We start from the raw sequence: 72,089 nt of genomic DNA on the forward strand, positions 1-72,089 counted from the left end.
GTGCACAACATCCTCAAGCTTTCATGGGACAAGCAATCTCAAAAAAATTATCAAGAATTGGATTAATCATGGACTTGCTCCTACTACATGGCCGCCTTCTCTTCTCTAGGATCTCAATTTACAGAAAGCTTCTGTGAAGCAAATTTCGTTTGAGCTCTTTATTCTGCACTTGCAAGTTCTGCTACCCGTCTTCCATATACTAAAAAGGAACCCCTAATCAATAGCTATCTCATCTAATAGCTCTGTTTGGATAGCTTGGCTAAAATCAATCCAAAAGAAGAATCGCCGCCTCTCTCCAACCTTCTCTTGGCTGAAAGATATTATCCTTAACTGTTGCTTGTTTGTGCATGTCCCACAGACTATCCTATTTGTCTATTACTAGATTGTATTAATCGAGATGATGAGGAATTATGGACTGATAAGCCATCAAATTGGCATGTATTCTCCAAAATGTAACTTCATCTTGGATAATGAAGGGGGTTCATCCCCCATCGTGTATTATAGAAAAAAAATCTTTTTGTAACTCGTTTTTAGGGAAGAAACAATATCTGCTTGTGGGTATGTCCAGAAATATGGTTTGTTATCAAAAGCATGGCATGATGTACCTCAGCAAAAAAAAGGGAAAAAAAAGATGTGCACTTTATCGCATTCATGGGTCAAATCAATGCACCTGTGACATATGTTTTGTGATATTTACAGCAGATACATTTAAGAAGAATTAACCAACTGATGGTAATACAAAATTATGATGTCTCAATATAATAAGTGATATACAATAGCTACACAACTATGATTATTCAGGCTTTGGCTCAAGGATTACTGGAAATTTCTCTTTGTGATCCCCACGCAAGACCTCGACAATTACCTGGAAGAACACGGGAAAAGGAAAAAATATCAAAACAGCACAAGAAATACAAGGATAATGCAAATTGACGAGAGAGAGAGAGATTTTAATGCATTCAGTTTGTAAAACATTGTATGCAGAGATTCAGCATTAGCCGTTATGTTAGAAAAAATTTGATTGTAAAAGCGCATGTGATAAAGCTGGACCTAAGCTACTATGCAAATTGATTGCTTGATGTCTTATATCAGCATTGTACTTCTTAGAATCTGCAGTAAGATGATATTTATTACAAATGAGTCAACAGACCAACCCATACACAGCATCTTCACACGAATTCTGGGGTACAACACCTACTCAATGGTTCATTCCATCATAAGATTTAGAAGCAACTATCTGAGAACCATAGCATTCAGCATTTGGATGGAAAAAAGGCACATAAAGAAAACAGGGCTGCAAAGCTTTGGACTGAAGAATAACGGATCATCATCATACCTGATCACCTACTTTACACTGGTCAAGGATTCTGTACAGGTCACTCCCATTTGTAACCTTCGTTCCATTCATAGATGTTATGATGTCACCTAAGACAAGGCGTCCATATGCATCTCGTTTGGTGGGTTGCAATCCCTGCAAGGATCCTCATTCGCTTAGGCTCTACAATATTCACTCTTTTACTTGAAAAGTGTAATATCCACAAGACATGGCTACAATTACAAAGTGATTGATACACCATAATATAGTTAAGCATTTTTTAAAGCAAACATTTCCGTGCACATTATATAGCTAAAATTTCCATATAAAAATAAGATTTATTTTGGGATAATCAAACAAGAGGAAAATTTAACACAAAGAAAAGTAAATATCAAATGGATATATAGACAGTAAGGTGATGAATGTTAGCGAGTACCGCTTTGCCGGCTGGACCATTTGGAGGAGCATCTAGAACAAGCACCCCACTAACACCCAACTGCTCAACAGATTGATCAGGTGCAAATTTGATCCCCAAAATAGGTCTAGTAACTTTTCCAAATTTCACCAACTGCTCAACAATTCCACTGACCTTGAAAAGCAAAACCAACATATATAATGTCAAAAACACCTGTGCTTGGAGCAAAAGGAGCCAGTCTGATACTAGTGTATTAAGGGGAACAAAAAAAGATAGAAAAGAATACAACAAATGCTCAAATGAGAACACATACTGTATCAACTGGAATTGAAAAACCAACACCAGATGATGCTCCTGATGGTGAATATATAGCTGTATTTATGCCAATTAAGCTCCCTGAGCTATCAAGCAGAGGCCCTCCACTATTCCCTGGATTGATTGCTGCATCAGTTTGAATAACATCTTGTATAGGACGCCCAGTTGCTGCTGAACTTATTTCTCTTCGAAGTCCACTGAGAGTAATGGTAAAACCAGAATTACCAATTGGAACACAAATTAAAATTAGAAAAAAATAAGTAACCAAGAATCACAATGTCAACTATATCTCAAAATATGCAAACATATTGTTCAGTAGGTATAGATTTATCTATTATCGTCCATCACCTTACAATTTTTTGACATGCCATCACTATTTTATTATTTCTTCTCTCATGTGTCTAAAGTGGCAATCTATGAAAGATTTTGAAAGGTAAGTACATTATGTTATTTCTTTCAGTGGGGCTGAATGTGCCCATGCACGTCACACACAGGGAACACATGGTATGTACCACATGCTGAAAGCAAGTCCATTGATTGGATTAGAGCCTCCACAGTATAGATCTAAAACCACACCACAATATGAAGTAACCAACCTGACTTCCATGGTTTTCAGACAACTGTTGATAAAGTGCTAATAAACTAAGATCAACTGATTGCAAGCTAGGTGCAAAAGGTGGAAAAAGGAACTATTTGAATGCCGTGAACTTTGCATTTTATATTTGTGCATCAATCAAGGAACTTTTTCTTCAAAACCCTATTATGAATAAGGTGTCCTGTATCCATTGTTTTAAAGGTGGTTTCAAGAACTTGTGCACTATTTAGACATATATTAGGTTAGTATACTTTTAACTGAAAGACAATGAGAACAAGTATTCTCATTTTAAGCTAGTGCCTGGAACATCAGATTACTGCCTACTCTTGACCAGAAACTTCTATGTGATCTGTTGTCCCTCTACAACAATGTACCCAACAGTTCATAGTTGCTTTCTAAGTCACTGTTACAATAAGAGGAGACAACATAAATGAAATAATGAATAAAGAAAAGACAATAGAAGAAGCCTCTGACACAGGCCATATAGAGAAGCTCAGAATTCTGATATAATGAGAATATGATCGCCATCTATAACAAACATGGATGAAGATGCTAAAAAAAATTCAAATTACCTAAAATTGCAAAATTAAAAGGCTATGGCAATATGACTATCAGATCCCAGTAATTAACTCATAAGCACTTTTTTCACAAAAATATGGCTTACGGACATGTGATTGGATATGGATCCACTAAACCACACAGCAAGGAATTCTTTACAGAGTTCAATAATATATTGAAATATGTAATAGATAAATACTTTTCCCAAAAAGGAATGGAGGATCTGTATTATAGATATCACATGCATTGAATCTAGTTATAGGTTAATATGTCAAGCATAAAATGTCAATTGCTAAACTCATAACCTTCATGTTCTCTATGGACTAGGAAATGCTGAAAATTCCATTTTAGAAAATGTCCCAACTTGTTTTATGTATCATAACTGAAGGAATAACTAGGCATCAGGATAATGGTGCAAAACCTGCAGTTCTCAGAAGCACAAGCTTACTGGGATGCAACCAATGAAATATTTGTTAAATTATGTATATATAAATATATATATACATATACTTATATATATACATTCATATATATATATATAAGTATATATATGTATACATGTATATATACATAATAATATAGCCTTTTTTTTTGTTTTATATAAACCAAAAACCCGATAGGGGTGTTTTGGTAATTCCACATGTACCTTTTTCCTTTTTACCTTTTTCCCTTTTTCCCCTTTTTCTTTTTCCTTTTTTATTTTTGTTTTTTACTTTTTGGAATCATAAAGGGGCCCCATCCATCTAGTCGTTGGGGCCCCAACAGTCATATTTATGACCGTTGGGGCTCCCAACGACTAGAAGGGAGCCCCCTTTATGGTTCCCCTTTAGTGCTTCCCTCCTCTATATAAAGAGGAGGTTCCCCCTTGTAAATGTATGGGTTTTAAACCCTTCTCTTCCTTTCCTCAATAATATCCAACTTATGACTTTAAGTCATTTTCTATATTTGAGAGTTTTTGTGTGTGCACATTTGGTGTTTGTTTTCGTGGCTCTATTGGTCACTCTTAAAGAGTGACGTTTGCTCTATTGGTGCTTCCGCCCTTTTTCATTACATGGTATTAGAGCTCGGTTGGTGATTGGGCTTTTCTTTGGATCGTGTGCCTCTCATTTTTTGAAGAAAGGAAGGACTCTTGGTGCCGATGGAACGTGACTCTAAAGTGGAGCTTTCTTTTAAGCTAAATGGGTCCAACTATCTCATGTGGGCCTCCGCTATGGAAAATCATCTTAGAGGTAAGAAACTTTGGGGTTTTGTTATGGGAACTACTCCCGAACCCTTTCTTGTTCTCACCAAAATAGAAAATGAAGTTGAAAAAGCTTTTGATGGCGATGAGCGCATCAAAGCTATTAATGATTATCAATCCAAAATCGAGGATTGGGAAAGTAACCATGCCAAAATTTTGGCATGGTTTATGAATAATGTAGACCTTAAAAATTGTGCGAATATTGCCAAGTTTAGAAGGGCCAATGAGGCTTGGTTTTTCCTTAAGGGTATGTATACCCAAAAGGATCTTGCTCGACAATTCTTTTGTCAAGAAAAAATCCGTTCCACCAAACAAATGGATATGAGTGTCCGAGACTATTTTAGTTTTCTAACTCCTCTTTGGGATGAACTTGCTCTTCTTGAGCCCAAGTGGGTGGCTCCGGAAGATATTGAATTAAGAAGGGAACAAATTGAAAAGGAACATTTCTTCCAATTTCTTCATGGTCTTCGCCTGGAATTTGAACAAGTAAGGGCATCTCTTCTCCATAGAAGCAAAGCCCTACCTATTGAAGATGCACTTGCCGAGATATGTCAAGAAGAAACTCGACTTGGCTTGAGCATTAAGAGTGATGAAGTTTTGGCCATTACTAGGCCCGGATCGAATGTTAAAGCATATAGACCTCCCCATTTTAACAAAAATAATAATGGGCCTAGAAAGGGAATAATATGCCATTATTGTAATGAACCGGGACACATTAGACCGGTTTGTCCAAAACTCAAGGGAAAGCTTGCCACGGTTGGAGAAAGTTCTCCAAAGAAGGAAGAAAGTATCAAAGAAGGAGATATCAAAGAAACTCTAAATCACATCTCGGAAGTTCTCCAACATCTTCTCAAGACTTCTCCTACAACATCCGGAGCCGCCATCGCCTACTCTTCATCACCTCCAGGTATGTGGATACTAGACTCCGGTGCTTCTTTTCATATGACATCTCATAAAAACTCTCTTTCAAATATTTTTTCCGAACCCATATCCTCTTGTGTTTCAACGGCCGATGGTACTTCATTAAAAATTGAAAGTATTGGAACACTTGATTTTAAAAACTTTTTTGTTCTTAAAGTAAGAATCGTTCCTAAAGTTAATTTAAACCTTTTTTCCATTTCTCAAATCACCGATCATGGATGCCAAGTCTCTTTCTCACCTAAAGATTGCACCGTGCAGGATCTCCAGTCAGGGAAGCTGATTGGGCAAGGCCATAGAAGGGGTGACCTCTACTTTATGGATTTTTTGACTCTTTCATCTAAGTCATCTTGCAATCTTGTTAAAGACAAAAGTATTGGAATATGGCATGAGAGACTTGGCCATCCAAATTTTGTAAAAATGTCTCTTTTTCCGTTTTTGAACAATACTTGTAAAGACAATTACATGACTTGTAAAGATTGCATTTTTGGGAAATCTAAAGCTACTCCATTTCCTCAAAGAAGTTACTTTACCACTCGGCCATTTGAACTTATTCATTCCGATGTGTGGGGACCTTCTCCTATTTTGTCTAAAGGAGGTTTTTCATATTACGTGGTATTTATAGATGACTTTACGCGATTTACGTGGATTTACTTCCTAAGTCGCAAATCCAAAGTTTTTTCCTTCTTTAAAGAATTTCATGCCATGGTCAAAAATCAATTTTTGGGAAATCTATCTATTCTTAGGTCCGATTCGGGAGGCGAATATATGTCCAATGATTTTCAAAGCTATTTGAAAGAAAATGGAATTTGTCACCAACGTTCTTGCCCCAACACTTCGCAACAAAATGATCTTGCGGAAAGAAAGCATAAACACATAATAGAAACTACAAGAACGTTATTAATTTCAAAGAATAATCCAAAATCCTTTTGGGCCGAAGCAGTTTTAACATCTACATATCTTATCAATAGAACTCCTTCATCCTCTTTGAAAAATCTTTCTCCATTTGAAAAACTTTACAATATGTCTCCCGATTATAAAAGACTAAGAATTTTTGGATGTAAATGTTTTGTTTTAACTCATAAAAATGATAAACTTTCTCCTAGGGCTATTGAATGTATCTCTTTGGGATATGGTGAAAAACAAAAAGGTTATTGATGTTTTGACATACTCAAAAACAAACTTTATATCTCTAAAGATGTCACATTCCTTGAAGAGGAAAATGGTTTTTCACACCAACCAAATGAAAATATTGATTATTCCTTTCTTTTTGACTTGTTGCCTCAAGAAAACATCATAGATGATCATATTGATCCTAGTGAATCTCTTAGCGAAGATCATTTTGAACATCCAAGTGATGATCAAAATTTAGAAGAAAATGTTTCAAGACAAATTCAAGTCTACTCTAGAAGGAATGAAAGAAATCGTCCTAGTGCCCTTGAAAATTTTTCCCAAAGTGAGTCAATCGAAAAGACCTCTCAAAGAAGATCAAATCGGATTTCCAAAATACCAAATAGATTTGTTTCGTATGATTCCTTTTCTCCTAACTTTCGAGCATGCCTACTTGCTCTTCACTCCTTTCATGAACCATCTCATTATAATGATGCTAAGCAATATGCTCATTGGAATAAAGCTATGGAACATGAACTTAATGCTCTTAAAAAGGCACAAACTTGGGAAATCATTGATCCTCCCAATGGCAAGAAACCCATTGGATGTAGATGGGTTTTTAAAGTAAAAACTAAGTGTGATGGTTCATTGGAAAGATATAAGACTAGGTTGGTTGCCAAGGGATATGCCCAAGAATATGGGGTATATTATGATGAAACTTTTGCCCCAGTTACTCGAATGACTAGTGTTCGAGCTCTTATTGCTATAGCCTCTGTTAAAAAATGGCCTATCTTTCAACTTGATGTCAAAAATGCCTTTTTGAATGGTAATTTAAATGAAGAAGTTTATACGGAACCGCCTCCAGGTATGAACTTAAATGGAAAAATTTTGAAATTAAAAAAGGCTTTATATGGACTTAAGCAAGCTCCTAAAGCTTGGTATGATAGGTTTAGTAATGTATTAATCAATTTAGGATTTTCTTCTTGTTATACTGACACTGCTCTTTTTGTTAAAAGGACAGGTGACTCCATTATTATGCTTCTGATGTATGTTGATGATATGATCATCACTGGGAATGATAAAAAGGGAGTAAATGATGTTAAGTCTATGTTAAAAGATACTTTTGATATGTCTGATCTTGGTTATTTGAAATATTTTTTAGGAATTGAAGTGGCTTATTCCGCGCGAGGATACATCTTATCTCAAATGAAGTTAGCTGCAGAAATTTATACCAAATCAGGAATATCTGATGAAAAGAAAGTTGAGACTCCCGAAGTTATCAATTCGAAACTAAGACTTGAAGATGGTGTTCTTCTTGAAGATCCAACACCCTACCGTCAATTAATTGGATCCCTCACCTATCTATCCATCACTCGTCCAGACATTGCTCATGCAGTTCATGCAGCGAGCCAGTTCCAGCACGCACCTACTACGGTTCATATGGCGGCCGTAATGAGAATTGTGCGATATATCAAAAATACCATCTCTAAGGGACTCTTCTTATCCTCTTCCTCATCTCTTGAATTGACTGCTTTTACTGATGCTGACTGGGGAGGAAATCCCAATGATCGTATCTCAATTACGGGTCTGTGCATTTTTTTAGGTGAATCTCTCATCTCGTGGAGATGCAAGAAGCAGCAGAAGGTCTCATTATCATCTACAAAAGCTGAATATCGGGCTATGGTGATGACAACTATGGAAATTGTGTGGCTCAGAAGTCTTCTTGGCGACATGGGCGTTCCCATTTCCACTCCCACCAAGCTCTGTTGTGATAACAAGAGTGCGATATACATTACCAGCAATCACACCTTTCATGAGCGGACTAAGCATATCGAAATGGATTGCCATTATGTTCGAGACGAGTATCTCAAAGGGACCATCACATTGCCATATGTAACTTCAAAGTATCAACTGGCTGACTTCTTCACCAAGGCGCTCCCAACTCCACGATTCATGTTTCTTCCTGGCAAACTTTCGGTCTTCTCCCCGTAAAGTTTGAGGGGGCATGTTAAATTATGTATATATAAATATATATATACATATACTTATATATATATATACATTCGTATATATATAAGTATATATACGTATATATGTATATATACATAATAATATAGCCTTTTTTTTATATAAACCAAAAACCCGATAGGGGTGTTTTGGCAATTCCACATGTACCTTTTTCCTTTTTACCTTTTTACCTTTTTCCCTTTTTCCCCTTTTTCTTTTTCCTTTTTTATTTTTGTTTTTTACTTTTTGGAATCATAAAGGGGCCCCACCCATCTAGTCGTTGGGGCCCCAACAGTCATATTTATGACCGTTGGGGCTCCCAACGACTAGAAGGGAGCCCCCTTTATGGTTCCCCTTTAGTGCTTCCCTCCTCTATATAAAGAGGAGGTTCCCCCTTGTAAATGTATGGGTTTTAAACCCTTCTCTTCCTTTCCTCAATAATATCCAACTTATGACTTTAAGTCATTTTCTATATTTGAGAGTTTTTGTGTGTGCACATTTGGTGTTTGTGTTCGTGGCTCTATTGGTCACTCTTAAAGAGTGACGTTTGCTCTATTGGTGCTTCCGCCCTTTTTCATTACAATATTCAACTTATTTATGTATCAAGACTGAAGGAACAACTCGGTATTGGGATCACTGAGCAAATGGAACTTCTGCAGTTTTTATATGGACAAGACACGGCTGAAGTCAGTTGCTACTGCTACGAAAAAATAACTTATTATAGAGTAGCACTTTTCCAAACGGTAGCCATCATCCACGCTCCGCAAAAAGCCTTTGAATTATTAAACTAAAGCAAAAGGTTGTTGTAAAGATGTCAGATCTGACATATCTGGAGCATCCGAAATTTTCTGAGATTTATGATCTCTTGCTAAATCAAGAGAAGAGACTTCTTGTAAGCATGGGACTTATCTTCTTCACATGTTCACGTTAAATGCTTCTGGATTAACGTTGGACTGCAGGCCTGGATCTGGATCTGGATCTGACATCTTTACAGTTGTCACTACCAGCTTGGCATATAATGCCTATTTTACCAGATTTGGATAAGCTGGTCTAAAGGACACAAATTTCTCTACACAAGCATAGATAGCCATAGATGATCTCTGTTGGTTTTCTTTTCCTGTTTTTTTTATTTTAGTATGAAGGCACTAAGATATCCTATTCCATTGAATTCCAATAGTAGGACCCGAACTGTATTCATTAGCACTTAAAATTTTACTGCAGGTGGTAATCATGTAGTACATGCCTACATGATATTTTTGTAGAAAAGGAATTTACAATGCGGGAGAGCAGAATGAACAGAGGCCTGAATATCATGCATTACTTGAGAACAGTGCCCTCAAATGGCATAAACGACTGCAATCTCTATCTACCAATAATGATCAAGATTATTCATTTTCTAAATTAGCTTTTATCATGAAATAGCTTCTAATGAAATAACTGTGCACAATGCTTGATGGATACAGAGTGGTGCCTATGAAATTGTAATGATCTCATGAGAAGTTCAAGAAAAGAACTTCCAGGAATACAACTGCAGGTTTGCACAATAAATCACAATAGAATTATTCCAGTAAAATTAGGAAGAAACAGAATGATCATAAGCACAACATATGAATGAAACATCTCTAACTATAAACAAAGAGGAAATATAGTAAATCATGAACTAGTTCCTCACAATCAATGGCATTTGCATACAACCAAAGTTATAACGGAAACTTAAGACTTAAACTGCTTAAAGTACAAATAGTTTTAAGATTATAAAGAAAATTTATGAGAATAATAACAAAAAAATGTGAACCAAAATTCATAATAATGAGTTAAGCATGGGGAAATCTGCAGAGAACAATATTTTGAAGATCATACCAGTTTTCCGCTTTTTTTATAGGAAAAAATGAAAAGTTTGTTGGTTTTATAATTGTGGAAAACTCTGAACTATAGACCTTGTAGTCACAATTGCATCAAGAATATATAACTGTAAGAGTGTACAAAAAGCTGTTTAAGATATTCCAACATAGAAAAATGCATTTCAGAAAAAAGAAATAAGTTTCTTTACCTGATCACACCTGTGGTAAGTGTATGATCAAGGCCAAACTGCAATTTCAAACATCTGAAAGTGTCAGTCCTATAGGTTCTACAAGCAAAAAGGAACATTGCCAAATGTCATGCAGAGACATGAAGAAGAGCACCTTCAAGGCAACAAAAAAAAAATGTATCAAAGTGATCAGAAAAAACTACAACATATATGTAGCACCAATGTGTTTGTTCTGTAGAGCACATGTTAATCACTATAAAATTAAAAACAAGAAAATATTTAAAATTAGCATCATATAATGAAATCATGAACACAAGTACACTCACAATGCTACTAAGAGCATACAAGAAAGTACTTGAGCACAAGCTCACAAAGGCAAAACACTAGCCACAAATGGGGAAAATACAAAGGCCACTAAGGCACACTCACAATAGCACAAGCAATATAAAAATTATAGGTGCCATTCTTCGAATTATCAGATATGTAAAGAAGACTGTAAACAAGGGAGTATTTCTATCTTCATCCTCTGATTTAAACTTAGTTGCGTATACTGACTCTGATTGGGGAGGTAACCCAAATAACTGGTCACTCCACCACTGGTTTCTGTGTGTTTTTAGGCGAATCATTGGTTTCTTGGAGATGCAAGAAATAACAGGTGTCTCTATCTTCTACTGAGGCTGAATACCGAGCCATGACAACTACAACCATGGAAATTGTTTGGCTTAAACGGTTGCTGGAAGATATGGGGGTTCCTGTTCAAGGGCCTACAAAGTTGTGCTGTGACAGCAAAAGTGCAATATATATTGTTAAGAATCACATATTTAATGAGCGAACAAAGCATATCGAAATGAACTGTCATTATATTAGAGAAGAATACCTAAAGAAAGTCATTGATCTTCCTTACGTAACATCAGAATATCAACTGGCTGACTTCTTTACCAAGGTGCTCTGTTCCCCTATATTCAATTTTATTCTTGGCAAACTTTCGGTTATCACATCGTAAGTTTGAGGGGGGATGTTAAAATGTAATCGATATATACATACATATATATATGTATATATATAGATACATATACATATATATATGTATGTATCTATATATATATGTATTTATATATATATATATGTATTTATATATATATATATATGTGGATATATATATATTATATTATATATATTTTTTCTTGTAATGCCCTAAAGGCCCTCATTCGCAGGTAGAGGCAATTCTAACAATATTCCTATATGCTATATCTGCAAAAGAAAGGGTCATGTAAAGGCATAGTGTTGGTTCAAGGATGACCCAAGGTATAATCCTGAAGCTCAAGGCAAAGTTCAGTATAGTGATAAAGGACAGAGTGGTCCTGACAAAGAACTTCTTTCAACTGCACTTTCTGGGTTAAGTTTCAAACAGAATGATCAAGGTGTTTCGTACGTTGATTCTGAGGCTGTCAGTCATGTCACAGGTGATACAGGTAAATTCTCTAGATTAATTCCTTATTCTGGTAGAAGTAATATTATTACTGGAGATGGTAAACATCACCTCATCACACATTCTAGAAAAGCTATCATACCTCTTTCTAAATCTCGCAATATTCACTTGTCTAGTGTATTGTGTTCTCCTAATATTAAAAAGAATATAGTCATTGTTTTCAAAGTTGTTGATGACACCAATTCTTATATTGAGTTTACCCCATCTCCTGTGTATGTAAAGGACCTTCAAACAAGGAAGACGTTCGTTGAAGGTGAAAGACGTGACAACATATAGGTCTTAAAAGAGGATCCCTGAGTGCTCGAGCCAAGCTAGATAGTCATCTGAAGCCTGAGTCCCATGCACCTGTCTTCAGTATTTCAGAGTCTTATCGGCCAAATGTTTGGCATAGTAGGTTAAGTCATTATGGTCGTGTTTTTGTTGAGAGAATAGTTTCTAATAAATTATTGCCTAAATTAGTCTTGGATTATGAGTCTAGTGATGTTTTGTGTCCCAGTTGTCAAGTCTGCAGGAGTCATGCACTTCCATTTAATTCGTATAATAAAAGAGCTTTGAGACCCTTTGAAATCGTCCATTCTGATGTTTGGGGGCCATCCCCACTTGTTTCTCTCTCTGAAAGTAAATATTATGTTTCATTCATTGATGATTATTCCTGCTATACCTGGATATTTTTTCTGAAACATAAATCTGAAGTGTTTGGCATGGTTAAAAGGTTTTGTGTCTATATTTGTACCCAATTTTCTCTAAACATTCTAAATTTTTAATGTGATGGTGGTGATGAATATTCATCAAAGAAATTTATTGATTTCTTACAGAATAATGGTATTAATCGAAGGGTTTCATGCCGGCAAACTATCAATGTATATACATAGGGGTATTTTAGTCTTTTTGTACATAAGGGTATTATTGTCATTGTACACCCCTTTTCTATTTTTTTTTTATTTTATTTTATTTTATTTTTACTTTTGTAATTAGTGGATTAGGGATCTCCCCAACAACTACATTTCTAGCCATTGGGACCTGTTGGGGAGGTCCCAACGGCTCCCTCTTGTCTACTTTGTGTATATAAAAGGGTTGAAACCCCAATCCATGTAAGGTTTTTTCTTAGAGCATGTTATCAATAACATTTTAGATTTTTTATATGTTGTGTGCCCTTAAGTGGCTGATTTGTGTGACTCTTGTGTTCATGTAATTGACCCATAACTGGTCATTGTGATTGTGTATATCCAATAGTGACATTTGAATAGCTTTTGTATTTCGTTACATGGTAGCAGAGCCTTGGTGCTCTATTGATGTTATTGAGGCATTCAAGAGACTCGTGAGGGGATCAAGAAGATCAAGGAGAGCCTCGGGAAGCATGCCTATAGCCTCACTTCAAAGTTGATGATCCTGTGGCTGATTCTTTGAAGATTGGAAGAGTTTGTCATATTAAAGTGTGGAGCATTGCCAAACTAAGTATCTCTTGCTCCTTTTGGCTCTATTTTTGTTTTCTCTCCTCGCTTCAATGGCCAATAAGGAGGTAATGATGGTGGTCCCTATTAAATTTGATGGAAATAACTATAATTTATGGGCTACTGCCAACAAAAGAATCCTAATCGAAAAAAGCTTGTGGGAATATGTTGATGGTTCCTCAATGAAACCTCAACTTACTCTTACAAAGACCTCAACAGAAAAGGATGAAACTATTAAAGAAGCGGTCATTAAAGGAGAAGAGAAAGAAAAAGCTATCTTAAATTATAAGAAAGCTATGAAAGAATGAAAAATCTGGCATACTAAGGTACTTTCCTTGTTTATGGGAAGTATGAATGAGGACACTTGTGAGAACATATTGGAATTTGAAAGAGCCAATGAAGCTTGGCTCTTTTTGTGCTAAAAAAAGATGTGGCGTACATATGGTAGTTGCAAGACAAAATACACACTTGCAAACAAGGAGAAAAGAGTGTAAGAGAGTACTATGAGACTCTAAAAAGGTTGTGGGATCAAATGGAAAAATGAAACCTATGTTAGAAACCCCAGATGATGGCCAACAAAGAAATAAGCAAATCTTGAATGAGCAGTTTTTTCAATTTACGAGGGGCTTACGACACGAATTTGAGCAAATGAGGAGCAATATTCTCCATAAAAAGCAAGAACTTTCACCTATTCATGAAATCTTAACCCAAGTATGCATGGAAGAAACGAGGTTAAAAACCCAAACCGAGGCAAAGGAGTCCAAGGATAATGTTTTAACCATTTCAAGACCGGGTGCTAATTCTCATACATATAAACCTCTACATTTCTACAAGAATAACTTTGGAAAACCACAGTCTTTTTGAGGGAAAAGGAGATGAAAAGAAGAAAATTGTTTGTTACAATTGTGGAAAACTAGTAGGACACATCAAGCCATATTCTCCGGAGTTTAAAGCCAAAGAGAAAAGGAATATCGCTTCAGTTGGTATTTCTCAAGTCGACAAAGCAAGCAAATCTATTAGAAACATATTGCTATCTCAATTGATGGAAGCTTTGCAACCTCTCCTCAAGGGTTCCTCCACAACTGGAACCTCCATCTCCACTTCTTCCCCCTGGTATGACTCTTTGGCTTCTAGACTTTGGTGTTTCTTTTCATATGACCTATAATGGTTTCATGCTTGCAAAAAAAAGTAGATTGATGAGTGATTAAGATAATTATCCATCATTATCAAGCCTTATCCCAACTACATGAGGTTCACTCTCCAATCCTTCTACCTCCTTATTTATAGGGTTGCACAATGAGTCGGGCTAGCTCGAGCTTGGATCATGCTCAGGCTCGGCTTGTTTAAGCCCGGCTCGGACTCATCAGAATAAGTAAACGAGTCGAGCTTGAACACAAGCGCAGGCTCGTTAAACATAAACGAGCCGAGCTTGATCAAGCATTAGAGCTCAATTAAGCTTGAATAAGCTCAGTTAATAGAGTCATATAGTGGTTACTTTAGGCTATGTATAATTTTTTTGGATAAAAAGCACAAAATCAGGTTTCATCGGAGTGGGTAGGGTGTTAGACACTAGTGTGTGAGTTGGAGGTTTCGAATCCCACCCTCTTCACTTTCATTGAAAATGTTTTTTTTTTCAAGAAATCAACTCGGCTAGAGCCGAGCCAGGCTCGAGCTTCACTCGAGACGAGTTTGTACACTTCTGTTCAAGCTTGGTTCGAGCCGAGCTTGAACATGTGTTTTTCAGAATGAGCTGAACTTTTTGAGCCCAAGCCCGGCTCGTGTGCACCCCCTAATTATTTAGCTAAGTTGATAGTGATGCATAAAGGAATTCCTTCAACTAGGTTGAATCTACTCCTGGCTAAATATAATCAATTTTATGGCAGCATGTCCTGGGCACATGTTAACTAAGTGGACAACCAACAAATATGTACTTTGTTAACTTGGACTCAAGTTTATCCATATTAATTTGAAGGTATGAACATAGCTAAAAACGAATACCATGAGGAAATGATTTTTCATTTTGTTTCTGCCTATTTCTTGATATATGGGAAAGATGGAGTTTGTCAATAACTGTTATACATGAAGTGTTATAAGTGAAAAATCATTACAGAGGATGTGAAGTATCTAAACCAAAATATAGAATTGACATAATCATATGTTCCAAATAAGGGCTCCAGATATAACACATCCAATTTCACTCTCCCAAATCTGTGGCTGAGTGGAGCCATCATACAACTAGCAGTAGTGAAGGGCCTTGCTTTAAGTGGAGTCAATAACGAAGAATTAAGGAAGTTCATGTTGTTATCACAGTCATGTTTATTGAAAGGGGAAATCTTCTCATTCAGTTATTCATAAGGTTAAGCAAAGTACAACAGATTAAAGGAATATGATACCTGCAACCATCCTTACAGAAGAATATACAAATCAAAAAGAGAAAATTACTCACAGGATTTCCAATTGCATATACTTTCTGACCTACAAGCAGGTCAGCTGAAACTCCAACAGGTATAGGTTGTAATTTGTCCTTTGGTGCATCAATACCCAAGACAGCAACATCCTTGTCCTGGTCAAATCCAACAACTTTTGCCTCATATGTTGATTGGTCAGAAAGAGTTACTCTGGACATAACAAGAAACATGTAAATAGTAGCCTTGGTGCAACTAACAAGAAACATGCTAATGGCTGTTAGAAAACATGTGTTCCATCATTCAATCACAAGAACGAGCATAGAATAGAGAGAGAGAGACGCTGGTGGCTGCAGAAACCTCAATTAGGGTCTGTGGTATATGGATTATCATTAAGTATAGGCTGGTACAAATATTAGGGTACGAAAATACCCATTACACAACAAGCTAAATTACAATGAACCATTAATGAACATGTGACTAAATAAACTCGAGTTAGGTCTGGATCTGTGATCCAAACCCAGATGTGAATGACGACTCCTTTTCATCCTCCCTCAAGTTGTACATGGTTTTGAACCATGAACAACTTGCTTTTTAACATCCAAAATTTGTCTTTTATAAGCCTTTTTGTAAATAAGTCAGCAACTTGATCAACAGTCCGAACGAATTCGGGTTCAATTTCCTTCTCTTCAACCTTCTGTCTTACAAAATGTTGATCAATTTCAATATGCTTGGCACGACTGTCATAGATAAGATTAAATAACATGTTAATGGCACTTTGATTGTCACGTAAGAAAAGACATCTAGATATTGATTCTCCTACTTCTGTCAAGAGGTGTCTGATCCATGTTACTTTGATTGTGGCAGCTGTCATTGATCTATATTCAGCTTCTGTGCTCGACCTGACAATGACCTTTTGTTTCTTACTGCTCCAGGAGACAAGATTTAGGCCAATGAAAACATTGGTATCCTGAGACTGACCTGCGCTCATTTGGATCTCCTGCCCAGTCTGCATCTGTGTAATCAAGAAGTTCATGCATGTGATGCCCATTAATACTCTTTATGTACAAAAGACTATCTCCAATAGTTTCCTTCAAATATCGAAGAATGCGTTTAACAGCTTCCATATGCCCAACATGTGGTTCATGCATGATCTGAGATACCTGATTGACTGAATAGACAATATCAAGCTGAGTAAAGGTGAGATATTGAAGCATCCCTACTATCATGCGATATCCTATAGGGTCCTCATACAAATCTCTATCTTGGGAACTGAGTTTCGGATGAAGTACACTGGGTGAGTTTAGAGGCTTGCAATCTTTCATACCTGCCTTGCTGAGAATATCAATGGTATACTTATGTTGGGTAAGTGGCATGCCTTCAATAGTCCTATCAACTTCTACTCCAAGAAAATATCGCAGTTTATCAAGATCCTTCATCTTGAATCTATAGTTCAAGACTTCTTTGATCTACTCAATATGTTTATTAGAGTTACCTGTAATGAAAATGTCATCTACATATATCAATAACAGGGTAACTATATCTTTGCATTTGAATATGAAAAGAGAATGATCAAGAAGAGACCGACTAAAGCCATATTTCTCTACTTGAAGAGAGAAACTGTCAAACCAAGATCGAGATGCCTGCTTAAAACCATATATAACACTCTTTAACCTGCACACATATTCTTTGGAGTTCCCTTCTGCGTACCCAGTGGGTTGCTCCATGTATACTTCCTCCTTCAGAGTTCCATGTAGAAATGCATTTTTTACATCCAGTTGACTGATAGTCCACTGGTGCTCAATAGCCAATGATAGAATGATTCAGATAGTGCTCATTTTCACAACTGAACTGAAGGTCTCATCATAGTCTTGTCCTTGCTCCTGTGTGAAGCCCTTGGCAACCAATCTAACCTTGTATCGCTCAATAGTACCATCCGGCTTATACTTTATTTTATACACTCACTTTGACTCAACCACATTTCAATTGTGTAGTCTGGGAACAATATCCCAAGTGTCACATTCATGAAGAGCCTAAATTTCTTCATTTATAGCTTCAATCCATCTCTTAGAATTTACTGCTTGATAAAATGTTGTGGGTTGATCTTCCTTACCTAAAGAGGTTAAGAAGAGTTGGAAATCCATCGTGAAATTCTCATAACTAACCCACCTATCAATAGGATGTCGAGGGCGAGTAGATCTTCTGGAACAGAGGATGAAACAGAAACAGAAGAAGAATTCATCTCATGATTAGTGTTGGGGAGTGTCTCCTTCTCACGTCGAGAGTAAACAATGCCTTTATACCTTTCGGGGGGCAAGAGTGGTTCTGAAATCACACTTTCCTAAGTCTTTTGTGTAGCATCAGACATGTTTCCCTCATCTCTTTTATTACATTCTGAAGGACAAACATCATCAACACTAGAAAAGAGATCAAAGTTTAACCAGGGGTGATAAACTTCAATTTCAGGAGAAGTGTCAGCATTATGGTCAAATTTCAATTCATCAAATACAACATTCTTGGATATTTTAATACGCTTACTCACAGGATCATAGCATTTGTACCCTTTATAATCATCAGTGTACCCCACAAATCTGCACTTCAAGGCCTTATCATAAAACTTGTGCCGCATTGAACTGTCAACATGAACATAATATACACACCCAAATACACGCAAATCATGATAATTTGGATGGACACCATGCAAAGAAAAATAGGTTGATTTGTTTACCAAGATATTCATGGGCAATCGTTTTATGACATACACCGTTGAATGGAAAGCCTCAACCCAGAAGATAACTAGAAGGTTACTATCATGCATCATGCTCATTGCACTCTCAACAATATGGCGATGCTTTCGTTCAACAATCCCATTTGGTTGAGAAGTATGAGGGCAAGACATCCGCCTACTTATTCCATTTGTCTGGAGGAAATTAATAGTCATTTGAAGAGAATTCACCCCTTCCATCACATTGGAAACAAAGAATATTTTCAGATAATTGATTTTGAACAAAAAAATAAAAATTCTAAAATAACTTGAAGGTCTCAGATTTACATTTCATAAAGAAGATCCATGTATACGGAAAATAGCTATCAACAAAAATGAGATAATATCTAATTCCAGACATGGAAGAAACTGGAGCTGGACCCCAAACATCAGAATAGATAATTTTAAACGGTCTTGAAGCTCTTTTATTAATATAATAAAATGGAAGAACATGACTCTTACACTGAAGACAACTAGAACATTTTTTATCGACACTTAAACTTAGACTTGACTTGAGAATAAGACTGCTTGAAACAAGCTTCTCAATAAAACGACTACTACAATGACCTAGATGACCATGCCAAAGATTCGGCTTAATACATTCAGAAAGACTAAAAACACTCACGGGAGGAACTGAAGAAAATGGTGATGTGAGCTTTAAGGTGGAATCAACAGTTGAACACGAGTGAAAGGATTCTCTTGGAACACGTACATATTCCCTTGTCATTTTCCTTCAGTGAACGTTTCCCTCATGTGAAGGTCCTTGACAGTCACGAACAGAAAAATGAATAAACTCAATCGAAGCATTAATATCATCTACAAGCTTAGAGACAGAAACAATATTTTTCTCGATATTAGGAGCATGAATGACATTTGAAAGAGCAAGAAAAGAGTTGGACATAAGAATGACAGAGTTTCCAATGTAAGAAATTGTAATGAAGTTGATTGAATCTGATACACATGCAAGAACTCACTTTCAATCAAGTAGAATACTTGATTGAATCAAAGAAACCAAAGAAACCACCCACACAAGGGTCTAACAAATGTTATTGCATAAGGATACTCAAAAGAGAGATGCACTTTACAATGCCTAAGAGGGCATATTTATAATACAAGAGGGGCACATGGGGGCAGCCCCATATGGCTGTTGGGGCTACACCCAACGGTCACATTTGTGACCATTGGGGCAGCTCCAACAACTATATGGAGTCATCTCAATCACAAAAATACAAAATCAAAGGTGAAAATGACAAAAAATAAAGTGCAAAAGACAAAAGTAAGAAAAGAAATAAAGTGGGTTGACGCCTATGGAGTAAAAGGACCGAAATACCCCTGATGGGTATTTCGGTTTACAGTAAAGTATATACACATATACATATTCATATTCATGTCAATGTACATGTACATATACATATACATATACATATATTTTAATACCCCCCTTCAAACTCACGGTGGAACAACCAAGAGTTTGCCAAGTAGGAAGTGAAATCTGGGTGATGAAAGTGCTTTGGTGAAGAAATCCCCTAGTTGATATTCTGATGGAACATAAGGTAACGTGATAGTCTTCCGCAGAAATTCTTCACATACATAGTGGCAATCCATTTCGATGTGTTTTGTCCTCTCATTAAACGTATGATTGCTTGCAATATACACAGCGCTCTTGTTATCACAGCATAATTTGGAGGGTTCTTTGATGTGAATTCCCAAGTCCTCCAGTAATTGTCGAAGTCATACTAACTCTGACGTGGTCGTTGCCATGGCGCGATACTCAACTTCAGTTGAGGAGAGAGACACCTTTTGTTGCTTCTTGCATTGCCATGAGATTAGAGAGTCACCTATAAAAACACACAAACCAATTGCTGAGCGTCTATCATTCACATCCCCTCCCTAGTCAGAGTCTGAGTACGCAATAACTTCTAATGAGGAAGAGGATGACAAAAATAGTCCATTACTTATAGAATTCTTAATATATCTAATAATTCTCATTACAGTACTCATATGTACTGTAGTGGGAGCATGCTGAAATTGACTGATAGAATGAATAGCATGAGAAATATCAGGACGAGTAATAGAAAAGTAAGACAAAGCTCCAAAAACTCCAATCATTTGTTTGTATGGGGTTGGATCTTGCAGAGGTTTTTCATCATCCTTCTTCATTTTTGCATTTATGACCTATGGAGTGTCAACCTGTTTTTCATCTGAGAGTCCTGATCTCTCAATAATCTATGTTGCATACTTAGTCTGTAACAAAAAATAACCACAAGGTGACTAAGTCACTTCAATACCAAGAAAATATCTTAAAAACCCAAGATCTGTCATATCAAAGTTGTCTTTAAGCACATCTTTGATATGATTTACTCCCTGCTTATCACGTCTTGTGATTATCATATCATCCATGTAGAGTAACAGTATAACCATCCCTGTATTGGAAGACTTAACAAACAATGCAGTGTCAGTAAAACAAAATTTAAAATGAAGTTAAGTCATTAGATTATTAAATCTATCATACCAAGCTTTAGGAGTTTGCTTTAATCCATACAAGGCTTTTCGTAACCTAAGAGTTTTTCCATGTGCGAAATTCAAACCTGGTAGATGATCTATGTAGACCTCTTCATCTAAATTACCATTCAAAAAGGCATTTTTTACATCCATTTAAAAGATAGGCCACTTTTGAATTGATGCTATAGATATAAGGGTTCTGACAGTCATCATTCAAGCAACTGGGCAAAGGTCTCATCATAGTAAATTCCATATTCTTGACTATACCCCTTAGCTACTAATCGAGCTTTATATCTTTCCAATGTCTCATCCGATTTAGTTTTAATTTTGTAAACCCATATACATCCTATAGTTTTTCGTCCTTTGGGTAATGTTTGGATTTCTCAAGTTTTTGCCTTTTCTAAAGCTTCTAATTCATCATTCATCGCTTTAATCTATTCCTGATGATTTTTTGCTTCATAATAGGATGATGGTTCAGTATATGAATGTATAGCCATTAAACATGCTCGGTATCTTGGTTCAAAGGAATCATATGATACAAATCTACTAGGGGCCTTGGAAATTGATGCAATGAGAGAACCGTAACCTTCACGTAATGGGTGCCGACGTTGGGCTGCTCCTTCCAATGCACGATCGTGCGGCACACAATAACCCCATGGCAACGTTGAAGCAAAAGCTCGGATCAATGGATCCGAGCAACAATTTATTATAAAATTGGCAATGCTCACAGTGAAAAGAAACAAATAACCAGCAGAAAATTGAACAAAGTAGGCTGGAATGAAAACATAATAGAAAAGAAAGAAACAACAATTAACGTGTTGCTGAATAAAAAAAATAGGAAAAGAAACTTTGAAGATTCCCATAATTTGTCCTGCACACAACCCTAGGATAGGTATTTAAAGTGTTCAGCTGGATCCGGGTCCGGCCCTGGACCCGAGACGACTCCTGTTTGCTGCTGGATCTGGGACGTCCGGGTCTGTGCTCGTCTGGAGTAGGTACGCAGGGGGACATCATCCCTGCATCTTGGTACCGTGATCTGGGTCGGATCCACTACTTGGATTCGATCTTCGATCCCTTTGTGCAGGTTCGGTCCTCTGCCTGGGTCAGGTTGTATGGATCTGGGTCGATCCTGCTCTGCATCATTCTCCCCTGGTTGGAAAGAAGTCGGCTCTGACAACTTGTTGTCTCCACAGTAAGCATATAGATCAGACACATTGAAGATAGGCGAAATGTGTCAATCTTCGGGCAGTTCAAGGAGGTAGGCATTCGGTCTCAATCGCCGAAGAATCTTGAAAGGGTCATATTTCTTAGGACTCAACTTGCCGTAAGTACCCACTAGGAAACGCTCAGGATGCAGGTAAACCCATACTAACTAACCAACTTGGAACAAAACATCGCGACGACCTTGGTCTACGAAAGCTTTGTAAGCTTCGTAACTCTCCACAAGCTTGGCTCGGACTTGCCTATGTATATCACACATGTACTCAATGGCATCAAACGCGTCTGGGGCTAGGTCTGGGAGACTGGTCACAAGTGCTAGATCTACTACATGAGTGGGTGACCGACCATAAACCACTTGAAAAGGAGAGTTGCCTGTGGACCGGTTGATGGAGTTTTTATACGCGAACTCGGCTTGAGGCAAGACTAGGTCCCATGTTTTGACATTCTCCCCCACTATACTCCTTAACAATTTCCCAAGGGTGCGGTTTAGAACTTTGGTTTGGCCATTGGTTTGTGGGTGGTAAGCACTACTGAAGTGGAGCTTGGTTTTCAATAAGGCCCATAATGATTTCCAAAAATAGCTCATAAAACGCGTGTCACGATCTGAGGTGATTGTGTGAGGCAATCCATGAAAACGGGCCACGTCCTTAAAGTAATATGAAGCTACTAACGAGGAGTCAGTGGTTCGCTTACACGGGACAAAAATAACCATTTTGGAAAAATGGTCAACCACAACTAAAATGGAATCAAAACGATGCGAGGTTTTGGGAAGGCCCACAACAAAATCCATGGACACATGTTCCCAAGGTCGCTCAGGGATGGGCAACGGAGTATATAAACCACTATTTTGTCGTCGACCCTTGGACACTTGACACACTCGACAACTCTAAACAAACTTGACAACATCTTTGCGCATTTTGGGCCAAAAGTAGTGTTCATCTAACAGAGCGAACGTCTTATCATGTCAAAAATGCTCAGCTAGTCCCCCTTCATGTAACTCGGAAATCAACTGGAGTCTAAGAGAGAATGCAGGCACACATAACTTATTACCTCGAAAAAGGTAACCGTTATGTATACGAAACCGTGGGTCGGCTGTGTTATCAGAGGAGAGGCACCCTTCCCAGACTAGTTGAAAATCAGGGTCCGTTGGGTACAACTTCTTGCACTGCTCGAACCCAATGACCTGCACTGACATAGTCATCAAAAGGCTATTTTTCCTGCTAAGTGTATCAGCTACCTTGTTTAGAGTACCTAATTGATGGCGAATAGTGAATGTGTACTCTTGCAGGGAACTGACCCACTTGGCATGACGAGCACTCAACTTCTTTTGACTATTCAAATACTTTAATGCCTCATGATCTGTGTATAAGACAAACTCCTTATAAATAAGATAATGCCTCCAATAACGAAGAGCTTGTACCATGGCATAAAACTCAACATCATAAGTGGGGTACGGGCACCTGGCTTGAGTCAGCTTTTCACTAAAGAAAGCAATGGGTCTGCAGTTCTAACTCAAGACTACACCAAGGTTTTAAAACCCGTGACTCGGAACTCGACTCGTTCTTTATTGACTCGTGACTCGGCGGGTCAACTCGGTGACTCGGACCGGGTTTTGTTAACTTTTGATTTTAAAAGAAAAACAATATATAATTTGTTTGAAACCATGTTTTTGAGTAAACATAGTCTCCAAATGTCTGTAAGAATATAAAAACAACTGCAAAGAGCTATAGAGGTTTGCTTGAATAATTGAATTTGATATTTATACAAGCACTTTGACTAATTCATGACTTGAATTAGAGGATTTGGTCACCATGAGTTCAGTCTACTACTACCTAAGGTTCCTAAAATGGCCAATCATATATGCTAGCTTGTTTTAAAAGTTTTAATTCCCTCTCTAACAAATCCATAAATGTAAAACAGGGATATATGTGCATATTGAAAGTTTACAGAATGCCCAATATCAATATAAATAAGCAATTTTCTCATGTATAAAACTATGCAGGAAATATATTAATGGCACAACTATAAAAAGACTACTAATATTTGAATATGTACAATGCTTGTTCACATAACAAATGGATGATGAAACCTAAATGTGACTTCCCATAGGCACAGTTGACCCGCCATATATAGTGAGAATCATTTCTTTAAAATATTTTGCTAGAATAAGTTGATAACACAGGGTGAACAGTAGTTCGAACAACATGGTGATTTTATTCTATGGATTTAAATGCTTTTTTATCTTTAAATGATTTTTATTTTCTTTTTTATACAAAATCTGGGGGTAACCCTTGTTAAAATATATGTACTTATATATTTCAAAACTGTAATTTGAAACTCAAAAAACAAATTTCAAACATCCCAAAACTCGCCCGAGTCAGGCCGAGTCAAGCCCGAGTTTTGGCAAACCGAGTTTGCCTTGCCGGATTGACTCGCTGGAGGGGCGAGCCGAGTCGAGTCAACGAGTTGACTCGGCGAGTTTTAAAACACTGGACTGCACCAATTCCCACTTTAGAGGCATCGCACTCAACCTCAAAGACTGCGCTAAAATCAGGGAGGCTAAGATGGGGGCACTATTCATTTTCTCTTTGATGAGCGTGAAGGCCTTTCCCGCGGCAGACGTCCAATGGAAACTAGTCCCCTTTAGGCACTCTGTAATAGGAGCCATGAGGGTGCTGCAGTTTCTCACAAACGAGGGTAGAAAGTGGCTAACCCGTGGAAACTACGAATCTCTCCTATAGTCTTTTGGGTAGGCCAATCTACAATCGCACGAACTTTGGCGGGATCTGCCTTAACTCCATCAGACAACACAATAAAACCCAAAAATACAATACTTGACATCATAAACTCACACTTCTTGGCATTGACATACAACTTTTCCCTCCATAAAATTTTTAAGATCTGATGCAAATGACTCAAATGATCAGACAAAGACGAACTATAAATCAGAATATCATCAAAATACACAACGACAAACTTCCCTATAGAAGGACGCAACACTTGGGTCATCATGTTCATGAAAGTACTCGGGGCATTTGATAACCCAAATGGCATGACTAACCACTCATACAATCCATCACGTGACTTGAATGTTGTTTTTCACTCATCCCCCTCCCGGATACGGATTTGGTGGTACCCACTTTTTAAATCAATTTTGGAAAAAATATAAGCATCGGCCAACATATCAAACATATCATCCAACCGAGGAATTGGAAAACGATACATGACAGTTATGTGATTGACGCTCTATTATCGACACACATGCGTATGGAGCCATCCTTCTTAGGAGTGAGCAGGGCGAGTACTGCGCAAGGGCTCATGCTCTCACGAATAAAACCCTTTTGCAGTAACTCCTGAACCTGCCTCAACAACTCAGCATGCTCGGATGGGTTCATGCGATACGCGGGGAGATTAGGGAGACTCGACCCCGGAACAAAATCAATGGCATGCTGCACCACCCACGTTGAAGGTAGACCATCAAGAAGGTCTTCTGGCATAATGTCGCGAAACTCCTCAACAAGGGGCGCGATGTCCGCGGGAACATGCAACGACGTACTCATCGACGGCTTAGCCACCAGGGCATAACAATAACCATCCTCCTGACAATGGCTCAAGAAAGACCGGTAAGATAGGCCCGTGAGCCGAGGAACTCGCTTAAGCTTATCCACAGTGAGAAAACCGGTCTCCTTGATAGGGAGGACTATTTTGTGACCCTTAAAAATAAATGAGTACGTAATCCTACGACCATCGTGAATGGTCTTGCGATCAAACTGCCAGGGATGTCCCAAAAGAATGTGACACGCACTCATAGGAGCTACATCACACCATACCTCATCGTGGTAATGCTCCTCCATGGAGAACCGAACTAGACAACGTTGTGTAACAACCCCAACTCATACCCTTTGAAAATACAGATTTTTTTTTTTAAACCATTGCAAAAATCTTCTTAGAAACACGGGGCCTTTACAGTTTCACTCCCAATTGGATAACCAAACACACCACAAAAGAGCTTACACTTATCATCCACCAAACCAAACCATTATTCATTTATTTGAAAGAAAGAATGTTTAAACAATAATTGTAAGAGACATATCAGAGTTATTTAAATGACATAAAAGTAAATAACGTAAAACTAATTCATGTTGTCCCTCTGTGAACTGTCCAACAAGAAAGTGACACTCGTAACTCTCTCAGAAGCCAGTCGCTTCACTGATCACCTGCGGTTGCGAAAAAACCATAGAAGTAGGGTGTCAAAACCAAAATCCTGAGCATAAGTACTTCTAATGAAACAAGTGAGATAAAGAATATAGATAAGATTTCATGCAATCATTTAAGGAAATGTAAATATGACAATTTTCAGCATTTAAATAATCATACATACAACAGGTTACATATGCTAAGCATGAAGAGAAATTAAAGCAGTAGCAAGTAATACGAACAAGTAAACAAGACTTTCAGCATGCACTAGGAAGTAAATAACATACACTCACCATCATGTAATGACTAAGGGAACAATTAAAATATGCATGTTCTAATGCATAACAAGGAAAATGCATGATTTATGTGCAATGCATGAACCCTTTTATTATCTTTCATTTAAGTTTCCCTTTTTTATATGTATGCCCTATTAAATGCATATAACTTTAAGTTCATCTTTTTAATTACCATTGCCCGCGGATACACCAAACGGGTAAGATCCCCAAGGTCAAGTTAGGTTCCTAAGGTAGCTTAGCACACAAGTTGTAATTTATTTACTGGGTCTCAAACTTAGCCTTCAACCGAACCACCTTCGGAACATTAAACCTCCACATCTAATGTCAGGGACACCCCACGCCCATAAGTGTCACTTCCTTGGTACCAAAATAACAGTTATGTCAAACACACCACCCCCAGGTCAAGTGGCGGACTCTCCCTAAAACCGTGGTCAGGAGAAAGTATCTCAATATCGGGTTCAGAGGTCAAAGTAAAGCACACTGAGTTTTTATATCCTCGTGATCCCCCAAAACCGAATCTCTAAGATTCTCATTTTTTAATGAGAGGTCCCAGAATGTATATTACATTGTTCTCAATTATTATCTCTTATTAAAAGACAATTATTAAGGTTTGTAATTTAGTATGCAAAAGTAAAGGCAAAAGCTCGCATCTACCCCTGCGAGAACCATCACGGAACTCCCGCCCATGGAAACATAAAAAATAGTGTAATAAAGTGCAATAAAATAAAGGTGATTTTTGCAATGCAATTAAAAGTACATAAAGAAAGAGCAAACCATAACTCGAGGCTCACCCGACCCACGATGATTCATTTAGACCATCAATGCATCATATGCAAAAACCACAACCACATGACACATGAAATAAATCACACGCTTTCAAGATGTATATAGAAAATTTCAACCATGTTAATGCATCAAGAGTATTTAAAGCATGTGTATATTTAGTTCACATAATGGTAACACATGCATGTCATGCACATATTAAATTTTATGACATACTTTCATTCACCACGCATAAATATGTCAATTTCATAAATTCATCGCATGCTTATTCAAGTCAATGCATGGATGCTTTGAGTGTGCATATTCATGCACATGTATATACCCATCAAGCGTACCTGTTCATGTCAATTGCATGATCTCAACAAATATTGCATATGCATACCACTATATATTTTCATCATATGCATACCTACCTGTTAATGCATGTTATGATAAAAATTCTGCATATACTTAGTGAACACTCACTCTTAATGAACTGCAATGCATACACAGCACAATCACAGAAAAAAAAATACAGTATACAAAAATCTAACTTTTTTTCTTTTGTTAGGAACCCACAGTACCCAGCCGACCTAATCGGCTGGGGGTGCCAGTCCAGGCATGTCAATATACCATTAAACTAATCCCCCCTATAACACCATGGTTAACTCTAGCCTGATAAGCTATGAGGGTGTCATCGCCCTCAGCCTTTCTGAGCTATGGCTGTTGCAAAGGCACTTTCAACAGTATTATGATCCTGTAACATCAGGTATGTGTTGCAAACAAGGAAGGCATTTACCACTTATATGATGAAATCACTAAGGACATTAGCATAAAGGAAGTTTAGAAATACTTATAAATTAATACAAGGCTGATTGCCAAATAGTAACCTTGTTCAATTTGACCCTCTTAGTAAGATGGCATGCGCAGGGGATAAGACTGGGTTCAGTCTGCCCTGAGCACAGCCTGTCCCATCTCAAACTAATTCATGTAAACACAACCCCAACCTTGCATATTCAAAAGATTTAGATTCAAGGCCCGAATTAATTCATGGACACACCCCTTCATTGTTAGTTTCACATATATTTATATATATATATATATATATAAATTCTTTTTTTTTTTAAAGGCACACCCATTTACCATGGATTCTCACCATGGTATAGCATGAAAATCGAATCCTAATTCGATTTCTCACCTATGACACAAGAAGAAACTCGTACCTCTGTCCGACGCTAGGTGGCTGCTGCAACTGCGAGAGGTTGATCCCGCCAACCCCGATTGCCCACCGTGAAGGGGGATTCCGAGAGATAGAAAGGGAGGAAGACTGAGAGTGCAGACCTTCCTTCTGATCACCAGAGCTGACAAAGACAACAACCCGTTGCCCAGAGAGAGGGACAAGGGCACGGTAAGGCCTTCCTTCCGATCGCAGGGGAGGAGACCGGCGGCAACTCCCTACCGACGAGAGAGAGAGAGAGAGGAACCAACTCGGGATCCCCCTTTTGAAGGGGAAAGCCCGGAAAGGGAGGAGATGACCTACCTCCCGGCGGCTGCGCTCCGAGCCCCTCCCCTTGCTTCCATCATGTTAGGGTTCCTTCAGAACCCTAACAACAGCCTTCCCTCCCTTTTTATCGGGCAGACCCCTGCCCTTTCCTCTCTATACATTTAGCATCTATTCTTGCATTTCTAGGGGATGCATTGTGCATAGCATCTCAGTTTGATACACTGTGCACAGCATTTTTATGCACAACAACTCTGCACACTTCAACATCACTCATTGCATTTCACTGTATGTGCACACTATTCACTGTACTCTCTCGTCATATGCATAGCATACCACATTGTGTATCTGAATTACAATGTCATCTCTTCCTTCCCCAGTTCTTCCAAGCCATGTTAAAGTAATTGAAACCGAGGAGCATGCTCATTCTACTTAACTAGTCTGCTCTCTGCTGTAGTTGATGCTTCAATCAAGACTGGTATAACAAAAAAATTAAGTCCAGTTCAACCTATGTCACACGGACTCGGCTAAGGAGGCGCCGCACCCGAGTCAACACGTCCCGACACGGGTGCGGACTCGGGTGCGGCTTCGGACTCGGTCGACGCTGAGTCGGACTCGATCAACGAGTCCAGGCTGAGTCCGTCCACATTTTAGACTCGGTCAACTTTGATCGAGTCCAAAAATGTCCCTAAAAAACTAATTTTTTATATTTTTTATTTAAAAAAATATATATAAAAAGAGGCACAGTGCTGCAGTCACAGACTGTGACTGTGCTGCAGTCACAGAGTGTGCACAGTCTGTGCAGTGTGCACAGTCACAGACTGTGACTGTGGCATTTTAAAAATAAAATAAAATTATATATATATATTGCCGAGTCCCCGTGTCCAAAAATTTTAAAATTGTGCCGCACCCGTGTCGCACCCGCACCCGCACCCATGTGACATAGAGTTCAACAGATAAGTTTGGGGTCGGATAAAAAAAGTTAAACTTTAGGAAGTTGGGGAAAACTGTCAGGTCTTCTGCATTTATGTTAGCATCATCTTCTCCCAGTGTCCTCTTTAGTTTTGACATTTCATCAACTCCAAGCTTAAGCAACGTTTTATAAATATAATCTCTTCTGCACCTCAAGCATCATTTGCTCCAGGGGTGCCTGTTTCTGTTTCTATACCCCAGGCTGCTGCCAGCAGCCATGTAACCTTAGTTTCCATCTTTACTCAGTCAAGTCCTACATGTTCACCACCTTCCTTTGCTGCAAGTTCTTTTTATCTTCATCTAGACCCGAGCTGTTAGGATTAGTACCAAGACTTCAGAGAAACCCTTGTTGTTTGGCAACATTGGTTCATCCTCTCTATGGTAATCAATCAAACAAACTGAACTGGTTTCTAGCATTACTGTTGCCACCAATGTTTCTGTTTCAGCTTTTGGTTTTGGTAACTCTGCCTTTGGCTCATCGTCTGGTTCGGATTCTATCTTAAATTCATCACCTTTTTCAACAAATGTCATTCCCGTTGTTACAGTCAATCAAACATTTTCTACATCATCTGCAGTGTCATCCAGCCCACTTGGATGTTCTATATAAATTGTCCTTTGTCACCGGCTGCATCTTCACTTACTCACTTCATTGCATATCAACACAGCACCTATGCACTTACTGTAGTCATTCCACTGCATCCCTGCGCAACACTTTCACTTCCTCACTCCTCTGCACATCAATACAGCACCTTCACCCTCACTCCCTGCACACCAGCAGGGCACCTGTCCCACTCTCATTTTCAACATCACAATAATCTTTTCACCTGCATATTGTTCATGACATTGCATATCGGTATGTGCATCCCCTACATATTAGTGTTATCCCTGTAGTTTCACAGCAAGCACCCATATGACTGACATTTCCTGCATGACAGTCACCTGCATATTAATATCATCTACTGCACATCGGATTGCCATATGTTATGAGAATCCAATTTGCTACTGTAGCTTCAGTCTAGGTGCATCACTTACCTTCATTCCTTGCATACCATTTCAATGCATACATTCACCTAAAACTTCAATTTTGCAACTGATCCATCGGTTGCTGTGTCCTTCATTCAGCATTCTAGTTCCAGCATAATGTACGCATATTTCAAACTTTGCCTTTTCCATATAGCATACATGTAGGCATATTAGTATACCATATACATGTAGAGTAATGTATATCATATGCATTTTCACCACATTCCAAATAGACATGTGCACTCCATCTCAGTCTAGCTATACATTTACGTACAATTTCGCATATACATTCAATCTAGCGATGCATTTGCATACAATCTTGTACATGCATTCGGTCCAACTCTGCCTTTGCTTATGTACTCGATCTAGCCATACATTCATATATCATTTTGCATGTGCACTTCTTCATTAGCACAGGCATATGCATATACATTTCATAGCATTTTGTATGTTCATTTCTTCATTAAAACAGGCATAATCATATGCATTTTTATTTCAACATGGCATTTTCAATTTCTCTCTATACTTTATATTTCTTTTGCCTTGTGCTAACTCATTTTTGTAGAAAAAACATAGAAGATGCTGATTTCTTTTCTTAATTTAGGAATTTCAATTATAATAATTTTATATTAATGAGAATTTTTATCTTTCTGCTTAAATTAGAATGTATGAGCATATATAGTTGTGCTTTAAATTCTCATAATTTCCTGTGGCATTTCATTTTATTTTATTCTTCAAAAAAATACTATGGTGTGACACAAATGGCACGTGTACCTTTCTAATAAGAGGTAAATAACCCTAAGTAAATGATTCACATTTATGGTCATAGTCAAGATGTGAACAATACTTAAGATTTTTATCTTTTATGGAATAACATTTGACCTCCGCTTAGGTCCCTTTTGAAAATCATCATATTTTTCTAAAATATTATTTCTTCATCTATCAGAATTTAAAATATAAATTAATTTGAGATATATTTGTGGTCATAGTCGTGAATATATCAAAAGTTAATTTTATTTTAAATCCTATAAAGGCACAAAAAATTATTTTATTCTTTATTAGAATTTAAATAAAGATTATATTATAATACATTTATGACCATAGTCATGGATGTATTATAATTTAATCTTGTTTCAATTCTATTAAAGAATACAATTTGCTTTTAAATTCCAATCTTTAAATAAATTTCAAAGCATTCATCATTCCGGATAGAATTGCATTCTTTTTCAAATTATTTCAAATCATCTTCAAAATTCCAAGTGATTTTTGAAATAAATCTTCAAAAACACAGTTTTCTTTTCTAAAATTCAAAATCATTTTAAACCTTCATTTATAAATTCAGATTTATCCTTTTATTCTCAAATCCATTCAGTTTTAAATCTTATTTCCAATTTTTCAAATTTCAATTCTCATTTCTGAATTTCACATTTTAATTTCAAATTTCATTCAAATTCTTTATTTCCATTTTAAATTTTCGAATTCCATTGCAAATCCTGAGTTTTCAATTCAATTCTAAGTCAAAGTTCTGAAATTCACTTTGAAATTCCAAAACAAAATTTTGAGATTTACTTTGGATTTCTAATCTAATTTTCAAATTCAATTCTGATTTCAAATTCTAAATTTTGAAATCCAAATTTCAAAGTTTATTTTTAAATTCCAAGTTTTCAATCTTTAAATTCATTTTAAATTCCAATTTCAAATTCAAATTCAAATTCAAATTCAAATTCAAATTCCAAATTCCAAATTCATTTTCAAATCTCAAAGTTAAACTTCAATTTCAAAAATCTAAATTCAAATTTCAATTTTCAAATTTAAAGTTCAAATCTCAATTTCAATATCAAATTTCAAATCCAAACCCAACTTCAAATTCCAAAATCAAATCAAAGTCTCGTTCTGATTCCATTTCAGAAACAAACTCAATTTTCAAATTCCAACTTTAAAATTCAGTCTCTTATTTTCCAATTTCCCTCTCTTCCAATTCCATTTTCGATTTTCATTTTTCAAATTCAAAAACTCTCCAAATCTCAATTCTATTTCCACCTTTGATTTCAATTGCAATTTCAACTTCCAAATTTCAAATTTTCTTTTCAAATCTCAAATTCATTTCAGATCCAAGTTTGAATTTAAAATTTCAAAACTTCCAAATCAAGTTCAATTTCTAAACCACTTTTTCAAGGATATTTTCAAACTTGTTTCAAAGTCACTTGGAAAATCCAAATTTCTGAAATATTTTCAAAAACATGTATCATATTTCAAATCATCATTTTCAAAGTTCACAGTACAAACATGACTCTATGTGCATTTAAGATTTTCAAAATAATCACTTAGACAAATTTAGGCAAAGCAAAAGGCATTGATTCGATCTTTGGTTCAATTACTCCTAGTAAAGGCGTCAGGAACAGTTAAATCTCGTACCGACGAGCGAATCCTGTCTCTCCATTTTTTCCCGCAAAATTTCAAAACGGAGGCGAGTAAATTTCAAAATATCTTTTTCAAAGAAAGGTCAAGTGAGACCTTGCAAAAGAGTTTCCTTTCTTCTTTCTTTCCCTCTCTTCTTTCTTTTTTCCCTCAAAAGAGAAAAAGGTTGAAAGGAAAAGGAAAGAGGAAAGAAAAATTTTGCAACGATCACAGGGTCATACATGAATTGAGAGACTTGATTCACTGCATATACAATGTCTGATCTAGTGAAGGTGAGATATTGAAGCATACCCACAAGGCTCCGATATTGCTTGGAATCTTAATATGCTTCCATATCCTGGGAACTGAGTTTATGGTTGAGGACACTAGGAGTAGATAGTGGTTTACAATCTTTCTTGTCTGCCTTGTCCAATTGGTCTAAAGTATATTTGTGTTGGGTTAGTGAAAGAGCTTCATCATGTCGATCCACCTCAACCCCCAAGAAATAACGCAAAACCCCCAAATCTTTTGTTTTGAACTGGCGACTAAGTAAAATCTTAGTAGCTTCTATGTGTTCATCAAAGTTCCCAGTAATAATAATATCGTCCACATATATTAGAATCAAGGTGCATACTTGACGATCTCAAAAAATAAAAAGCGAATGATCAAGATAAAATCGAACGAATCCATGTCTCTGAACTTCAACAGAAAACTATCAAACCATGAACGGAAGGCCTGTTTGAGCCTATAGATGGCTCTTCGTAGCTTACAAATATGTGTGTTGAAGCTATGTTCTGTATGACCAGAGGGTTGCTCCATATACACCCCTTCTTTGAGACTGCCATGCACAAAAGCATTTTTGACATCAAGTTGGCTTAGAGTCCATCCATACTGAACTAATAAGAACAGAACTAATCGAATAGTTCCCATCTTAATCACAGGACGGAAAGTTTTGTCATAATCTTTCCCATATTCTTGAGTGAACCCTTTCGCTACTAGTCTCACCTTATAGCGTTCAATGGATCCATCGGGTTTATACTTGATTTTATAGACCCATTTAGACCCTAAAACATTCTTGTTCGATGGTCTAAGAACAATCTCCCAAGTCCCACACTTATGTAAAGCTTTCATTTCCTCATTCATGGCCTCCTCATTCATGGCCTCAACCCATTTGATTGACATGGATGCTTGTGAGAAACTGATAGGTTCATCATGCTTTTCAATCTAGGAGGTGAACAACTGTAAGTTTGTAGAGAAGTTGTCATAACTTACCCATCTTTCAATGGGATGGTGAATTCTCTCAGGCCTCCTGAATTGCACAATAGATCACTGAACATTGTCGTTGTTTCGCCGCACATAGGTAATCCTTTGAAACTTTGTGACATCTGAAACGACAGGCATAGTACTATCTTGTGTGTTTGTCGACTTTTCCTTTTCTGGATATACATTCGTACTATGTTGTTCTGCAGATAGTGTGTGACACGAGGGTACGTCATGCATCGCCATTTGATCAAGCATCTCAACAACAAGCCATTGTTGATAACTTTTAGCATCCTTATTGTGTCCCTCTGCACTTCCTGAATCATCAGTATGAGTCTCGTCAAATACGACATTTCGTGAAACTCTGATGCGACTGGTAGTGGGGTCATAGCACCGATATCCTCTATATTGATCGGCATATCCAACAAACCTGCACTTGCATGCCTTGTTCTGAAACTTATCACGTTGAGAACTGTCAATGTGAACATAACATACGCAGCCAAACACACGCACCTCATTATAGTTAGGATTGAAATGAAATGGGGATCTTCGAAACACGAGCTTAGATTAACAAGGGCAAGTGTCAAGAATGACACTAAAGCATAACCCTTAAAAAGGATATAACTGGAAAGAAAATAAAAATAAAAATGTATTCTTTATTGATATGAAAAACCAATTGCTTAAGAAGCATTGGACTTAAAATACAAGAGGGGCTGCACCCCTTTATATACACAGCTAAAAGAGGACTCAATAGAGCTGTTGGACACAGTCCAACAACTCTATTTAGAGCTGTTGGAATGTGTAAGTCCAACAGCTCTATTGCTAGTCAAGTCTGGACAGGACTTGACTAGCAACATTCATTCTAGTTCAAACTGAACTAGATGACATAAAGACAAAAAATAAAAATAAAGGAAAAAAATTACAGAAAAGAAAGAAATGAAAAATGTATTTATATATATATAATATAATATTATTATATATACATATATGTACAGTTTTACATTTTAACACTCCCCCTCAAATTTATGGTACAATGAGCGAAAGTTTGTCTAAGAGAAAGTGAAATCGGGGAGCAGCGAGAGGCTTTGTAAAGAAGTCTGCTAACTGATATTCTGAAGTGACATATGGCAGATCAATTATCCCGTGTATATATTCCTCTCTGACGTAGTGACAATCCATTTCGATGTGTTTGGTGCGTTCGTGGAATGTTCTGTTACTGGCAATGTAGATCGCACTTTTGTTGTCACAACACATTTGTGAAGCCTTTGTTGCTTCTGCTCCCATGTCAGCAAGCAGTCGTCGGAGCCAAACTACTTCCATGGTCGTGGTTGCCATGGCTCTGTATTCAGCTTCGGTGGATGAGAGAGATACCTTCTGCTGCTTTTTACACCTCCACGAGATCAATGATTCCCCTAAAAAGACACAAAAGCCAGTGGTTGAGTGTCTGTTATTGGGATCACCTCCCCAATCAGCATCAGTATATGCAATTAAATTAAGAGAAGAGGAGGAAGATAAGAAAAGTCCTCGTGAAAGAGAGGACTTGATGTATCTGATAATACGCATGACTGCTCCCATATGAACAGAAGTAGGAGCATGTTGAAATTGATTTGCTGTATGAACAACATGTGCTATATCTGGTCGGGTAATGGATAGATAGGAAAGTGCCCCGACAAGCTGTCTGTAAGGAGTAGGGTCTGCAAGAAGTTCTCCATCATCAATCTTCATTTTAACATTAACAACTTCTAGAGTGTCAACTTTCTTATCATCAGTAATACCAGACCTGAAAACAATATCAAAAGCAAATTTAGTCTGAGATAATAAATATCCTCTAGAAGAATAAGCAACTTCAATGCCTAAAAAATATCTCAACAAGCCCAAATCAGTCATTTCAAAATGAGATTTAAGAAGTGTTTTGATTGTTTCAACTCCCTGTTTATCGCTTCCGGTGATGATCATATCATCCACATAGAGAAGAAGCACAATAATCCCTGCATCAGAATTCTTAATAAACAAAGCAGTGTCAGTTAAACAGAATTGAAAACCAATATCAATCATAACACGACTAAACCTATCATACCAAGCTTTTGGTGCTTGTTTAAGTCAATAAAGAGCTTTTTCTAAGCGAAGGACTTTACCCTTAGGAATACTTAGACCAGGAGGGGGTTCCATATATACTTCTTCAACTAGCTTTCCATTTAAAAAAGCATTTTTGACATCCATTTGAAAAATAGACCATTTTTTGATAGAAGCTAAGGCAATTAAGGTTCGGACAGTAGTCATACGAGCCACTGGAGCAAAGGTTTCTTCATAATCAATCCCATATTCTTGGGCATAACCTTTGGCTACTAAACGGGCTTTATATCTTTCAAGAGTACCATAACTCTTGGTTTTAATTTTATAAACCCATCGACATCCTATAGTTTTCTTCCCTGGAGGAAGATCTTGAATATTCCATGTAGAAGCCTTTTCAAGTGCATCTAATTCAGCTTTCATGGCTTCTATCCATTTGATATCATTTTTTGCTTGAAAATATGTGGATGGTTCTTCATATGAGTGAATTAATGCAATAACTGCCCTATATGTGGGTGAGAAAGACTCGTATGATACAAACTTTCCTGGAGGCCTCGAGATTCGGGATGATTGTCTAGTTGGAATGTTAGAATATTTCTCAAGTGCACATGGAGGATTAGACTCTTGTCGCCTGGAATATTGAATACTAGTATCTCTATGAACTTCTTCATTTTCAACATTAAGATCAATAATTCTTTGATCATCATCAAAGTTACAGTCAAGGTCATATTCATCAGATGTTGATGTTAGATCTAGCAAAAAGAAGTACTCAGTGACGTCTTTTAATTTTCTAAAATCAAAGAAGCTCTCCTTTTCAAGAAAGGAAACATTTCTAGACACATAGTTTATTATTTTTGAAGTCAAAACATCTATAACCTTTCTGGTTTTCAACATATCCTAAAAAGGCACAGGGAATCGCACGAGGGGAAAGTTTATCATTTTTGTCAGTAAATATGAAACATTTGCACCCAAATATTCTTAGTCTAGAGTAGTCTGGAGAAATGTTCATAAGTTTTTCAATGGGATTGATATTTTGTAACGAAGAAGATGGCATCCTATTAATGAGATAGGTGGCAGTTAAGGCAGCTTCTGCCCAAAAGTCTTTCGGGACTTGATTTGCTATTAATAAAGTTCTAGTGGTTTCTATAATATGGCGATGTTTTCGTTCTGCCAGTCCATTTTGTTGAGGTGTATAAGGACAAGATCTTTGATGTGTGATGCCATGCAATTTAAGATAATTTTGAAAATCTGTGGATAAAAACTCTCCCCCTGAATCTGTGCGAAAAATAGTAATATCATTTTGAAACTTGTTTTTAACCATATTATGAAAAGTTTGAAAGTATGAAAATACTTCAGACTTATGTTTGAGAAAGTACATCCACGTATGTCGGGAGAAATCATCGACAAAAATAACATAGTAAACAAATCCTCCTTTAGAAATTACTGGTGCAGGACCCCAAACATCCGAGTGTATTAATTCAAGTGGTCTTGAAGAGAAAAAGGTTCTGTTCTGAAATGGTAATCTTTTCATTTTGCCGAGAATACAATCTTTACAATCAAATGATTCAGAGTTAAAAAAATTCCCTAGATTTGGAAAATGTTGGATTTTGGCTATATGTGGGTGACCAAGTCTCTTATGCCACAGTTCCAACTCTATTTTTTGAATATTATAACAAAAAGCTTTCTTCGGCATTTCCAAAAAATCCATGTAATAGAGTCCTCCTTCTCTATGGCCTTCCCCAATCAGCTTGCCTGACTGGCGATCATGTACCCAACAACCATGAGAAGAAAAAGAAATATTACACCCATAATCAGAAATTTGAGATAGAGATAAAAGATTTAAATTTAATTTGGGAACATGTCTAATTTCTGGAATAAAACAATTTTTTGTTTTATAAATTTTTTCAAAATTTCCTATTCCTTCTATTTCAAGAGAAGTCACATCGGCAGTAAAGACCTTTGACACACTTGTTTTATTTTTAACACATTTGGATAGACTTTGATTATTTGGGGTCATATGAAAAGATGCACCAGAGTCAAGAAGCCAAGAAATTTTACCTAGATCAGAAAAAGATGAGGCTGCTGTGCCGGTTGAAGCTTCAGATGAGGAAGAGGCACCTTTGATGAGAGGCTGAAGAATCTCCATTAGTTGGGTCAGGGAAACTGGTGCATCCTGATCTTTAGGCTCCGATCCAGCAATTGCAGCTCTTTTTTCTCTCAGCTCCTTAAGTTTGGGACATTGTGGCCTGTAGTGTCCCGGTTCATGACAGTGATGACAAATAACTTTCTTCTTATCATAGTCACCATTTTGTCGGTTAAAGTGAGGAGGCCTATATGATAGAACATGATTCACTGGTCTAGACACGGCTAAAACGGAATCATCTTCAATTTTTAAAGAACCTTTCTGGAGACGATTTTCTTCCATTGTTAACTCTTCAATAGTTTCAATAATAGAAGGAATTTTTCCCCGGTGAAGTAGGGCCGATTTAGTGGTTTCAAATTCCGGCCTTAATCCAGTGATAAACTGGTAAAAATGTTCAGCATCGAGTTGTTTCTGATGAAGCTTGATGTCTTCGGCACAATGCCACTTTGGTTCTAAAAGGGAAAGTTCTTCCCAAAGTTCGGGCAACCCATTGTAATATTCACGAATAGTTTTGTCTCCTTGTGTCATCATTCAAACTTTTTCTTGGAGGTTGCACACGTGTGCAATATCTTTAAGGGAATACATGTAACGCCCCAAAATTTTAACCCAGATTTTTCAGGATTTTTTTTTTTGATGAAACCAACAAATGATTCTAGGGTTAAGCATTTCAGAACGATACAGGAAGGTAAAAACAACCACACCATTTATTTTTGTTTCAATAATAATAGAATCCAAACAGAGTTTATCACATCATCAGTCTTAAAACAAAAATTTCAATAAAAAAACAATTAGGACCGCCAGGGAACAAATAGATCCAGTCCTGGTCAGCGCCTCATCCTGCTTCGCTCATGGACTACTCTGTGCCTGAAAATGATAAAAATTATAGGAATTAGACTACCACGTCTAAGTAGGAAAACTGTAATTATTCTTGCAAGTAGATCATGTGTCAGGTGTGCGATGTGGGTGTCGTGTTTGATTTTCAGTCTATACATAAACACATAAGGAAGTCGATGCAACAGCAATAACAGACATATATCTAAATAAAAAGGTAGATTATGTAACAGTTATACTTAATCACAAAAAGCACGTTATGCAACTACAACAATTAAGCAAGGTATTAAGCAATTAAAGCAGAACTTACACTAACATGAATAACATCTATATAACATCCATAATATGAATTCAATTAACTAATATATGCACAATTTAGGATGTTGTTTTATCATAAGCACCAAATATAAAGCATGATGAAAGAGTATGCAAATGTCTCTTTAATGACTCCAACACAGTGATACCTAACTGTTCTAGTTGATGTTTATCTTTTCTTATCCCGCGGGTACACACGGGCCAAGGCAACCATCACAGAAGAGAACGTTCGGGGGTATATTATTCAAAGTTGTTTTATTAACCCGAACATTCTAACTGTGACTGAAATCCCAAGGGAGCGGCCAGTGACCGAGAGAAACTCCCAAAGGCCAAAACCAAAACAGGATGCATCCCTAACTTCTGCAGAAGAACATGAAACTACCACCTAGGACACAATTGGTAGTCCGGGTCCCCCGACTCTGGGGACTGGGACCAACGAGTCACTTTACGCTCGAAACTAAACACATGTCCCCAGAGTTTTGTACCACCTACCCTCTCCAAGGTAAGCCTGAAACTGAGTGGGTTACTCTTTTTATTTAAATTTATTTCCCGAAGTACAGGACCTTTCCCCAACTTCCTTCTACTACCACGGCAGTAGAATTCCCATCCTTAGTTTATTTACCAAGGTGAATAAACCATCCAAATCCTTTTTCCACATTGATTGCTTAAACCCACTCAAAGTGCTCTGGTGCCTTTAAACCAGTCAAGCACAGAAATTAAATTTGAGTTTCTTACCAGTGTTTTGATCATTATTCATAATGTTTCGGTACCTTTAAATCGTCAAGCACCAAGACCCCGGTACCTTCAAACCAGTCGGGCGCACAACCTTTAATATTAAGTTTTTCATTAGTTTTATTGCCATAGCATACAAGCTAATAGTCTGGTACCCGTACCGGGTATTCAACCCATATTGCCCATTAGGCTGGGTGTGAACACCCCAAATTTTTCAAAGATCTGTAAAATGGTCTTTTTGCCCCTGATTCCATTTTCCGAGAAAATCAAAACAATTTCAAAGCTAAATTTCAGTCATTCTTTAGATTTTCTGAATTAAATTCCATATTAATGTATTCAAAATCAATTCTGGATCCGAATCCAGTACTTTAAATCCATATTTTCTCAAAATCCGGATCCAAACCCATTTCTGAAGAAATTTTCTCAAAATGGCTTTTTAAAATTCTCATAAAAATTCCCTTTTGTAAATATTTTTGCAAAAACACAAAAAAAAAAATTAAATAGTTTTAATCTTTGTTTTCTCACAAACTTTAGGATTTTATTCTAAAAATACAAAAAAAATTGAGAAATAACATAAAAGACCAAAAAATTTGAGAAAAAGCTACAAGAAAAGCGAATGATTTTCGAACTTTTGAAACCTTTTAAGATAATTTTTCTGAAAACCTCACATTCAAACCATTTTTTCAAAAAAATTTCTAAAAAGAGAACCACCTTTTTGAAATAGGAAAAAAATTCCTAACAAACTCCTCCCGCGCGTTTTCATCTCCTCTCACCATCGTCCATCTTCAAACAGCCATTTTCGCCCTCCGCCCTCAATCTTCAACGAACCCCATTCTGGAAACCTCCATTGAGCCCTCCATCCTCCGATCGCTGGTCTTTCTCGCCCACCATTGATCTGCAACGGAAGTTTTTCTTCTCGAGTCTTCTCCTTTCCCCTATAAAGGAGAGCCAGCCAGAAACAGGAGGGGATCGATCTTTTTTTTACTAGCATCCATCTTCAGGCAGCAACCTCTCCTCTAGCATCCATCGGGTTTTCCCTGAGAACAAAGGATTTCAATCCATTTTTCACTCAACAAGCCTCCCCTCCAGGCTACTGAAGAATTCCTTCCTTCCAGATTTCTGCAGTAAGAATACAGTAAGTATTCCTCTTCCCCTTTGTTTTTTTTTTTATTTTATTTTATTTTCTTCTATTTTTTTTTCTGTTTGGCCCCATTGAACGCACTCTCTGTAACCTCGATTTACATATGGCAATATCGATTTACAGACTTGCAACATCAAGGGAATCATCGTATTCCAACATTTTGTTCTTCTATTTCTGTAGTCTATTTATTTGAATTTCTTCCGGTTTATTTTTGTTCATGGTATTTTTCCTTTCCTGTAATTTGTTTAAGATCATTTTAACATCGACATTCTCTGCATTATATCTCTTGTTTTCCTTCATCACTTATTCCTCTCCATTTGCATGTTTACCCTCTTGCTCTATATGCACTCTCTTTTTGCATCTGTTTATTTTGCATCGCATGGTCCCATTTCAGGTATAGGTTGTTTACATCATCCATGTTGCATGTGTTTTCATTGGCATTCACCATCATTTGTTATGCACCTCGCCCATTAAGTGATATCATCCGTAAATCTCCTCTCGGCTTCACCAACCAACAACCCCCCCCCCCAAGAGTTGTTCTAAACTCATTACCAGATGATGGTTCTATCAATCAAACTCAATACAGAATTTGTCTCATTGATGGCCGGTTGTGGCGTTACCATCTTGACCTTACGGGGTGGTAAATTCTGCAAATAAGGATGAAGCTGAATCAATCACAGGTGGTCAAGCCTGTACTGATGAATCAGTGACTGCTGGTTCTCAACATCTCTCGCGTTAAAAGGGAAGTATCCCAATTTCTGAGGCATGGCTGCTAGTGGATCTTATTGATCCATCTGCAATAAATCCTCAATGAAAGTTGGGATCGAGAAGACAGGGGCAACGAGTGTTCTTATCATCGATTTCATTTGTTTCAGTGAGAAAACTAAAAACTCCACTGCTTGGCAAATGATGATGATCTTTTCAAAAAATTTCTATCTTCTGCATCTCATTCCAATTCCTTGTGTTATGTGTGTTAATGCTTTCCACCTTCTACAATGAGGTTAAGATCTTCTAAGGCATTTTTATTAACCAGGATTGATATCTAGATTCAGTGCATTATTACCCCTTTTTCTCCTTTCTTTTGTGTTGTATTCATATGTATGTGTTAGCAACTAAATGGTTTTGTATTCATTTCCACAATCTTTAAAATAAGACCCTGATATTTACTTGAAATAAGTTCTCGGTAAGTGTTCAGATTTTTTTTTTCCCTCTATGTCCAGCATGTTCTGAGGTCTTTCAATAATTCCACCATTTATTCTTCTACAGTTTAGAATTTATCTTTGTACATGGATTCATATCTGTAACTTCTTGATGTTTTCCTAATATATATATATATATATATATATATATATATATATATATATATATATATATACTGGTTGAATGTCCTAAATCAATGTTATCCTATATCTATGCGAGCTTGAGGGAGGAGAAGAAAAGAGATGATGTTCAGGGTTAGGTTCAACACAACTTTCATTAGGTCGAATATTTTGATTCTCAACCATGATGAAATTGATATTTTGTGGGATGCTAAGGATCGATTCCTGAAGGACTTCGGAGCAGAGATTCTCCTACCTGACCTCGATAGTGCTTCAACACCAAGCACTGTTGATGTTACAGGGGTGGAAGAGAAAGAAGGGCTCCCAATGGAAGCATTTGATGAAGCTCAAGAGTTCTTCAACAGAGTGGATTGGTTAGAAGGAAAAGGGGGATGTTGAGCTTGATATACTTGAGCAAATGACAACATCTGATGTTTTTCGACAGAAATCGAAAAAAAAAAAGTTTGCTAAAAAAAAAAATTCGATATTCAGGAGGCAATGCAGGAATCAAATCTTGATGTGCATCAAGATAAAACAGTTCAACCGTCAGAAGGAAAGGTTGAAAACATCCACCACATGTTTCACGGGGCGAAACCAAATCCAACATGAAACGATCCTGTGATCTAATATCAGCAAAGACTTTGGTTCAACCAGAAGAAATATAAGATGTTGTTCCTCATCTTACCAAAGGCCTTGTCACTGTTGCACTGTCTGTTCCAGCTTCTCATTGTTAATTCTGGTTCACCTTTGCCTACTGCAAGATACCATAGTGCATCAGCACATTTACAGTATACATTCACCATCTCGCTGCACTTGCAGCAATAAGCTCACTCACTTACACATTACCTGTAGGTTCCAATATCTAGTTATCTACACAATATCCTGTGCATATGCTTCAACCGTTGCACAAGCTCCACTTTTTTGGACTGGGTTGCCAGTCCCACAATCACAAACTCATGTGACAACTTCACAATAGCATTGCATTCTCCCTGCACATACCTTGCACACAAGGCTCACTGCTATCGTAACTTCCTGCACTTGTCACCTTCACCACTGCTACAACACAACACCACTGTAGCATATGCTTCAAGCCCCTGTTTGCAACGTTGATATACTCCATTTGATATCCTTGATAGAGTTGCATTTTTGTATTAAGATACAACAGAAGACACCTCTGCAGTCGATCACTATATCACTGTTTATATCTATTGTAGTATCTACATTTCACCAAGTACATTACTACAACTCTTCACAGCCTATGCCCACAACACTTGCATTTCCACCTTCCTGCTTTCATCGTTGCAACACTCAGCTGCAACCGGTGTGCTCCCTGCTATACCACATTCACAGCCATTCCAGCATCACAGCACTACCATTGACATTATCATCAGCTACCCACCATTACGCAACAGCTACTCATTGCGTAATCACATCTTGCTGCACCCACCGTAGCAGATCAACACTACAATCTCTCAACCACCATGCCAACACAAACCACCCACATTTCAGCACATTTGCTTCAGACCTCCACCACATCATCTCATCTCACAGGCTATTGTATATACCTTATATATATATATATATATATATATATATATATATATATATATATATGAACATGTATATACATATATATAAGTATGTATATAAGTATATACATCATTTCCTATCTTTCCATCATAAAGGTCTTGACCTATGAGCAATTTCTCTTGCCATTAGCATCTTTTTGACATATGTAATTCTCTTCCATTTTTTATACTAACCAAGTATTTTTGCAGGGGAATATGTGAAGAAAGGTCATTATTTGGAGTTGTAAATTCAATTTTAAATTATTGTAATAGTTAGATATAATGAGAATTCCTTACATTTCCAGTTTTAGATAGAATGAATGAGCATTGTAAAATCATGATTTGCTTGTTTTCATGCATTCTTTTCCTTTATTTTTCAAATTCTCACAAATGGGAACACGAATGGCACATGCACCATTTCGTAAGAGGTAAATTAATCCTAAGTCGACGATTTACATCAACGGCCATAGTCGGGATGTAAACAAGACTTAGTATTTTTATCTTTTATAAAATAACACTGGATCCACACTGGATCCTTTTTCAAAATTCATCATATTTTCCTAAAATATTTTCTTCTTTTATCAGAATTTAACTTAAAATTAACTCAAAACATATACCAATGGCCATAGTCAAGGTATATTGAGGGTTAATTTCATTTTAAATTCTATAAAAGCACCAAAAAGGTATTTTATCCTTCATTTGAATTTAGATATGACTATTATATAATACATTCAATGACCATAGTCAGGAGTGTATTATATCATTAATCTTATTTAAATTCATTTGAAGAATGAAATATGATTTTTCAAATCCAATTTCAAACTTATTCAAATTCATTCATCATTTAAGATAGAGCAACATCATATTTTTCAAAATTCTTTTCCAAAATCCAAGTGATCTCAAATATCTTTCTTCAGTCTATAGTTTAATTCATTCTTCTATCTTATTTCAAAGATTTAAATTCCAAGTTCAAAGTCCAATTTGACTTTGAAATTTCAAAATTCAATCTTTATATTCTTGATTCATTCCAAATTCAAGCTCTAAATTCAAAGTCTAAATTGACTTTGAAATTCATTTATAATTCAAATTCTCAAATCAATTTTGAAATTCCAAAATTCCAACTCAATTCAAAATCCAATTTCAAAGTTCAATTTAACTTTGAAGTTTCTGATTCATCTTCTGATTCAAAATCAAGTTTTCTTCAAGTTTTAAATCAAAGTTGAGATTGACTCTGAATCTCAAAATCCAAACATTCCTAAGTTCAATCTGGGTTTTCAAAACCCAGATCCATCTTCAAAAGTCCCATTTGGACTTTCAAAACCCAAAATCCAAAGTTAATCTCCGCTTGGATCCAGATTTTCAAGTATGAATCCAATTCTACTTTGAATCTCAGATTACATATCCAAATTCCATTCTAGGATCCAGAATCCAATTCTACTTTGGATCTCAGACTTCAGATCCAATTCCATCCTAGGACCCAGAATCCAATTTTACTCTGGATCTCAGATTACAGATCTAAATTCCATTCTAGGATCCAGAATCCAATTCTACTTTGGATCTTAGGCTTCAGATCCAAATCCATTCTAGGATCCAGAACCCAATTCTACTTTGGATCTCAGGCTTCAGATCCAATTAAGATCCAAAATCCAGACTTTTGCCTTGGATCTCAGATTCAGATCCAAAATCCATTCTAGGATCCAAAATCCAATTCTACTTTGGATCTCAGACTTCAAATCAAATTCCATCTAGGATCCAAAGATCCAACTTTACTTTGGATCTCCAACTTCAGATTCCAATTCCATTTTTGGATTCCAAATCCTGAATCCGATTCCATTCAAAATTCCAAATCCAAATTCCACTTTAATTCCAAAAGCCAATTTCATTTTCATTCCTGATTTCAAATCCAATTCCCATTTCCAAATTCTGAATCCAAAATTCAACTTCGAATTCTATTTAGAATCCGGACTTTGGGTTCAAAATTCCATCTTGAATTCCAAATCAATCCTATTTCTCAATTCCTTTAGATTTCCCGCATTTTCTTCTAATTTCAAAACTTCAAAATTAGAATTCAATCCCATTCCAAATATTCATCCAAGTTCAAACTCCTAAATTCAAAATCCATTTCTAACTTTGAAATTTCATTTCCTTTCATTTCAAAACTCCAAGTCATTCTTTCTCATTTATTTTCCCAAACTCTTGATTATTTCCGAAAACTTAGAAGTTTAAATCATAAGTTCTAAGTTAGAAACCATTTCTTCACTACTATCATCAATACTTGGGAATTTTTCAAACCATTTTTCGAAAAGAGCATACATCTTTGCATTTGCACAAGCATGATTCTTTGTGCATCTAGACTTAGGATAAATACTCAGATAATTTCTTAGCAAAGCGAAAAGGCATAAATTCGACCCTTGGTTCGATTACCCCTGGTAAAGGCGCAAGGAACGGTCGAACCTCGTACCGACGAGCGGATCCCGTCTCCCAGTTTTCCCGCAAATATTTCAAAAAAAACGGAGGCGAGTTATTTCAAAATTCTTCAAAATTAAGGTCAAGTGAGACCCGCAAAATAGTTCCTCTTCTCTTCTCTTCTTTCTTTTCTCTTCTCTCTTTCTTTCCGTCTTCTATCTTTCTCCCTTCAAAAAGGAGGAAAATAAGAGGTTGGAAAGGAAAAGAGAAGGAAGAGAGAGAATATTACGAGAGGAAAAATTTTGCGATGATCACACTGGGTTTCCCAAATGACACTAGTTATAGTTCATCCAAACCATTTTGTGTTATGTTCCAATATAATGGGTATAGTCCCTTTTTGATGATTGAGCATGGTGCATATACACAACAGCTAATGGAGTACTGCTGAAATAACTCACCCAGCCTATCTAGGCCTATAAATTTTGAATCCAACATGTGCAAGAATTAAGTCTTAACATTTTCCTCCAACAGGTACAAGGGTTTTTGGATTGATTAGGTCACAGTCCAACTACAGTAATTGGGCCTGTTAGTTATCACAATTCAGCATGCAAATTTTGCCATGAGCATAAAATTGGGGTAAAGCAACCAATGTATAGGTATCCTTTACAAGTAGTTTTCTTCAAAATAATAAGCTGCTCAGTTAAGGCTACTTTTCATATGCTACAGTCTATTGATCAACATATTGCAACCTAATATAAGTTAACCAAAGTTATGTATACAGGTCCTAGGCATGCCTCACATCAATCTTTCATATAATACTTAAAGAAAGTTGCACAAAACAATTCATGAAATCTTTAAAAATATGTACAGAACTAATTCATGAGCTTCCAAGCATTTTGCCTTCAAATATCAGATCTTGATGAAGTCAAAAATACAATCCTTTAGTTGATAACCGAGTGCACGAAAAACCAAACCGCACTTAATTCAATTACTCGAAATAGTCCTGTATTTAAGTGTGTGAGTGATATGTGACCTGGTTACATACTAATCTACGTGTTTAAGAATCAGCATACTATATTATGTATTTATACCACAGGTTATTTGCAAGATAGAACCCTTAATAGTGGTACAACAATATACTTAATAGTAACCTGTGAAACCTTACCTTAAACTTTATGGATTTGGAAACATAACATGTTAATATAAGGGATAATCAGAACCAGAATCCTCTAAAAAGGACAAGCAGAGTCTGATATAGGAAGTCAATGTGAAATAGCCATCAACAGCTAACCAGACTTGCTAACAGTAAGCGAAGTCACTTCACTGTCAAATGGTATAAAACCGATTTGAGAACAGACTACCTATAATACTTTTAGTCACGTCAGCATACAGTATCAACTTACCAAGTCCTAAATGTTAGCAGGCATGCCACTCATCAATATCTGGATAGATTAACAGTTAACTAGACAAAACAAAAAGATTTCAACACTTTCAATTTAACATGAAATCAAACTCAAAAATTAACAGAGATTCATATACTCGACAACTACACAATCGTCATATTGGTTTGGGTACCAGCAGTGTACCCAACCATGACCCATACTGCAGAAAATCGCAAGATACCCCTTAAAAATAAAGAACATGTACAGCTATTTAGAGATTCGTGAATCCCTTAACAGGACTCAGCAAAAATCCCATTCGAAGTCCCCTCATTTTATTACACGAACCCCCCCCCCCTTCTCAAATCAGCCGATTTCGGTTTTGGACAACCCACACCCCACCAAACCTATGATTAACCTGAAAAACAATCACAGAAAACCTACCATTATCCGGCGAGGGTGTTGCGGCATCCACGAGAGGGGTCGGTCGGCCTGGACAGCACCACCACCGGCAAGGTCGGCTCTTCACTGCAAGGTCTCGAGCTGCGGCCTGGGGTCGGAGGGAGCTTCGAGGTTTTGAGAGGTAGAAGAGAGTGAGAGAGAGAATGGGACAGCGAGAGAAAGAGAGAGAGAGAAAGAGAGGTTCGGGGGTCCCCTATTGTAGGTGGGTGGCCTCCCGAAAAGGGAGGAAATCTTACCTGTCCGGCGGCTGCGGTGTGCTCCCCCTCCTCCTCATCCTTACGCGTTAGGGTTCCACTGAACCCTAACTCTCGATACGTCGGGGGAGGGGTTTTCCCCCCCTTCTTGTTACGTGTATCGGGCAACCCACATCGGGTTGCCCTCCCCTTTTTATCCCTCCCTGTATTAAAACTTTACAGGGAGTGGGTCGGGTCCGACCCCCGACCCGAAATGCTGGACCCAATTTGATTTGGGTCCGGGTCGCTTGAACAACAGTGGACCCAGGGGTTGGATCCACTTGGGTCCGAACCGTGGATTTGAAATATCTAAATTCTTAAATATTTATTTATATAATATTACTAAAATACTCTAATATGCGCATTTTTCTTTTGGATCCAATAACGGATCCAAGGCCCAAATCCACATAATTCTTAAGTTTTAGTATAAAATTTGTGGTTGTTACAATACATATTCTTAAGGTATTCCCATGCCTTATCGGCATGATCAAATTTGGCAAGACTTGAGCATTTTTTAATGTCAACGCTATTGATAAGCCATGACATTATCTTCGCATGAGATATTCTCCATTCTTTCCATTTCTTCTCGTATGAGGCAATAGCCTTGATTTTCTCTTCTTCCGATAGAGGGACCTCTTTATCTCCCTCCTTTTTAGTAAGAGATAGCTTAGGTTCCGAATCGGAACCATCCACAATCCCCCATAAGCTTTTTCCCCATATATGGTGCTTCATGATTGAAGCCCATGTTACATAGTTCGTATCGCTTAGTTTCATAGGCATGATGGTGACTTTATCATTGTCATCCATCGATTACAAGGAGAGAAAGAATAGGGATAGAAGAGAAACAAGAAGGAAAATGAAAAAAAAAGAAAAAAAAACAATACAACAAGATGTGAAATCTTCTCCAATGAAGTGATAAAACACTTCTCTTCAAGTGGCAAACACTTTTGCAAACGGGCACAGAAACCGAGGCAACTTTTCCTCAAGATTTAGTACTTCCGCGGCTCTGATACCATGAAATGAAATGGGGATCTTCGAAACACGAGCTTAGATTAACAAGGGCAAGTGTCAAGAATGACACTAAAGCATAACCCTTAAAAGGGGTATAACTGGAAAGAAAATAAAAATAAAAATGTATTCTTTATTGATATGAAAAACCAATTGCTTAAGAAGCATTGGACTTAAAATACAAGAGGGGCTGCACCCCTTTATATACACAGCTGAAAGAGGACTCAATAGAGCTGTTGGACACAATCCAACAACTCTATTTAGAGCTGTTGGAATGTGTCAGTCCAACAGCTCTATTGCTAGTCAAGTCTGGACAGGACTTGACTAGCAACAGTCATTCTAGTTCAAACTGAACTAGATGACATAAAGACAAAAAATAAAAATAAAGGAAAAAAATTACAGAAAAGAAATGAAAAATGTATTTATATATATATAATAATATAATATTATTATATATACATATATGTACAGTTTTACATTTTAACAAGGATGAACCCCAAAGAGTGTAAAATAAGGGGATTGGTCTGCTAACAATTTTATTGGCAGTTGACCACAAATTTAAAGGAATATGAGTGACATGTAACATACTCAACGCACTTTCTACAATGTGTCGGTGTTTTCTTTCCGCCACACCATTTTGTTGTGGTGTGTGTGGATAAGATATTCGATGACCTATTCCATTATCTTGGAGAAATTCAGTAAATTTCTTCGATGAGTACTCTCCTCCACCGTCACAATGAAAATATTGAATTTTAGTTGAAAATTGATTACCAACTAAAGCACAAAACGAGCAGAAAAGCTTGAAAACTTCAGATTTATGTTTCATAAAATAAATCCAGGTGTATATGGAATAACTATCAATGAAGGTAACATAATAACGACTGTCTGATAAAGAAGGTTGTGGGGCAAGTCCCCAGACATCAGAATAAACAATTTCAAAAGGCACAAAAGCTCTTTGATTTATTGAATGAAATGGAAGAACATGACTCTTACATAATTGACAACTGGAACAAAGATGAAGATCAGCCTCAACATTCAAACTAGACTGTGAAACAAGTCCTCTGGACACAAGCTTCTCAATAAATGAATGATTACAATGACCAAGACGACGATACCAAATTTCTGGCTTATTACATTAAGATAGACTAAAATAATTTTTGAATGACACTGAACGAATTGGCAGTGAATTTATTGATGCATCACGAACTGGAAGAGACTCCTTGAAGACATACATGTTTCCCTGTCGTTCTCCTTCAACGAGCGTCTTCTTCGTGAGAAGATCCTTGACACATACAGAAGGAGTAAATTCGACAGAAGAATTAGTAGCATCGACAAGTTTCAAAACAGAAACAATGTTTTTAACAATGCTAGGAGAATGGTAAACATCAGATAAAGGTAATGAGGAATCGAGAAGTGGAAGGGAAATATTTCCAACATGGGAGATAGGATGAAGAGCACCATCTCCAATTTTAATACTAAATTTACCACGATAAGGTATGGGTTTCGAAATCTTACCAACATCACATGTCACATGTGCAGCAACCCCGGAGTCAATGTACCAAGTCTCATGCTCAGTTTGTTTAAAGCTTAACTCTGAAAGAGCAGAAATCAGGAGATTCTTCACATTTTCCTTTTCATCACCTTTAGGATCGTCCCCTACTTGTCCTCTAGTAGAAGGCCCGACATCATTAAATTTGCCTCTGTTTTGCGGATTATGCCAGCAATTTGCTTTAATATGCCTCTTTTTATTATGCTAAAAAGATGTCGGTATATTTCTATAGTATTGGTTCCCTGGATACGAGTTAGGTGACATGTTGGGTGTGGGAAGTAACCCATGGCCTCCTTGGTTACCTCTTCTGTATCCACGTCCGCCTCAAAAACCCGCACATCCTCGCCCTGACGCTATCCATGTGACAAGTACCTCATGATTGTTGGAATTCAGGGTCATCTCCTTACCTCTAATGGTAACCTCATACTGCAGTAGCTTAGCCCGTAGATCTTCAAAACTGGACAATGAAGGAAGACATAGAAGAGAGGTGACTAACATGTGGTAGTCAGATCCCAAACCACTCAGTGCCTGTTGAACCTTTTTTTTGTCACGAATTACACAACCCACCATGCTAGTTGATCTGTAATACTCTTGACTTTGTTTATGTACTCTGTAACTGATAAACTCACTTTCTTCAAGAGCTGAAATTCTCTCTTTAAATGCAAAATCCTAGCTTCTGAAATCTGTGAATAAGTCTGAGCCAATATCTGCCACAACTCTCTGGCTGAACATTCATCTGGAATGGCCACTAGTACCTCTTGGGAAAGCATAGAGGTAATGTAAGCCACAACCGCTTGATATTTTCTTCTCTATGTTGCAAACTCTGAATTACAAACCAGTTTATTGGAAACCTCCCCTTTATCATCTCGTTCTTCCTGCAAGACAAATTCTGGTGGTGCATGAATCATTCCATCAAGATATCCAGAGAGATCCAAACTCTTAATAAAAGGCAAAATTTGTCGCTTCCAGGTCAAGTAGTTTGAGTTTAATTTCTCAAATATGAGTTATCCAAGAAAACTGAAAGGAAGGGAAGGAGAATCCATGTGAAAGATAACAAGGGAACACTCTGACCAACAGTTAGATTTTCCAACAACAACAACAACAACAACTACGCCTTCATCCCAAAACAATTGGGGTCAGCGATATGAACCAAAAAAGAAATTCATTTTGGGTCTTCCACATGAATCCTTTTCCTCCAATCATTTCTATCCAATGCCATGTCCTCGGTGAGGTTCAAAGCATTCATATCCTTTCCTATCATCTCCATCCAAGTCTTCCTAGGCCTACCCCGACCTCTTTTAACTAATATATTTTCCCATTTCTCCAACCTTCTAACTGGAGCATCATTAGGCCTTCGCCGAATATGTCCAAACCACCGTAAACGATTCTCTCGCATCTTATTTTCAATGGGTGCAACACCTACCTTCTTACGTATCTCTTCGTTCCGAATCTTATCTTTTATTGTATTTCCACACATCCATCTAAGCATCCGCATCTCAGCTACACTCATTTTTTGAATATGATGTCTCTTGGCAGCCCAACATTCCGTACCATATAGTAAAGCGGGTCTAATAGTCGTCCTATAAAACTTTCCCTTCAACCGCAATGGCATTCTACGATCGCACAGCACTCCAGTAGCACTTTTCCATTTCATCCACCCAACCTTTATCCTATGATTTACATCTCCATCAATTTCTCCATACTTTTGAATGATGGATCCTAAATATTTGAAATAATCATTCACCGGTATATCTTGCTCACCAAGCTTCACTACACTCCCATCACTACTTCGTTGCTTACTAAACCGACATTCCATATATTCAGTCTTACTCTTACTCAACTTAAAACCTCTAGCTTCCAATGTCTGTCTCCATAATTCTAACTTAGCATTAACCCCAGCTCTAGACTCATCAATCAAAACAATATCATCAGCAAACAACATACACCACAGTACATTTTCTTGAATTGATCTCGTAAGCTCATCCATCACTATCGCAAATAGGAAAGGGATTAAAGCAGATCCTTGATGTAACCCAACCGTTATCGGAAAATTGGTTGTCACCCCTCCACAAGTGCGGACATTGGTTACTACTCCTTCATACATATCTTTAATTATACTAATGTACTTGAGAGAAACACCTTTCTTCATCATTGTCCACCAGAGAACGTCCCTAGGTACTCTATCGTATGTCTTCTCTAAATCAATAAAAACCATATGCAAATCTTTGTTCCTCTCTCTATATCTTTCAATAAGTTGTCTAAGAAGATGTATAGCTTCCATAGTTGATCTTCCAGGCATAAAACCAAATTGATTCTCCGATATCATGACAACCTTCCTCAACCTAGACTCAATCACCCTCTCCCAAAGTTTCATAGTATGACTCATGAGTTTTATACCACGATAGTTTTCCAACAATGTACATTTTTTTTTCCTTTTTTTTTTTGCTGCGAAAAATTAAATTGTTGCAAATAGTCAGAAATAATCAATAGAACAAGACAAGATAATGATTTGAAATTTTTGTTGAATCGAAACTTTGATTAGGTTTTAGGAGTAACAAACGTGAAGATGAGAGAGGAAATTTCACGTTAAAGCAGAGAACTAGATCAGGTCGGATTTCACTATGGGGCGTTGAAATCTTATTCAGATATGATTCAACGTTCTGAACAAGGAAGAATAATTAGATTAAAAAAAAAATTGAAGAACAAGGTTTGACTGATACGATCAGATTCGATAAAAGACGAGAGATTTAGATTTAAATGGAAACCCAAAGCTGATCTAATACGATCAGATTCGATTTAACTCTGCTGAAGAAAGAAAAATCAATCTGTCACGACCAGATTTAATTTAATCTGGCTTGGAACGAAAGCACTAGATCGGGAACGATCCGATCTAGCGCTAGAGAAGAAAAGAATAACCGAGTTTTAAGTTTTTTTTTTTGCAAGGAAACACGTGACCAGGTTGTTAGGCGTGAACAGATTCAATATTGAGAGACTGAAAACTTGAAAAAGAAAGAGGGAAGAAGATCAGATTTAGAATCAAAGAAAAGAAGAAGAGAATCTCGAGATACCATGTGAGCGATCACGCACCTTCGACCAGTCTTCATCCACTGCAGAGGAGAAGGGGATTTGCAAGAGGGAGAGGCAGCAATGACTGGCACAATTCACTTATGATGAATCGTGCCCTATATTCAGTATTATATGTGATACAAACTGGATCGGGTCTATTGGCCCAGATCCGATAACATCAACCTGTAAATATAATACAAGGAAAACGATTTGGGTAATTTGGGTCTAGAACCAGACCCGTACAGTTCATTCTCAATATAAATAGTACAAAGATCACTAACACCAAAATTTGATGATAAAAGACTAATTCTTGGTGGACACCACATCTATCTAGAGTTGGAATTTTCCAGTTCTCATAATAAATCACAATTGTTGGTGGACACCACTTCCATCTAGAGTTGGAATTTTCCAGTTCTCATACTGTGTGTGTTAGAGAGAGAGAGAAAATACATATGAAACGAATCTATAAAATAAGGTGCATATGATACATACAGTGACATACACTTAAACACTCTCTCACCATTGGTGACATCTTGGAGTGATAACTCCTCTCCATCAATATCCAGCCTTGTTATAGAACTGTGGAATCATGTTCTTCAGGGTAGATTTTTCCAACTTAGGTGTCTGGGATGGTTTGACTCAGTTGCAATTGAGCAAGATCTTCCTGCTTGCCATGCCCATTAAGTAACTAGCTTGGCCAAAGACAGGAGAGCATATTTCTTATAAGATAAAGTGCACACACAGTGCTAGTGGATGTTAACAATTCATTATATTTTGTTTTTGCCTATAACAAATTCTGATGGTGTTTCCGTACTTTAATCATCATTCTAAGAATAATCAAGTGGTCCGATAGAAACCAAAAGACACATTTACTAGTTGTACTTTTGAAATTTAAGTCATAACTTAATGTATTATGAATTCATGAAAATACCTTATTGGTGACAATTTATGTGAAGTTCATATGGCATATTAATTTTGCTAGGGAAAATGTACATAATCTGTACACAATTGCAAAGGTTACACATACTTGCATGTAAGCAAGTATGCACACACACACACACACACACACACACACACACACACACACACACACACACACACATATATTAGCCAAAAGCCCCAAAACAGCCCTTACTAACTTAGGCTTAAATCAAGGAGGGAAGGTGATTATGGTTTTCAAAATTTAGGAAAAATTTGTTGATTCACATAGTGATGTGCTTAGATAAGTCAAACTTGATCTATCAAGTGAAATGTTTTGCTCCTGATACTCCTAAACCAACAAAGACCCATAACAAAAAAGATCATTTTTTAAATTCTTGCAAAGCGAATCATTACATTATAGGCTAACCAAAATGCAATTTTAATAGCTGTTTCACACACACATTTTTCCACGCATATGCCTGTATGCACAAATATCACAAACATAAGCACACAGTCATAACTCATAACCTTGGAACAAAGAAGAACCCTTGACAGCTTAAAATATATGATCATCATGGATTTCCACCTATGTTGACTGATAAAAAACACATTGTAAATAACGATTTATATGAAGAAAATACTGAATTCTAATTTAAAATTCAACTAACCTAAGGTCAGACGCACCACGAATTACATGATAATTTGTAACAATGTGTCCATCCTTGTCCCACACAAATCCTGACCCAGAACCCTGTGGTACCTCCAACACATCCAATGTAAATACATCTTGCCTGCAAATCAAAGATCAAACATTAGAAACCACAGCGCACTCCTAAGCATACAACCAAACATACCATTCAGTAATAAAGCATATGTTGACGCAGGAGTCAATACAAGTGAACTTCAAGGGAACGGATTCAGGAAATAATCAGATAGATTCGCAAAGTGGTTTGCCGAAGACAAACTATGAAACGAATCATGAACTGCGTTTACAACGACAAACCAATATCACTGAATTCACAAGAATACAGAACAATTCATTAAAGTATGCTCCAGATATCTCGGAAGGATTTTTCCAGGACAATGTTTTTTTTTTCTGAGAAAAATCCCAGGACAATATTACCAGGCAAAGACTGCTACTCTAATCCTTATAACGCTGATCAAAAACATGAATTGGTGCTTACCAACAATGAGAAATTCCACAAAAAATCATAATTTGAAACACCCACAAACTGAAACAGGAAAAAAACCACGACAAAATAGAATTAAACGAAAAACAAAAAGGTGATTCACAACCTTACAGCGAGATTGGTGATATAGACGACGGAGGGCGTGTTCTCCTGGAACAGGCGGACGGTGGCGAGCTCATCCGACTGCAATTTTCTGGGCGCAGTGACAACGAAGGCCGAGGCACGATCAGTATCGGCGGCAAGCAAGGAGATAGAAACGGCAAGGGATGTAAAGAAGATGAAGATGGAATCTAGCTTCAAGGAGGAAGTAATAGCTTTATGAAGAGAAGATAGGAAGTGGGATTGATGTTGGTGGTGCTGTTGCTGCTTCTGTTGCAGTTGGGGGTGGGTTGGGGTAGCAGAGACAGCGGTTGTGCTTCTGAAAAGAGAGGATCTGCAGATGAACAAGCGTAGCCTGATGGTGGTGGGTGTTTCCTTGGAGTAGAAGGAAGATGAGTAGGGAGGGAATGCAGCGATGGAATGGAGAGAAGAAGCGAGGAGAGAAGCAGCCATCGCACCCCAATTGTAGGACGCAGCCACTGGATTGAAGTTTATTGGCAGGCGTTGGTCGTTTCTCCAAGTGCATGTTTTTCTCTCTTCCAGTCGAGTGTTTTATACCGTTCAGTGTATGTATGTTAAAGATATGATCTACATAATTTATTTAACTTAATGTTTCAGATCTTTTTATTACCTGTAAGTGGGTTTTGCCAATATTTTAATAATTTAGAAAAAAAAATTATTTTTCACATCGAAGAAGCACAATATAAGATACACCATGTTGAATGTATACATGAGCTTGGATTTAGTGGTCATAAGTTGCACCGATGATTCTTTAACTAAGCTTTGAGTTTAAAAAACCATACGATGCACAATGCTTAAAATTTTTATAATTTAAAAACATATTTTTTTATATTAACAAACTGTGTTTTAAGGTGTCAAAACCTGGCCCCAAGAGGGGTTGGCATAGTGAGATGGGGCTTGGCTGCTAGACTGGCAGTTAAGATTCGATTCTCATGGGCATCGCCCCTCGGGCAGGAGTCCTAGCCTCAGAGTTTTACCTTGCCAGCACAAGGACCAATAGGTATGGCAGGCTAATTCATTGCCGACCAAGTCTTCCTGTCGGGTGTGATTTCTTTGGGTTATAAATCCAAAAAGAAAGGATCCAAGCCTGAGAAACGAACCCTGATGAAAGGTTGAAGAGCATGAATTGCTATTAACAACTAGATGATAAGGACAGTCACTGTAGCAAACATATATGCCCTCGAAATAACAAAAAGAAACTTGTCATGTTTTCGGATCTAGCTTGGACCAGGTTATGTCCATAAAGTCTAAACTCCAACCCTTTATAGATGTGGATCTTGTTACTTGTACCTGGGCTGGTTCAGTGTTTTTGATTTCTGAACTATGTGTAGATGAACCATGTGGATTCGCGACATGGTTTTGGTAGATTAATCATATCCAGTTTTGCCATCTCTCTGAGCGGCCAAAGAGAAGTTGACGAAGCCTAAAAATGAGGCCTAATTTTTTTTCATTCTACATAAAAATTCTATTGTTTATTAAAAGGGTTGCACTTTTTCTTTCTTAAATTCTTAATATCCTTCATATATGCCAATTGAGTTCTTATATATACTAATTTTTTTCATTATACATAAACATTCTATTATTTATTAAAAGGGCTCCACCTTTTTTCTTAAATTCTTAATATCCTCCATATTTACTAATTTGAACATCCGTTATGAAGGTAAAACCACATTTTAAATGGAACTATTATCCAATCGGAGCATAAAATTGAAAAACAGACTCATAAAATCGTGTAATGGGATAATAGTGCTTTATTTTCCTAAAATCACATAAACAGAACAGCAATTTCAATACATTGCAATTCATACTATGCAAATATACACCATCAAACTAGATGAACAAACTCGCACAAAACAATATTTTCCTTTCTCCTTTTGCAATCAGGAAAAGCAAAATGTCCTATATGTACCTGGAGTGAAAGGCAAGTTAGCTTTGTAAACTCCTTTCCTGACATCATTAAAGTTCACTGCTATTGCTTTTTACATGTATTTTCCCTTTCAATTTTTATGATATTTGAGGCCTCTCCAAAATATGTGGCCCTAGGTGGTGGCCTCAAATCTCAAAGAGGTCAGCCGGCCCTGATCTAAATGCTATTATTAATCAGATGTACATGCTTTAATGAATCCAATCTTGGGTTTGGATTCGGATTCAATCAGATATGTGACCCAAGCTTGGACCGTTGACATCCCCAGGACGACAATGGAGATTGCGCATACTGTTGGTGGTGATGGAAATTCAACGAATCAAAGGAGTTGAAAATTTATCTTTTCAAAAGTCATAATTTAATTAAAAAAAAATCTAATATATGACTAGAAAACTATAAACTAGAGCAAACATAACAAGAAAACAAGAGGGAAATAAAAAAACTAAAGTCCTAAAGTCCCTTTTCCATCACCTATTAAAAAGATGAAAGCCAAATTTCCACGAGGATCATCGGATTTAAATATAAGTTAATTTAAAACATCAAAATTAAATTTCAAGCAAAGAGTTGGCCTAATGGGGTGGGGTCTTGGCTGCTAGTCGGGCAGTCAAGGTTCGATTCCCATGAGCGTCGCCCCACAGCGCAAGTCGTGTAGCATGGGCCCCGGGGACAGGGATCCCAGCCTCAGTTTTTACGCTGCTGGCACGACTACCGTAGGTATGGCAGGCTAAGCCAGCACGACCAGGTCTTCGTGCCGGGTGTGATTTTTTCGGGTTATAAATCTAAAAAAAAGTAGATTCTTGGCATGATTCTTTTCCCCTAATTAATTATAAAGAATCCAAATCTCCTTGATGTATGGAGTGCGTTTGAAACTTTTTCGGTGCAAAATTCTGTGTGCAAAAAAGTTGGAACCCCGGAAACTTTTCGACATTTTTTTTCCTGTTTTTTAGGGATTTGTTCTTAAAAAAAAGGACAAAATGTTGGGGGAGTTTTTCCGGCACTTGAAATGCACTGTCGGTCCATGTGTAGAAAATTGTTGTCTGGACACTCTTGGCTGGGCGCATAGGTGTTCTGGACAAGTCAAGTTTTTTTTGCAGATGTTTCATTCATTTTCTTTATTTTTTATTTATTTTTGTATGAGGTGTTCCAGACATCACTGCCCTAGGAGGAAGGGGACATGCAGGATGTTGTGTTATAGGTGTTTCGTGTATCCGACATTTGCGTTGGGCACATGGAATGTAGACAGCAGCGACCAGTGGACGCTACTATCCACGCAATCAAACGCCCAGACCTGGACACGTATTTTCCACGAGTGTAGCCAGTATTTTCTAAGAGAGGATCAGGCAAGGTTGTTAAATGCGATGAGGCGAAGCGAGGCGTTGAGCATGTTATGAAGCGAGGCGTAAGCCTCGAGGCGTTGAAGCGTAAGCTTCATGATCAGAATAATAAAATAATGAAATAAGAAGTGAAAATGAGTTATGCATTAAATTACAAAATGAGTATACATAATAGTTGTAACACAGAGAGAGGTGTTGTGCTTTACTGTTTCAAGCAAACACAAATTTGTCTACATCCCAAAGTGAAGGTGAGGAGGGTGTGACTCATGCCATAGCTGACGTATCCATATCTGTAACCCCATCTACAATCCCACTGGTATCTTTGTGATATAGGCACCAAGTTTGGATTTCATGCTGCAGAAAGAGGATGTCTAGGTGGTATGTTTTGGTCAGGTAAGGGCTAGTGCAGTGCATGTGAGAGGCCTGATGAGATTAGAAACTAGCCTTCTGCATGCAGGCTTCACAAACAGTGGAGGGTTGTCACTTAAACTCTCTTTGCTTCAATATGAGTCAGGGATTAGGTCAGGAAGGTATTTTACAATTTAAGCATTTCATAAGATTCACAAAAGATTTTGATGGTTTTAATTAGAGCATCCCTAGAAAAATATGTATCCTTTCAAACAAATAAACAAGTTATCAGGAAAAAGACAACAAACAGTTTCTCTGACAGCAAAACATAGAGAAAGCAAAGATTTAGTTCACAGAAGTGAATTACATAATAAAACTGCACTAGATCAATTTCATATAATTAAATAGAAAAATGCATAGGCAGCACAAAGCACTGTCAAACATGGATCATTAGCAAATGATATAGCATGGTTAACAGAAAAGGTAAGACACAGATCACGACATTACCCTCGTAAAAAATTATATAAGTTCAAGACAAACATCGGTCAAAGTAATGGTACAGCAGAACTGCAGCCAATCATATAGAATTTTGCCTATGTGATGCTAGCAACATAACAACATCTGAGATTGCAGACAATTTGAGATAAATAGGATCTAGAAGAATATATGCTGGTTCTCAGCACATAAGTGGTGGTATTTAGTACAGCTATCTCAGATAGGATATAGTAGGTAAAACTAATACTCAATTAAATTAAAAAGAAAAATATTATTATTAGCAGCAGAACAGAAATTTTAAGTAAAGAACAATGGCTAAAGTACAAGTTTGGAAACAAAAGTTGACTATTAACCTTCTGGCGCCTTGCTTTGGTCTCATGATCAAGCTTAGATCTAGGACCTTTTGAGGCCATATTGCAAACAACTATATCAAGATACAATCCTGCCATATCACACAAATTGCAAATCCAAAAAACAATAACAGTCAACAGTTATTAGCTAAAATATAAGATGAAGCACAAAACAACTGGGAAAAAGGACTAAAAGAACATGTGAAATGAAGTCCATACAAGTTCAATCCATGATACCTGGATAGACATGGTAACATTGCTAAACTTGTTGCCAAGTCTGATTCCAGAAAAGGACCTACTTAAAAGCAGGGGTGGAAAAAAACAAATCAACAACCAAGTTGAAGAAACTGAAAGAACTACTATGAAAATTAACATTGACATTTCAAAGCAAACAAAATTTCTTTTAGAATATCAATAACCACAATCAGCAAAGGGAGGAGAGGTGCACTGTGCAAGCAATACCCAATTGTTTCAGCAGGAAGCATGCTAAAATCACTATCTTGATCATAGCTGACGTATCCTTGGCTCTATGACCAACTAGTGTTCTAAACAGTGTCATAGTTTTTATCTTCTCACATGAGCTGCTACATGGGTTTGCCTAATGCTACATCTTATATGAACAAAGAGATTATATTACTCACACGAGGAAGGAGGCCGCGTCGGCTCCCCTGAGATGCGTGGATGCAAGGTAGTCGGCGTTGGGAGCGAGAGACGAGGAGAGGAGAGGAGGAGGCAGGTGCAGGCTGACAAAGCCCTCCCTCCCCTGTGCGATTTTTACAGAGGGTTGGGGGAGGCACGAAAAGGGAAATGAGGGGATGCGGCGGGGGGGGGGGGGGGAGGGGATGAAGATTTAAAACATTAAAAGAAAGAGAGAAACCCTTTCGTATTTCATTTTTTGGGGGTTGTACATGAGGCGTACGCCTTATAATCGAAGCGGGACTCGAAGTGAGGCGCACGCTTCACTCATGTGAAGCGTGCGCTTCGAACCCACAAACGCTTCATATAGCGCTTCAGTATTTTTTTTTGCGCTTCGCCTCTAAGGCGTACGCCTCTCACAACACTGGGATCAGGTACCCTACCATCAGGGCAGGTGTTCCAACACTAGTTTTCCTGTGTTTCAGATGGGACCCAATTTTTTTTTCAGAGCTATTCATATTCCAGTTGGCTCCGTTTGGAAACTGGTAGTCCAAGGCAGTGTATACATTTGAAAAGGTGGCAGTTGCCAAATCCATTCATTAGTACAGATACAAAGGGAAGAGGACCTCACTTCTCACCTCAAATGCATAAACTCCCTTCCCAACATTCATCGGACCATCACTAAGGTAGTTTTAGAATGTAAACGGTTCCCAAACAGCTGGTGATTTTTACACCACAACACAACTTCATCGATGGAAGATTTAGTTACTGGGTCGTAGGCTGCCTGATTCTAAGAAGGTGAACAAGCTGGATTCTTGAAGCATAACACATTTTTATCTTTCAGAGGAAGGCACCGGATCAAACCCTGCTGGTGCACAGGTGTGTACTTAGCTTTCAGAGGTGGGCCATGCAAGGCAGGCGGTCATGGGGCCCCACCCAGGGTTTTCCTCGCTTCGGCGAGGATTTCTCATCATAAAAAACACACATCTTATCTTAGGTGCAAACCCGAATCTGCAAATGAGTAGCGGACCCAGAATCCATTTAAAATGAAGACAATGATGCAGAACAGTTGATGGCCTTATCCTTTGCTTTGGCACACCCATTGATGATCCTGATCAACTCTGTGTTTTGCCATCACATTTTTTTTGAAGAGAAATTTTCCATCGTAGCTCAAATCCGTTAAAAATATTAGGAACAACCGAATAAGTTTCCTTAGTATCCTATGAAACTGGAATAGGTCGGGTTGGATCCTGTCCCAATCTAGACTCTTTAAACCCTGCTTGATTTTGGAGGGAGGATCAGGTCAGGGGCACCCCTATCGGATTACCATCAGGAGCCACTTTGATGCCGATGAACGACATCAGGGCGACCATGGTTGGATTGCATATCTCTTAGATGGGTCCCACAATTTTTTCCAGAGCCGCTGATGCTCTAGATGAACGGCATCTAAAGCGATAAAATGAACGACTGAAATCAAAGGCAAAACCATGGTCGCTGGGATGCCATTCATCACATGGTTGCTGCAAGTAATGCATATATGTAACTCTTTGATTTTTTGTTAAGCAAAACACCTTGTCTATTTTTTTCTATTTTCATTTCTTCAGCGAAGCAGGACCAGCCATCAAATTATAACCCAGTTCGCAAAACTCTTGTTATCCAAAGATGGTTGAGCCAAACAACAATGGTTGTATAGATTCCTCAACTGGCACAAATAGAAAAGCACAATTCCACTACCAATACATCCCTCAATACACATGAATAATATTCAAGCCTCAAATTTTATTCGCAAAATGTCAATAATTGCAGAGAAAAATATTATGAGATCAATGCTGATATCAACTTTCGAACGAACAACAAGAATTAAAGCATATCACTAAGCAGGTGAAAATTTTACATAGTTTATGCTAAAAGTATACATGTAACAGATTGAATGGCACTGAGAAATAGGTGCAAAAGGAAACTCCTTTGCTTGCTCTCATGGCGTTTACAAGTTTCCACTGCCTAAGAAACAGATAGAAGTCAGCCTTGGCCAATGCCTAATACTAATAGTAGCACAAGTGAGTGTGTTGTGGAATCCCAACAGGGAGCATCATTTGCAACAGCAAACAGGGTAAACATAAAGAACTGCCTTGAACCGGTAACACTGGGGACAAGCTCGAAGGCTAAACTGAAATCTGGAAACTCTCCACCAACTCGAAAGTCAGCTTCATTTATCATCGAAATTTGAACATGACTATCATCCCTCTCATTGGGATAAATATTCTTAAGAAATCACAGAAGGCAAAAGTTGGAAGAAAAATGAGAACTAATTGATGAGAAGAGACAACAGCAGCACAACCATGACAGGAAGAGAGTGAACCAAGTTGCCGAAGCAAGAAGATGTAAACAAGTTCCTCAAAGATCAGGACAAGACATTGAATTTAGAGATCATTTGCTTTCATGATCAGCTGACGGAAGAACTTAAAATTCATTTCATGATCGGTTAAAGTATAGAGCATGCTGATTGGCAGGAACCCAATGATGATAAACAGGACCTTGTATGTCTGATGCTTCAGAAAACCTGTTCACCAGGAAACAACTGAGCGAACAGTTACTTGAGCCCATTCAGCTGTTTCCTTAATCGTGTAATCATCAGAAGAAAGGCATTCATTGACAAAATCTCTGTAAAACACAGACTGCCGAAGTAGACGAGCTGCACTGACACCCAATGTATCACAAGTCCCCAAGAACTCCAATTGCCGCTTTTGTCACCATATCATCCCTGACATGGATCAGAATGACATGATTAAGGACAAAATTCTTAAAGGCAAAATTAAGAAGATTAAAAGATCTTAAATTTTGGAACTTTAACATTAGCAATCACCTAAAATTATAATTCCTGCAACTATAGCACCTTTTTTTTTATGAATTTCTTCCTCCAACTATAGCACTTCTACCAAGAGTAAAGAAGAACAAATACGTACATTTCCCTCTCCTGGTAAATGCTCTCCAGGAACTAAAGAATGTTGACCAGCATAAGAAATCAAGAGTCTTGGGTGAATTTTTGAAGCCTTGAAAGATCCCAGAGTAAGCTTCCAATATTCCATTCCTCAGTTGATTAGCAAATTCAATTGCTTCATCATCTTCAAATCTGGACTGCATAATGAGTTCTGTAGCACTACGAAGCATGGGCATTGCATAAACTAGATACCTATTGAAATTTTCACCTATTGCAAGTGCAATATCACCAAAGCACAAGAATATGAGTGGCTTCACTGCTCGGTGCAGCTGATCACAAGACAGATTTTGCAAGAGCAACATCATGATGCTATCACAGAATGGAAGGATTTTATCATCCAATGCCCCTACATAAGTCGCCTGTCACACCAATAGTAACAGCACAGACTTCATGTTCATCAAAGTTTCGAAGACCCATCTCCAGAAATGGGCTGAGATCCTGCATATGCTTTATGAAGCATGCACCTACCGTGTATGCCAATGCCCCAATGGCAAGCATTGCCTCTTCATGCACAGCAGAGCTTCTGCATGAAAGAACTCTGATAAAAAGACTCGTCAACTGATCTGAACAATGAACCAAGCCACATTTAGCATTAACAAAAGATGTCAACTTCTGGATCACAACCTGTAAACACCCACATAGGAGGCCTTGCAGCTCATATTGTGCTTCTCTCTTTTCAGAAGATAACTTTTGCAGTTTGAGAGCAACATCCAGTTGAGACATAAGCACTGGAACTAGTTGAATGACCACTGATGCAGTCTCCTCAGTGGAACATCTGACAACCTCATTTAATGTCTCATATGCAGACACCCTAAGCCTTGATTCATTCCTCTGAGCAGTGATTAAAAGAGCATGCATGACATCGGGAAAGAATGGTATCAATGGAGAGAATGGCACCCCTTTCCTTTCATAACCATGGATAAGATGATATAGTGCTCCACAACTCTTCTCTGCAACAATGGTTACATCTTTCAGGCTCTCAATCAACACTAAGAGTATGTGTGGAAAATTTGATTCAGTAACTACAGAAATCCTTATATGAGAACCATGCATGAACTCAAAAATCCTTCCCAAAGTCCATGCAGTAGTACCCTTGACATGATTGATTTCATCTTTCATAGCTTGAAGCATAAAACTTAAAGCAACATCAATAAAAGGAGTCAATTTATCAGGTGATGGACCTTCCAAAATAGAACCAAAGGCATAAGTTGCAGCCTCCCTTCTTCTCCAGTCAGATTTTGTTATGTTCTCTTCAACAAAGGGAACCACATAAGGAACAATGTCATTGTCAACAGCTCGTGCAATCAAACCCAGGCATGTTCCTCCAATCATAGATATATTCCAAGCCCCTTCATCTTGATACTGACCATCCTCTTGCCTTAATAGAGTCTCCAAGAGCATTGGAACTAGAACAGGAAGAGCCTGTTTAATGAAGTAAAAGCACGGAGTGTTTGGATCGCCATTAATATAGCCTCCAGATTCCTCTAGTATATCAATCTCCTCAATGCAAATAGTACTCCAGAACTCAATAGCTTGTAGTGCAACCGGCTCATCATCTTCCTTAATAGCCTTAGCTGTGATGATAAACAATTCTTTCATGTAAGGTGCAAGCCTAGCATAATAGGCTGATGAGATCGAAACCAAGCACTCAAATGCAGTCAGACAGATCTTTGTGTTCGATGATGTAGTTGCCTCACATACAACCCTCATGATATAGTCCCTTTCAGTATCATTGTTGAAATTGCTCCGAGCAGAAACTATAGCATTATGTAAAGCCTGAGTAGCATAGAACCTCACATCATCGTTTCTTTCAGTAGCACTCATCCCTTGAACAACAGCAGTAAGAATAGAATTCACTTGATCTTGTGATAGAACATCTACAGATATTTCCTCACACAAGTAACCCAGGGTTTCAAGGGTAGATTGCTTAACACAATCAGGCACCGCAACCTGTGGCTCACCCATGTTCAGCAAAAGCACCCTAACAAGATCCTGCCATTCGTTGAGAGGCAATTCAATGGCAGCAATCTTTGAAATGACTTGGGATGAGGTGGATCGAGCATCTGAGATATGGGAATAAAGAGTAAGTAACAAGAACTCTTTGATCTGTTTCCTTACACCTTCATCTATAGACATCCATCTTTGTGCCAATTCTGCCTTCTTGAACTGATCCCTGGCATCTAAAGCATTTTTCAGAACTAATCCTCCTAGCCAGCTCCGCAGACAAAGATAAGAGAAATGTTGGAAGGTAATTTTCTTGAAACTTCCTAATGGTGTCTTCTGCATGATTTCTTACTGTACCATCTATGGATTGTGCATTTAGAAGAATTTCTGTGACTTCCACTGCCATCATATATAGAGGGAAGACAAAAATCTGCATAAAACATCAACCACAAAATATTTATCACAGTTTATAGTGAAAAACAGCAACAATAGGCTGATCAGTTGATTCAGATCAAATATGTCAATCCTCTAGTCCAGTATTTGAATACTCATGAGCCAATTTCAATCATCTGAAAGCACCTGAAGCCCAAATCCAAGTTCACAGAATCTAGAGCTGATTCAGAGTGTAAGGTGAATTAGGTATGAACATGGGCAGTTGAAGGTAGAGTGACCAAGCCACTACGTGGCTGAGTTGCATTAATCAACACACAGGCAGTTCTCTAATCCTGACTATATGTCACGAGTCTAGTCGCCCACGGCCAAGATCTAGTGTCAACGAGCATGGGTCTCTAGCAATTGATTCTCTAACTATTGAATTGCAAAACCTACCGCCGAGGATGCAACACATGCATAAAATTTCCACCACAAGAAATATGGAATTGAAATAACAGGCACACACCCGCATACACATTTGTTTATTTTTATTTATTTCTGCATGTAGGTCTTTATATACATATTGAACGGCAACCAAACCACGTGGACAACAGAAGCAACCAACAACAGCGTACATTACATCAGTTGACCTCAGTCAACTGAACTCTAGGTACCCCTCCTCCCAAGTTGAGCAGAGAATTGTAAACATCGACCAGCATTGATGGATTATTATATTATGATACTTAAATCACCAAAAGAATGCCAAACTATTATCAGAGAATACATCATATAAGCAGAAAAACGCTAAAAATAGATAGCAGAAAGATAATTGGTTCCATGAAGATATTTCATACTTCACCTAAAAGTACATTAGCAATTGAACGAGAATATCAATGAACTGTTAACATGTCAATATAACTAGAAGAAAATCAGAATAAATGCACTACAGTGCATAGCATATTCCTAAATTAGGTTCCAAGACATAAGCATTACCTAAGGAACCAGCCTGGCTTGTATGACTGGATGAAACCACCCACATACAAGTCGAGGCTTAAAAGGCCGAGAAGACTAGAAAGATCATGTCAATAGTCCTCTAGGCAATTTGAGAATGGACTAAGACCAACTTTCCGGACCTGCGTAGCTAATCAAGGCACATAATGGGTCAAGTAATGCGACTCAAACTGAGATTCTTGAGGTGATCTTGGCTGTCAAGGCGTAACTTTCCACTCGGTTAATAGTATTCGGTAGTCCCTCATAGTCAGAAGCTACGGAAATTAGCCAGAAGACACTTAAACTATTCACCAAAATGCACATTACTTGACCAAGAATATTACCTTAGAAACACAAGTATTGAAAAGAATCAACTGAGATCGCTATAAATTTCCTGGTACCAAAACAACTGGAGAAAGTAGAAAAATAAATATCATAACCAAATGGTATAGATACTACTTCAATTTATCAAGCACAATAACTACATCTCATACAAGAAGCACCAAGCTAGTCCGAGTGCAAGGTTTCAAACCAGAAGGCGTATCAAGAAACATCCCGAAGCCACTAGCTCAAGCAAACATCTCCAAGCATTAAAAGTCCTCAGCGTCAAACCAATACAAACTCACTAATTTATGACTAACAGAAAAAGGGCACATCAAGATGCAACCAAAAACTTGCATTGAAATAATAACAAACCCCAAAACAACTCACCAACCTAAAAAAACCCTCATGATGTTTACATCTCCATGAGCATAAAAAAAAGCACAACACCACAAAGTGAACAAACAAGACAACATGTTCCGGCAAACCCACAAACCATAATTTTGCGACACTAAATGACTAACTAAACCCACAGCTCAAGATGCGCAACCAAATCGACTCGGCCTGGCCGGTGACTGGTTTCCATTGTCCTGGTTGGGTATCAGAAGAACCCCACATTCCGAGTCGATTCCAAAGAAAAAAACAAAGACAAGAATCCATTGGATTCTTCGGGATGAAAGAGGCAGTAAAACCCTAGAAAAAGGGGGTTTTGGCAACAAGAATACGCCGGTTTGAACAGTAGAAAGAAACGAACAAGTCATTATCTTTAACAAATCAAACAACAGAATCAGAGAAAACGCGCAGAGGGAGGGAGAGAAGATGAAATTGGCACTACATCTTCCCTCTCTCTTTCAAAAAGGAGGAGGAGACGAAGAAGGAAGTGCGCCCAAAACACACTCTCGGTCCGAGTTGGCGCACAATTTCTTTGCTACTGAATACTGTTGCGACTTGGAAATTACGGTTTTGGACCCCAAGGATTCAGAATTAAGGAGTTGCGGGTAAACTAGGGAAACGGGGGATTAAAAAGTTAAACCACCATTTTTGGCGTCCCCATCGCGAGATATCTCGTCGATTCGGAAAAAATGCATGCACCCAAACGGGACCCGGCTCAATTCGGGTCGGTGTTAATGCGACGTGGACACGAGCTGTCAGGGTGCACCCGAATCGGCTCAAATAACAAGCACCTGGGTTCAGGTTGTGTTGGGTCGAGAAAACGAATTCTTAAACTCGACAGGCGTTATTGAAATTTACATAAAAACATACAAAAGAAAAAACACTTGGGTCAGCTAAGTTGGATCAGATATCCAATGAAAGTTATAGCCCAAACTGGATCTACATGTTACTCTAGGGGGTGGCAATCGGGTCAGGTTGGCGGGTCAGAATACCTCAACACGAACACGACCCATTTATTAAACGGGTCGAATGCGGCAAACACAAACACGAGCCATTTATTAAACGGGTAACCCGACACGACATGGTAACCTGACACGAACATGACCCATTTATCAAAAAATGAGGTGCCTTCAGCCGGAGAGATGAAACGTTGGGCTGGCTTTGCTTGGGTGTCAAACCAAGAGGAGGAACAAGAGGGAGGAAAGAAGAGGGCGGTGGTGTGCGCCTGTGCAATGATGGCAACGAGGTGGAGACGAGAGGTATCGGGCTCTCTGCTGCAGCTGGGCAGGAAGGAGTTAGGTGGGTGACTAAACGGTAAAGTTAGGAGTTAGGATATATATATATATATAAACGGGTTGCAGGTTGATGGGTTCGTGTAAACGGGTTGACCCTCCCACCTAACCCGTTTAAGCCAAACCCTAACCCAGCTAAGAAGCGGGTTGGCGGGTCAGGTCAGATTTTACCACCCTTACTTATAGGTGAGACTTGGGGGTGACCGGAGTAACATTTGGGGGCTCAGGTAGCCGAGACAAAATCGACTGATTGACCGCCTTAGTTCAAGTCATGGGTCAAAAGCAGGATATGCAACAAAAAAGATTAGGTTAACTTGGAAAAAGTTTAGAAAGTTTCACGATAGGTAGCTGAAAGCTTTGGGTCTTTTCATTGCACTATTATCAAGGTGTGTTTGAATTTCTCGAATTGATGTGGGCCAATGCTAAGTCCAAGTGGTTCCTTTTTAAGATCTGAGATTCATTTTTTAATGTAGATCGTAAACATATGACCCTACCCGGTGGGGTTCAGATACATACGTGAATCTTAAAGCCTCGGTTCCTCGAGTTTCAAATTTGAAAGCCAAGGCATTCAATCATAACCACTGAGAGAAATAGAGAGAATCTTATGGAGGCCAATTTTTATGCAGCAAATGCTCTAGCTCCACTACTGCTGACCATCCATCTCTACAATTGTCATATGGCTAATTTGACATGTTTTTTAAAATGCTTTATAATTTTTAATAGTTTTTTTATATTCAAAATCATAAATATTTATATTTAAAAAAGACTTGTTTACCCTTCACACATGCAAGCTTCTTATATATACGAACTTCCTCTCAAATATGTGATTGTTATTTTCAGAACAATCTTTATCTTTATGATCTGACATCAAAAACTTGTGTTTTTATATTCGATATGATTATAACTTTTATGTTTTAAGTTAAAACTGAAAAGTCTTCTAGGGTTCTTATTTCTAAGTTCTAAAATCCGTATAAAACCATACTCTGCAGACTGAAACAATCAAACAATCTATCTTTAGAGGACGTTTCGACCCATAAAAAAAAGATTATAAAAAAAAAGCACACAAAAAAACCTTTCCAATAATACATGATTCGCTGAAAAACTACGAACAAACTCTGAGATATAGTCCCATCAACATTCCTAAAACAAGAGATTAATAAGTACGATTGTGCCTTTTCTGTCTATTTTAAGTTTTTTTTTATACTTTTTATGATCCTGAGCGTGGTTTTCTCATTCCTCGTAAAAAAACATGAAACACTTTAAAAGTAATGTAAGAGACATTAAAAGTAACGTGAGAGACAGAAATGTGGGATGGTAGGTCCTGCCATACTTACTATCATTGTCCTAGTAGTAAAACTCCATGGGCTTATTACCCCTTGCTCCTAGGGAGTCGCCATGCTTGGGCTTCCGCAAGGGGGTGACACCCATGGGGTTTGAACCTGGACCTCCCTAGCTAGGGAAGATTTATTTACCTTCAGTATTTTATCACATTTATTA

General features: G+C 37.7%; 1 protein-coding gene and 1 pseudogene across 2 annotated transcripts; both read right to left on the reverse strand.

Moving 5' to 3' along the window:
- Nucleotides 1-623: 623 nt before the first annotated feature.
- LOC149836861 (protease Do-like 1, chloroplastic) lies at nt 624-57,692 on the reverse strand. Its single transcript, XM_090005622.1, has 8 exons — nt 57,182-57,692; nt 56,554-56,676; nt 15,889-16,060; nt 10,524-10,561; nt 2,044-2,242; nt 1,752-1,904; nt 1,337-1,471; nt 624-865 (listed from the first exon to the last, which is right to left on the reverse strand). The coding sequence occupies exons 1-8, from the start codon at nt 57,625-57,627 to the stop codon at nt 794-796; spliced, it is 1,338 nt and encodes a 445-aa protein (XP_089861748.1). The 5' UTR covers nt 57,628-57,692; the 3' UTR covers nt 624-793.
- A 6,491-nt stretch (nt 57,693-64,183) lies between these two features.
- LOC149836862 (importin subunit beta-1-like) lies at nt 64,184-69,807 on the reverse strand (annotated as a pseudogene). The gene is made up of 2 exons (XR_016432067.1): nt 65,246-69,807; nt 64,184-65,043 (listed from the first exon to the last, which is right to left on the reverse strand). The product of XR_016432067.1 is annotated as an importin subunit beta-1-like (transcript).
- Nucleotides 69,808-72,089: the final 2,282 nt, after the last annotated feature.

Source organism: Nuphar pumila, chromosome 5, assembly GCF_984573655.1.
Source record: "Nuphar pumila chromosome 5, dmNupPumi1.hap1.1, whole genome shotgun sequence".
Classification (NCBI taxonomy): Eukaryota; Viridiplantae; Streptophyta; class Magnoliopsida; order Nymphaeales; family Nymphaeaceae; genus Nuphar; species Nuphar pumila.

What these genes read in the sequence shown, in the direction of transcription:
- LOC149836861 (XM_090005622.1), bottom strand. Translation starts at nt 57,627, where the DNA reads ATGGCTGCTTCTCTCCTCGCTTCTTCTCTCCATTCCATCGCTGCATTC. An exon ending in CGTGGTGCGTCTGACCTTAG is followed by an intron (nt 16,061 to 56,553) that starts GTTAGTTGAATT and finishes TGTTATGTCCAG; the next exon opens with AGTAACTCTTTCTGACCAAT. An exon ending in AGTGTAAAGTAGGTGATCAG is followed by an intron (nt 866 to 1,336) that starts GTATGATGATGA and finishes GTGTTCTTCCAG; the next exon opens with GTAATTGTCGAGGTCTTGCG.